Consider the following 72,089-nt stretch of genomic DNA (forward strand, 5'->3'; position numbering starts at 1 on the left):
GATAGTTCCCTAAAAAATTTCTTTATTTGAAAGAAGCCGCATCTTTGGCTCGGAATCAGTACCAAAATATTTAAGGGAAGGTCAAAATCTATGGATCCAAGTAAACCTTTTTTTGAGTGTTGGCAAAAAAATAAATACACTAACTTAAACAGGATATAAAGGGTGATACGGTCAAAATTTGGTCAAGGGAAAACGCGTGTAAATCGGTGAAATCGTTTATTTAAAAAATCAAATTAAATTTCTTTTTCAAGTTCAATTTGTATAAAATTCAGGAAAAATATTCAGTTAGGCTTTCGCTTTTCCAAATCCGAATTGCCGGGCCTCACGCTTGACACCTGCCATCAGATTTTGTACAGCCACCTTGTCCACCTTCTTCGCCGCAGAAAGCCAGTTTGCCTTGAACTGCTGCTCGTCCTTAGCAGTTTTTTTGGTCTTCTTTAGGTTCCGCTTGACAATAGCCCAGTATTTCTCAATTGGGCGGAGCTCTGGCGTGTTGGGGGGGTTCTTGTCCTTGGGAACCACCTGCACGTTGTTGGCGGCGTACCACTCCATGGCCTTTTTACCGTAATGGCAAGATGCCAAATCCGGCCAAAACAGTACGGAACAACCGTGTTTCTTCAGGAAAGACAGCAGACGTTTATTCAAACACTCTTTCACGTAAATTTCTTGGTTGACAGCCCCGGAAGCTCTGAAAATGCTGCTTTTCAAGCCACAGGTACAGATGGCTTGCCAAACCAGATATTTCTTTGCGAACTTTGACAGTTTTATGTGCATGAAAATATCTGTTACCTTTCCCCTTCCTTTTGCCGTATAAAACTCCTGTCCCGGAAGCTGCTTGTAGTCGGCTTTGACGTAGGTTTCGTCGTCCATTACCATACAGTCAAACTTCTTCAGCATCGTCGTGTACAGCCTCCGGGATCGCGCTTTGGCCGTCGTATTTTATTTATCATCGCGATTTGGAGTCACTACCTTCTTTTAAGTCGATAGCCCGGCTCGTTTTTTGGCTCGATGCACGGTTGTAGACGATACACCCAGCTTATTTGCGGCATCTCGGAGAAAGAGGTTAGGGTTTCGCTTGAAACTACCGGCAACTCTCTTTGTCGTCTCAGCGGCTTCCGGTTTTCGATTTCCCCCCGATCCAGACTTCCTGGCTGTCGACAAACGTTCCCCAAACACTTTAATTACATTTGTAACGGTTGATTTGGCAACTTTTAGCGATTTTGCCAGCTTTGCGTGCGAGTAGCTCGGATTTTCGCAATGCGCGAGCAAAATTTTGATACGCTGCTCTTTTTGCTTGGACGGCATTTTGACAACTGAAGAGTGAATTCCAAAATCAAAATAGGAGCAACATTCTACACACACACACCTTCAAAATGAGGGGTGTTGAGGTTTTTTAAATGTAAAATTGAAAGAAATACGTCAAGTTTATATTGACCAAATTTTGACCGTATCACCCTTTATTGTTATATATTACCTATGACGCAGCACACCAAAAAAATATTCGCGTTCCTTCGAGAAGCTGTATTAAAACCAATTTTTATTTTTGCTGTAAGTCAACACATTTATTCTAAATTGAAGATATGCGCGATACAGAAATGTCAGTCATACATTCACGAAAGAGTATTTTACTCATAAATTTCTACGTATACTTTTTATCGTGATAGAGAATTTTACAATACAAGAGATTTTGAAGAAATTTTACCCTCGGGCACTGAGAAAAAGATTTTGTTTTCTCAAACGGTCATTCACGATATATTTTTTCAGTCCCATTCACATATTGGTATTGGTTTGAACTCACGAATGTCACGTGCACAACTCTAATGCCAGTGTTTACTTTGAAAACGGATGGTTCGTGATTCGATTCTCCGTCCGAAAATGTAAAGGTTTTGTAAATTTATAACTTAAAATATGTGCTTCTAAACTGTTTGTATTACAGAAAAGAAAGATGAGGTCATTAAACAAATCATGTGAAAATGAGAAATGAGGATTTCACCGGATGGCGTAGATAATTAAAAATCAGTTTTTGTGAGTCCCCATTAAAGATAGGTTAGGTGGCAGCCCGATGTATCAGGCTCACTTAGAGTATTCAGTCCATTGTGATACCACATTGGTGAACTTCACTCTTATCACTGAGTGCTGCCCGATTCCATGTTAAGCTCAATGACAAGGGACCTCCTTTTTATAGCCGAGTCCGAACGGCGTTCCACATTGCAGTGAAACCACTTAGAGAAGTTTCGAAACCCTCAGAAATGTCACCAGCATTACTGATTTGGGATAATCCACCACATGAAAAAAATTTTTGGTGTTCAGTCGAAGCAGAAATCGAACCCACCATCTTGTGTATCCAAGGCGGTCATGCTAACCATTGCACCACGGTGGCTCCCATTAAAGATAGGAAAAAAATAAATTATCTATCGACTTTATTCCGATTTCTGCAAACAAGTGTTATCTTAATATACAAAAATAAGTCGGATTTGCCTTCCTTAACTTAACTCCAGAACGCACGAACCGATTTCCACGGTTTTGCATTCGTTGCAAAGGTCTCGGCCTCCGTAAGGTTTATAGCAAAGAAAAGGGAAAATCTTTTATTATATACAGCGCACATTATCGTACAAAAATGTAAAGGGTGATTTGTTAAGAGCTTGATAACTTTTTTTTAAAAAAAAAACGCATAAAATTTGCAAAATCTCATCGGTTCTTTATTTGAAACGTTAGATTGGTCCATGACATTTACTTTTTGAAGATAATTTCATTTAAATGTTGACCGCGGCTGCGTCTTAGGTGGTCCATTCGGAAAGTCCAATTTTGGGCAACTTTTTCGAGCATTTCGGCCGGAATAGCCCGAATTTCTTCGGAAATGTTGTTTTCCAAAGCTGGAATAGTTGCTGGCTTATTTCTGTAGACTTTAGACTTGACGTAGCCCCACAAAAAATAGTCTAAAGGCGTCAAATCGCATGATCTTGGTGGCCAACTTACCGGTCCATTTCTTGAGATGAATTGTTCTCCGAAGTTTTCCCTCAAAATGGCCATAGAATCGCGAGCTGTGTGGCATGTAGCGCCATCTTGTTGAAACCACATGTCAACCAAGTTCAGTTCTTCCATTTTTGGCAACAAAAAGTTTGTTAACATCGAACGATAGCGATCGCCATTCACCGTAACGTTGCGTCCAACAGCATCTTTGAAAAAATACGGTCCAATGATTCCATCAGCGTACAAACCACACCAAACAGTGCATTTTTCGGGATGCATGGGCAGTTCTTGAACGGCTTCTGGTTGCTCTTCACTCCAAATGCGGCAATTTTGCTTATTTACGTAGCCATTCAACCAGAAATGAGCCTCATCGCTGAACAAAATTTGTCGATAAAAAAGCGGATTTTCTGCCAACTTTTCTAGGGCCCATTCACTGAAAATTCGACGTTGTGGCTCGTTAGTAAGTCTATTCATTATGAAATGTCAAAGCATACTGAGCATCTTTCTCTTTGACACCATGTCTGAAATCCCACGTGATCTGTCAAATACTAATGCATGAAAATCCTAACCTCAAAAGAATCACCCTTTATAATTTGAATTCATTGCAGTTGCTTTTGTTATAAAATAATTTTTTTTCACATGACAAATGTCCGAAGAACATAGAGGCAATTATGTGGTGATTGATATCTGGTGGGGGAGGGGGACATTCACCTTGCCCGATTTTTTCAATATTAGCCCAAAATCCTCCGATTTGGAAGGAAGATTAGAGGTGATGTCTAGACAAAGACCCGCTACTTTATTTTTCGATGTTTGGTCGCGAAGGCGGACCACCCCTTTATACGATTTTTGTTTAACCCTCCGATGAGTGACAGTTCTGTGCTTCACGGCCGTGTGAAAAGTAAATCATGTTTTTTTCATATAATTTTTTTTTTTTTGATTTTTTGTTTTTATTGTTTATAACTAAATTCTACATACAAAAATATTTTTTTAAGTTTTTAAATTTTTTTTGCTTGAATTTTCTTAAGACTATTATAAAAAAAATTAAAAATTATTGTTGTTGAGCGTGTATTTCTTGTCCCCTGCCCTGTGCGCAAGTGTTGCAGCGATGTAAAAGTGCACTGAAAAAAGCATGCCCTGTTCCAAAGATTTTGTCTTTACTTTAAAAAATTTGGTATTGATTCCGAGCCAAAGAAGCGGAGAATACAAGTAAGGATACTTTTAAGACACAATTCTCTTTTAAATTTAAGTTTTGTGTACTTGCTTCTAGGAAGCAATTTTTAATTTTTCGCTTTCTCAGCTTATTTTCTTCATATGTTATCCAAGGCCTTTAAAAACGAGTTAACGACAATTTTATTTTCCAAATTAAGTCTCGACTTCCAGTAGAAATTATGCTATGTTTCAAGTAAAAGACATCTTAAAACAAAGTTTTGAAAAAAATGTCCTATATTTGAACGATTTTTTTCTTTGTAGTCAAGATGCAAAAAGACAACAAATTTAAAGACAATTTCATTAAATTTAAAGAATTTTTCTGAATCGTTAAAGTCAAGTTAACCTTAGCCCAAACATTGTTTCTTTCATGTTATGATACCCATTTTTAAGTCAAATCACTTAATTATAAGGACAACGCGACTTCGATGAAAAGTTTTTCGACTTTTGGATAAGGAAAAAACTTTATATTAGAGAAATGCGTCTTCTATGCTAAGCGAAATTTGCATTCGTATTTGAAAGACGTGAAATCTTTGGCCTCACGAGAATATATTTTTCAGTGTGTGCTATGTTCTCCGCAAACAGCGTTGCGTTATTTTTTTCGGCACGTATGAGCATAACGATATATCCCCCTCGTTGAACCCAAATAATGTACTATTGATGGTGCGCTTCGGGTTCTTCTTGAACTCCTGTGGAATGAATGTTTGGTTGTAGCGCACTGTACCAACATATGCGGTCTTCCTCCTCAACGAAATACGGACCAAGTCAAGAGTGGTAAAGAAATTATCCGAGTATATAGTGCGGCCAGCACCTAAATATTTTTTCACAAGATCCAGCACTACGTTCTGCCCTTGGTTTATCTCCCGTTGTTGGTTTAGAAGTTTTCCAGAATATATCATTCCCTTCACAGGAAATAATACTTACATACTTTCAAACCATACTTAGCTTGCTTTGACGGAATATATTGTGTGAAGCGGGTGCGGCCTCTGAAAGGGAACAACTGCTCACCAACAGTTAGTGCTTCATGAGGAGTGTAAGCTGCTGCCAAGTTATGTTGCAACATTTCCCAAATGTCGGCAATAGCCGTAGTTTTGCTGTTGATGAGTCGCTGTTATCGAGTGTTTCCATTGTCGAATCGAATAAATTGTTTTGTACACATGAAGCGATCGTACGACAACGCAGCTTTGTATATTGGGCAACGAGTCGCGTTCCATAATTCCATAGCTGGTTCATGGTTTGATCTTGTGAGTCCAGCATACAAAAGAATAGCTACAAAGGCGTCAAACTCTTTCACTGTCACTGGTTTCCACTCCTTTTTCTTCGTGGGATTCGCCAAATTCCATGCAGCTGTAACCTCCAGCCTTTACGATTTGTTTCACGTAGCACTAAGTGTATTGTTCTTTGTATTCAGAACAAGTAAATTATGTGTTGAAACAATAAAAAACTTATAATGATGCCCAAAAACATGCATTTATTAGTGAAATGCAGGTCCATACGGACCTATTCACACGTCCGCGTACTATTCTCACTAAAACCTCAATAACTCCTAAAGTAATGATCAGATCGGCTTCATTTTTTTCCAAAAGATGCGCAACAAAATAATCTTGGAATACAGAGTAACTTTGGGGGTGGGTTGTAGTGGCCGAAGTAGGAGTAATTTCAGTTTGAAAAGGCAAATGGTCCCTAGGGACCTTCTCACTTAAAGTACAGTAAAAAAAAACTAAAATTCCCTGACTTACTTCAGATTTACAGAGAACACGCCGTAAGGTTACGAATTTATTATGATGTACCCGTTTTTTTTTTAGCATTTGGTCTGGAAGGGGGACATCTCCCTAGCCCGACTTTTTCAAAATGGGAACAAAATTATCCGATTTGCTTGAAATTTTCAGGGAAGGTTGAAGGAGCGTCTAGGTAAAGAACAGCTACTTTATTTTTCGATATTTGGTCGAGGAGGGAGGCCTCCCCTTTGTCCGATTTTTTTTTAAGTACAGTGAAAAAAATAAAATTTGTGGACTTACTGAAATTTTACGGAGAACTTGGGGGAGATTATGCAGTTTTCTCCTCAAGTACATACCGTTAAACAATTAAACTTTTCCGCCCTATTTCTGTATATAAACGAAAAAGCAAGTAGTTTTTGAAATGTAACGTGTTTGGAAACCATGGCATGATAAATCACGACATCAGTTTTTGTGCCAGACTTCCCCTGACCCCATTCTTTAAAAGAGTTCAAACCTTTTCGAATTTGTTTTCAGATGGAAGGATATGGTTGACTAAGTTTACGAAAATATGCTTCGGGAGACGCAGCGAGCGGGCCGGGTTACGCTAGTTTATAATAAAAATCATATACATTTTTTTCGAGATGTATTTATTCATATAATACATCTATTTACATTTATTTCAACCGTCGAACGGAACGGACGTGTTTTTTAATAGCGGATAAAATCATCGTAATAAGTACCTATTACGAATTTCAAGTGTGGTGGGATATTAGGCCACCATGCAGAGAAATTCAAAGACATCCACTGGGTTGCTAACTTCAGGGCCCAGTGGACGGGTATCGACTGAAGTTATAAATTTGGGCAATGACCAAGAGTTAGGCCCAATTAGTCGACCTGTAGACGGGTCGACAGGTGGCGACAATTTGACAAGTCGGACCTTTTCCAAGGTAACGGCATCAAAAGGAGGTAATCCCTCAAGAAAGAGATTCAAAGAACGCAGAAATGCTTTGTTTATCCTAAAGAAATTAGGATCAGCCGACCCAAGCACGTTGTCGGCTAAACAAAGCGATTCCTTAAAATGGGCTCAAGGAATTCTTGAGGCTGGAAAAAGGGAACGATCACCGGATGAGCTGCCATCCTCCAAAAGGGATCAACGATCGTTTGCCTCAGTTGCTAAAGACAGCCTTGTGATGGCTATCATAAATAAAGGAGCATTGGACGGTATGGTTCCAAAGCAAAAATGGGGGGAAATTGAGAATGCTTTGTCTGGCGTCTACTCACAGGTGCTGGAAAAGTTTCCCGGCCCAGATCCTCGACACCAAGAGGCTGGTTGGTATCAAGGACGATTTAAGCTAGTCGCATTTGAGGACCAGAGGTCTATAGAATGTTTTAAAGCTGCTCTGATACTAATTGGTGAAGATTGGGAAGGAGCTGCTCTAGAGTTAGTCGAGAAGAAAGACATACCGGCTAGACCAAGAGCACATGCGTGGATACCTGCAAACCCTCCTGACCCTGAATCTATTTTAAATAGACTGAAACAATGCAATCCAGATCTTCCAACAGCTGATTGGAAGGTTGGCCGTTTGGATGAAGTGGATGGGCCAAGACGGCATGCAGATAAATCTTCATCATTGTAAGGCTGAATGTGCTGCCTTAAAAGTTCTCCTGATGAAAGGGGACATAGATATAGTTCTTATTCAAGAACCATATGTTTATAAAAACAAAATATGTGAATTAAGTACTCCGGGGTTCAAACTATTGCAGTATACTGGTAATGATGTAAATCGAGCCTGTATAATTGCTAAAAACGAGCTCAATTTGTTTCTGCTTCCTTCAATGTGCAATACAGACACTGTCGTTGCAAGTTTAGAAATAGACAAATGCAAATATTGGGTATCTTCGATCTACATGGGACATGACAGGGAGATGCCTCCATATGCCGTTAAGACCTTAGTGGAGGAGTCACTGAAAACAAAGACGAAACTCATTATGGGATGCGATGCGAATGCACATCATAGTATATGGGGAAGTAGTGATACTAATGCAAGGGGAGAGTCGCTAATAGAGTTTATTTTGCGTACTAATCTGGTAGTTTGCAACAAGGGAGATGTCCCAACCTTTGTCACTAAAAACAGGCAAGAGGTTTTGGACATCACCTTGGCCTCGCAAGAACTGAATGAAATGATATCTGAGTGGCAGGTTTTAAGTGAACACAGCTTCTCAGATCATCGCTACATCAGTTTCAAGTTTGATGTTCATATCACCAAGATCATATTTCCGCCAAATGTTAGGAAAGCTGACTGGAATAGGTATAGGCAATCGTTCAATATGATGATACCGGAAATAACAGAGACAAATATGAGAAATGTGAAAGATATCGAACACGCAGTGGAGCGGATTACTAAGGCCTTCAACATCTCACTGAAAGCTGCATGCCCTAGAGGAAAGCCAAGGGGGAAACATCGACCACCATGGTGGTCTACGGAATTAAGTAATATGAGGAAATCCTGCAGGAAGCTCTTTAACAAGGCAAAGTCCACCAGAGCCCCTGAGGATTGGGACGCTTACAAGAAGAATCTGAGAGGATACAAGCGAGAACTGAGAAAGGCTCAGCATAACTCTTGGAATGCTTACTGCAGCAGTATTGAGAATACGTCCGAGGCTTCCAGACTACGGAAGGTTCTAGCATCCACCAACTCCGCTCCAGGTTTCATTAAAACATCGGAGGGCAATTGGACAACGTCCAGTGAGGAGACGCTGGAGGTACTATTGGACACACATTTTCCTGGAAATCAGACGGTTGAACCATGTACTGGCGGTGCCACAGTTGCTCAGCGGTCGTTTCCTGTCGAGGAAATTGTATCGGAAACTAGAATAAGATGGGCGCTAAATAGCTTTGGACCATTCAAATCCCCTGGACCTGATGGAATTACTCCGGCGGAGTTACAAGCTGTAACTGACAAAATTATCCCCTGGTTGTCGGTGATATATAAAGGATGTATCAACTTATCATATATCCCAGGAAAGTGGAAGGAAACAAAAGTCGTTTTCATACCTAAAGCGGGAAAAGCCTCTCACTCGAGGGCGAAGGATTTCCGACCAATCAGCTTATCCTCATTCCTACTTAAGACTCTGGAGAGGATGATAGATATTTATCTTAGAACTAGCATCGATTCAAGTTTGTTCTCGAAACGACAGCATGCATACTCGAAGGGCAGGTCTACTGAGACCGCACTACATGAACTAGTCAGCTTTATTGAAAGCTCACTATCTGTCAAAGAATACACAATCGTGGCGTTTCTAGACATCGAAGGGGCGTTCAATAATGTCCATCCGAGCTCGATATTAAATGGACTGACAACTCTGAATGTTGATCCATGTATACTCAGGCTGTTAGACGAACTGCTAATGAAGAGACGTATTTCAGCCACACTAGGACAAGCAAACATACAAAAGTATGTGAACAGAGGCACTCCACAAGGAGGAGTTCTATCACCTCTTCTTTGGAATGTTGCTATAAACGACCTTCTGGTTTCCCTAGAAAAAGAAAGGATACAAGTGGTGGCATACGCAGATGATGTGGCGCTAGCAGTCAGGGGAAAATTCCCATCAACAATTAGAGATATTATACAGAGAGCCCTCCGGATGGCTGAGAAATGGGCGAAAGATAATGGTCTTGGGGTAAATCCTGCAAAGACAGAAATAGTCATGTACTGCAAAGATCGCAAAACTCCCACAGTTAGGCCCATTTCCTTAGGGGGTATTGAAATTCCCTTTAGGGAGTGTGCAAAATACCTTGGCGTTATTTTGGACAGGAAGCTGAACTTTAAGCTTAATATTGAAGAAAGGGCGAGGAAAGCAACGGTAGCTTTATACTCGTGCAAAAAGGCAATAGGGAAAAAGTGGGGACTGAAACCAAAAATTGTACATTGGCTATACACGGCAGTGGTTAGACCTATAATGCTATATGGTGTTGTAGTCTGGTGGCCGGCACTTCACCAGCCGACAAGTTTAGACAAAGTTCAGCGTATGGCGTGTTTGTGTATCTCAGGTGCATTCAGCAAGACAGGAACAAACTCCCTTAATGTCATACTGCATCTATTGCCTTTAGACATTTTGGCCAAACAGTCAGCTGCAACAACGGCTGTGCGGTTGCGCGAGCTATCGCTGTGGTCGGAAAAAAGTTACGGTCACAGTTCGGTCCTCAAAATAATGCCAGATGTGCCTAACGTAGTGGATTACACTTTGGCGAGTCCACTTTTCGACAAAAAGTTTGAGACTCTAATTCCCAACAGTGAGGCGTGGTGTACACGGACCCCGGGGAATAAAAGATATATAGATTTCTACACTGATGGCTCCAAATTGGATGGCCAAGTGGGTTTCGGAGTATATTCTAAAGATCTGGAACTTCGAATAGCGAAAAGATTACCTGATCACTGTAGTGTTTTTCAGGCTGAAATATTAGCAATAAGAGAGGTGGCGAATTGGCTGAGAAGTAATGTTCCAAAAAATGTGGGCATTAATATATACTCAGACAGTCAACCTGCAATAAAATCCTTGGACTCTGTGTTCCTCAACTCGAAAACGGCCATCGATTGCCGCAAATCTCTCAATGAGATGGCTGAGCAGTACAATATTCACCTAATATGGGTGCCTGGCCATAGGAACATACCGGGGAACTGCGAAGCGGATGAGTTGGCAAGGCTAGGGACTACCTTACATATTCCAGGGGAACTAGAATTTGTTGGTATGCCCCTAGCTACCTGCAAGCTCATGCTGCGTGAGAAGGCTGTTATGATGGCAAATGTTCGATGGGAGAATTGCAAGGGTTGTAACGACACCAAGCAAATATGGCCCCATTTCAACTTAAACCGCACACTAGATATGCTAATGTTCTCGAGACGTCAGATATCACTCCTGATATCTGCTATAACGGGTCGCTGCCTGATAGGAGATTTTGCAAAAACTATTGGCGCGAAGTATAATGACTATTGTATGAGCTGTCATGATGCGGAGGAAAAAGAATCAATTAAACACCTCTTGTGTGAGTGTCCTGCATTTTGTGTAAAGCGCAAGCAACTTTTAGGAGCATATAGCTTCAGATTACTGGCGGATCTGGAAAACGTTAACTTAAGCAGTCTGCTAATATTTTTGGAACAATCTGGTTGGTTCAACAAAGAAAAATAATCAAGAAGGTTCAGCGGTTGAAACTAGAAGTGCCCATATGTAATAGGTACTTTTAGTTAATGTGGTATCACAATGGACTGAATAGTCTAAGTGAGCCTGAATCTTAATCGGGCTGTCACTTTAACCTAACCTAACCTTCATATAAAAATTAGTATTCTATGGACTTAACTATCATAGTAATTGGTTTACGCTAATATATTGATTACCATCACAATCAAATCAGTTATAAGGGTAATTGGCCTAGGCTAAAAATGTAATAAACATTGTACTCAGTTCAATTACGACCGTAATTAAAAAACGTCGAATATTTTAAGTACTAATGTATTTCGATTGATTACAGTCTCATTTGAATGTCAAGACAAATTCCAATTACCTTTCTACTCAATACATATATCCCATTATTTGAAATTAATTTTACAACTACCTTACAATTTGGGTAATTGGATTCATGATTTTTGTAATAAGCTGAAAATCAAATACAAACATAATTGAAATCACAATTTTTGTATTTGATTCAAATATTCATTTTTTTCTGTGTACTTACAACAATAATTTAATTAAATCAAATACACCAATACTAAAATAAATATTGGAAGTATGCGAGAAACAATTAGACATATTTTAGTATTGCACATTATATTTTATTTTATGTTTAAATATCAGTAATAATTATTAATACATTAAGAAATGGGTATGCTACATGTTAGGAAATTTTAAGATAGAGCATAGGCCTTCGCCATCATGAACTCAAAATACTCATCACTGTCAATTGAAGCGCTGATAGTGGCATAGTAGTTAATAAATTCCTCTTTTGTAACCTGTAAGCATAATTAAGAAAGATGGAACATTAATATAATATTTTACGTATCAAAGTAGAAGAAGATGATATATTCCCTAAAGCCTATTTAAATATAGTTCCTGATATATCGGCTTTATTAGAATATGTTATTTTTGTAGTTAGACATAGACGATCCACATACTTGCCTAATGTTTGACTAAAAACGAATAATTTTTCGACAAAAATGTTACATGTTTCCTGTGAAAAAGTAACATGGTGTTCTGGAAACCTGTTTGGAGTGATCATATTCCTTCCCTGAGTGTACACCCTCAAAAAAAAACAACAAATCGCTTCTGTAATATATACCCCAAACACATTTTGCCTCAAGCATACATATTTTCAGGATTGGTCCAAACAAAATATTGTTTGTATTGTTCAAACATATTATGTTTCACCTTAGGTGAAACAATTTTAATGAAATTTTCTTTGCGTGCATATATTTTTAAGGCGTCAGTTGGTTACTTCCATTATTTTACTTACAGCATACTGTAGGTTTCTCTTTCTAAACACATATATGTTTATTGGCTATTTCTAAATTAATATATGTTTGTATCTAAGCATATTATATTTACAAACATTTTATGTCCCAAACATAATATGTTCTAACATATTAACATATATGTCCCAAACATGTTATGCTAGTTTATGAACATTATATGCTTGTACTTAAAAAATTTGATTTTTTTTACCTTTTTGGAGTGAAAAAAGTATAATAAGTAAATACGGAATTACTGTGTTTTGTGTTAATTTATTTACTCATAAGTGGCACGTGGTTTTATGTGAGCATAAAAATGTACCTGTTTTTATACCCTTCACCACTACTGTGGTACAGGGTATAATAAGTTTGTGCATTTGTATGTAACGCCAAGAAATAATTGTCATAGACCCATCTTTTAGTATACCGATCGGCTTAGAATTAAATTCTGAGTCGATTTAGCGATGTCCGTCTGTCTGTCTGTCCGTCCGTCTGTCTGTATATGTAATTTTGTGCACAAAGTACAGGTCGCAGTTTAAGTCCGATCGTCCTCAAATTTGACATAACGTCTTTCTTTGGGTAGAAGACAATCGCTATTGATTTTGGAAAAAATCGGTTCAGATTTAGATATAGCTGTCATATATAGTTATCACCGATCTGATCATAATTCACGTATTTATGAACCGACGTTCTTCAAATTTTGTACATCTAAACGTTTTGTCAGTCCCGTAAAAACTGCCAAATATCAGCTAAATCGGTTCATATTTATATATAGCTCCCATATTTATCTTTCGTCCGATTTGGACTTATATGGCCCCAAAAGCGAGAGTTTTGTCCTGATTTGCTTCAAATTTTGCACAACGAGTACGTTTAATAGTATCGTTAATTGTGCTAAATTTAGTTTAAATCGGTTCAGATTTAGATATAGCTCCCCTATATATCTTTCGTCCGATTTTGACTTATATGGCTTCAAAAGCCAGAGTTTTGGCCTGATTTGATTAAAATTTTGTACAAGGAGTACGTTTAATAGTATCGTTAATTGTACAAAATTTAGTTGAAATCGGTTCAGATTTAGATATAGCTCCCATATATATCTTTCGTCCGATTTGGATTTATATGGCCTCAGAAGCCAGAGTTATGCCCTGAGTTGCTTGAAATTTTGCACAAGGAGTACGTTTTATAGCATCGTTAATTGTGCAAAATTTAGTTGAAGTCGGTTCAGATTGAGATATAGCTCCCATATATATCATTCGCCCGATTTGGACTAATATGCCCACATAGGCAAAAGTGCTACTCTGATTTACGTGAAATTTTGCAGAGGGAGTAGAATTGAACTTGAAACTTTGCACAGGCAGTAGAATTAAGGTTCTGCATATGCGTGTTTATTTGGGTTGAAATCGGTTCAGATTTTGATATAGCTCCCATATATATTTTTCGCCCGATTTTCGGTCATATGACCACAGAGGTCAAAGTTGTTATCCGATTTACGTGAAATTTTGTACAGGGAGTAGATTCAACATAGTAACTATGTGAAATTTGATTGCAATCGGTTCAGATTTCGATATGGATTCCATATATATGTTTTTCCTATTTAGGCAAAACTGGCCGAAATACCTACATTTTCTTTATCAAATCGCCACTGTCTAAGTCGAAACTTATCAAAACTTATCAAAATTATTCAAATTTTCCTATTACTCTATTACACATCTATCGACCTATAAATCATAAATACACTTTTGCGAAGTTGCCTCAAAATTGGTTCATATTTAAATGTTTCCTCTATTTTTTTACGAATATTGTGTTCCACCTCAGCGCATTAGCCGACTTAAATGTAAATTATATAAGTATTGCAGAACTCTGTACAGATCTGCTCAGATATACAGAATATATGTGTATGGATTCATATGTTCATAGGTGAAGGGTATAATATAGTCGGCCCCGCCCGACTTTAGACTTTCCTTACTTGTTTGTTCTGCATTTTGATATATGGTATCATTGATTTTTATTTGCAGTTACATGATGTCTGCGTTTGTACAGTTTGTTGGGCACGACGTAAAAATTGAATGATTACTTATTGTTGAAATTGAACCAAAATAGGGTGTATAAAAATATGTGATGTTTGCTTGCAAGACATAAATACAAATAAACAATAAATTAGTTTATAAATAAATAAAAACAAATAAGTAAATTTAATTTGTGTTTGCTTTTCTCTAGTGGCGTCCTTTTAACTGGAAGAAAAACGTGACCATTGTCTTTTGATTCAAACAAAATTCTTTTTATCAATATAATAACATTTTAGGTGAGGACAATTATATTTTTCTTAGAACCATGTTCACTGAGCCAACATGGTTGCAGGTGAAAATGTTACATGGTCGCCGCAAAAATATCTCCTATAATATTATTTTGCTCTTCGAATATGATAGTGACAATCATGTTTCTTCTCTGCGTGTAAAAGTGGCCCGATATGGCCCATTTGCAATACCATCCGACCTACATCTATAACAACTACTTGTTTCAAGTCGATAGCTTATTTCGTTCGGAAGTTAGCGTGAATTCAACGGATGGACGGACGTGGCTAGATCGACTCAGAATTTTACCACGACCCACAATATATATACTTTATGGGGTCTTAGAGCAACATTTCGATGTGTTACAAACGGAACGACAAAGTTAATATAACCTATCCTATAGTGAAATTAAAACAATGTAAAATTTCCTATTAAAATTATGAAAAAACGACGTATGAACATTTAATTCCTGTGTAGTTAAAATAAAGAACATCTTTGGGAGGACATTTTAGGAGTGCTTTTAAGGTTGTGCCTTTAGAACAACATCCAATTTTTTTGCTGGGCTTAAGTATGTCCCAAAAATCTTATGAAATACACGTGGGTATAAATTTCAATGACCCTACAGAATGAATATGATAATGATTTGGCACCAATGGGTGTAGTGTTTCTTTACTTTTAGTTCATTTTTGGTTTTACGAGGGGAGGAATTTAAATTTAAAAAATCTCGATAAATTCTCATTAACAACGCATTGTGGGAATCTCGCAAAAATTAAATACAATTTAATTTAGTTTTCGAACGAAGTCATTCATCCTTCCCATAAAAGAGTTCACTCTTGTTTCTGTGCCAGACGGAATTTACTCATACACTTTCTATTACATATGTGATAAATATTACCTTTCCATCCAAATTTCCACGGCCGCCTTCGAAATTATGCAAGAAATCAGTAAGAATTTCATCTTCAGTCTTTTCACCACTCTTGAATTTGGGATGTTCGCGGGCTGTATAAACATTCTTTAAGTCCTCCAGTGTAATAACTCCATCACCAGTCTTATCCATCTTGGCAAAGGCCTTGTCTATCATAGCCAAACGAGCCTGAGACATGGGGGGCTTTATGTTTCAACCGCAGATGATGAAATTGAGAAAAAACAACAGAAGTTGAGAAAAAATATTACAAAGTGTATTTGCGTCGACAAATAGCATGGAATACATACTCGCAATTTAAGAAGAAATTCAGTCATGTTAATGGATCCACTGCCGTCCTCGTCAAAGCTAAATGGATGCGACAACGAAAGTACATCAATAAAAGTTAAGGGCAATGAATCCATGGATATGAAAAGTAATAAGTTGTAAAGAAAACAAGAACAAGTAAAACAAAAAGAAGAAACGAAATTATAATATTTTACTTCTTATGAAATGTAATTAATGGCATGGTTTAAAATCCTGTTTATTTACCTGCGGAATAGCTGCTTAATCTCCTCATTACTCACTTCTAAGCCAGTTTCCTTGATGCCTTTTGTAAATTCGTACTCATTTAGGGCCTTGCTGCCATCATCGTCCATATTACGGAATATTCTGTAGAGAGTTAATGAAAATTAATTGGATAATGAGACAAATATTTCTATGTAACAGCAATTATTTCTAGACGACAGATACGAAATCGGTCAATGATTTGTGTGACTCCATAGATGGAATGGGATGGGCTGTGCGCGGTACCACGCATAACTGAATGCCAACTTCGGTAACTAAGAAAATGCAATTTAAATGTTAGATAGCAAACTTTTGACGTGCATGAGTTATGGTGATGCCGATTTTTTTGTCGTAGCTATTTGACACAAGAACAAGTCTTTAAATACACCTATACATAATAGGTATACGAATAAAACAAAACAAGGTAGGTAGGACTATAATTGTAATGATCTTGAAATATATTCCACTTTTATTTATATTTTCGAAACATATTTTGAAACATTTTATTTAAAAAAATCTAATAAAAGTCTGTATTAAGGCGGGGCCGTCTATATTATACCCTGCACCACTTTGTAGATCTGCATTTCCGATATATGTATATGTGGAAGCTAAGTTTTAACCGATTATTAACACATTTGGCATATATACACTGAAAAAAATATTGTCGTGAGGTCAAATTGTCCTTATAATTAAGTGGTTTCACTTAAAAATTGGTATCATAACATGAAAGAAAAAATGTTTGGGCTAAGGTCAACTTGACTTTAATAATTCAGAAAAATTCTTTAAATTTAATGAAAATGTCTTTAAATTTGTTGTCTTTTTGCATCTTGACTACAAAGCAAAAAATCGTTCATATAGGACATGTTTTTCAACACTTTATTTTAAAGACGTTTTTTACTTGAACAAGTATATACGGCCGTAAGTTCGGCCAGGCCGAATCTTATGTACCCTCCACCATGGATTGCGTAGGAACTTCTACTAAAGGCTGTCATCCACAATCGAATTACTTGGGTTGCGATAACACTTGCCGATGGCAAGGTATCGTAAAACTTTTTAACACTGTCTTCTAAATTGTAAGTTAGCCCATACGGGGTATATATTAAACAAAAAAAGGCCGATTAAATACGTATATAATCTAGTTTGACAAAATTTACAATAGAAATAAAATTTTGACAAAATTTTCTATAGAAATGAAACCTTGACAAAATTTTCTATAGAAATAAAATTTTGACAAAATTTTCTATAGAAATAAAAATTTGACAAAATTTTATATAGAAATAAAAACTTGACAAAATTTTCTATAGAAATAAAATGTTGACAAAATTTTCTATGGAAGTAAAATGTTGACAAAAATGTCTATAGAAATAAAATGTTGACAAAATTTTGTATAGAAATAAAATTTTGACAAAATTTTGTATAGAAATAAAATGTTGACAAAATTTTCTACAGAAATAAATTTCTATAGAAATAAACTTTTGACAAAACTTTCTATAGAAATGAAATTTTAACAAAACTTTCTATAGTAATAAAATTTGACAAAATTTTCTATGGAAATAAAGTTTTGGTAGATTACAAAATTTTCTATAGAAATAAAATTTTGACAAAATTTTCTATGGAAATAAAATTTTGACAAACATTTGTATAGAAATAAACTTTTGACAAAACTTTCTATAGAAATGAAATTTTGACAAAACTTTCTATAGTAATAAAATTTGACAAAATTTTCTATGGAAATAAAGTTTTGGTAGATTATTTTTGGCGATATGGACCAATTTTTGTGTAATAAGTCATCGGCTATATATAACTAAAGACCGATATTGACCAATTTTTACATGGCTGTTAGAGGCCATATATTGACAAAATGTACCAAATTTCAACCGTATCGGATGACTTTTGCTCCTCCAAGAGGTTCCGGACGTCAAATCTGGGGACGGTTTATATGGGAACTATATATAATTATGGACCGATATGGACCAATTTTTGCATGGTTGTTAGAGACCATATACTAACACCATGTACCAAATTTCAACTGGATCGGATGAATTTTGCTCTTCCACGAGGCTCCGGAGGTCAACTCTGGGGATCGGTTTATATGGGGGCTATATATAATTATAGACCGATATGGACCAATTTTTGCATGGTTATTAGAGGCCGTAAACTAACATCAGGTACCAAATTTCAACCGGATCGGATGAATTTTGCCCCTCCAAGAGGCTCCGGAGGTCAAATCTGGGGATCGGTTTATATGGGGCTATATATAATTATGGACCGATATGGACCAATTTTTGCATGGTTATTAAAAACCGTATACTAAGACCACGTACTAAATTTCAACCGGATCGGATGAATTTTGCTCCTCCAAGAGGCTCCGGTGGTCAAATCTGGGGATCGGTTTATATGGGAGCTATATATAATTATGGACCGATATGGACCATTTTTTGCATGGTTGTTGGAGGCCATATACTAACATCAGGTACCAAATTTCAATCGGATCGGATGAATTTTGCCCCTCCAAGAGGCTCCGGAGGTCAAACCTGGGGATCGGTTTATATGGGGGCTATATATAATTATGGACCGATATGGACCAATTTTTGCATGGTTGTAAGAGACCGTATGCTAAGACCACGTACCAAATTTCAACCGGATCGGATGAATTTTGCTGCTCCGGGAGGCTCCCCAAGCCAAATTTGGGGATCGGTTTATATGGGGACTATACGTAAACGTGGTCCGATATGACCCATTTTCAATACCATCCGACCTACATCAATAACAACTACTTGTGCCAAGTTTCAAGTCGATAGCTTGTTTCGTTCGGAAGTTAGCGTGATTTCCACAGACGGACGGACAGCCGGACAGACGGACAGACGGACGGACGGACAGACGGACGGACGGACGGACATGCTTAGATCGACTCAGAATTTCACCACGATCCAGAATATATATACTTTATGGGGTCTTAGATCAATATTTCGATGTGTTACAAACGGAATGACAAAGTTAATATACCCCCATCCTATGGTGGAGGGTATAAAAATAGCATAATTTGTACAGGAAATTGAGTCTTAATTTGGAAAATAAAGTTGTAGTTAACTCGTTTTTAAAGGGCTTTGATAGCATATGAAGAAAAAAACTGAAAAAGCGAAAAATTACAATTTTTTCTTAGAAGCCAGTACACAAAACCCAAATGTAAAAGAGAATTGTGTCTTAAAAGTATCTTTACTTGTTTTCTCCGCTTCTTTGGCTCGGAATCAATACCAAAATTTGTAGAGTAAAGACAAAATCTTTAGAACCGGGCATACTTTTTTTCAGTGTAGATAGAATATTAGTTTTATTCCATGCGCATAATTTCATGTAAATCAGAGTAAACGTTTAGCCTCTTTGGTCATATGAGTGTAAATTGGAAATCAGAACCGATTTTTACAAAATTTGGCATAGCTAAAAAATTAAAATTTGTTTCTTAGAAGCCAATACACAAAACCCAAATGTAAAAGAGAATTGTATCTTAAAAGTATCTTTACTTGTTTTCTCCGCTTCTTTGGCTCGGAATCAATACCAAAATTTTTAGAGTAAAGACAAAATCTTTAGACCCGGGCATACTTTTTTTCAGTGTAGATAGAATATTAGTTCTATTCCATGCGCATAATTACATGTAAATCAGAGTAAACGTTTAGCCTCTTTGGTCATATGAGTGTAAATTGGAAATCAGAACCGATTTTTACAAAATTTGGCATAGCTACACTGAAAAAACAGCATGCGCGGTTCTAAAGATTTTGTCTTTACTTTAACAATTTTGGTATTGATTCCGAGCCAAGGAAGCGGAGAATACAAGTATGGATACTTTTAAGACACAATTCTCTTTTAAATTTGGGCTTTGTGTACAACGAAACAATTTTCTTCGTAAAAAGAACGAAAATTTCGTTAAAAGTACGAAATTTGTCATTGTTTTACAACTGAAGAAAAGTTCTTCCAAATGTTTTGTAGTTTGTAAGAAAAAAATCGTACTTTTTATGAAGAACCTTCGTACTTTTTCTGAAAAAACTTCGTACTGTTTATGAAACAATTTCGTTCTTTTTATGAAAATGTTTCGTACTTTTTATGAAAAACTTTCGTACTTTTTTTCAAAAATATTCGAACTTTTAGAACTTTTTTATTGTATTTGGTTGTAGTAACAAGTGTGAAAAATTGCATCACTACTTTACATCTTAAGTTTTTGCTTAATTTTTAGTTTTATTGCTTCACTGAGAAGTAGCATGGACATGCATAAAAAATAGAATAACGGAATACACTCAAGCACATCAGCAGAGGCAATTTTATGTCGCGAGCGGAAATTTTACAATTTCAATGAAACTTCTTCGTTATTTTAAAGAAAATGTTGCGTACTTTTTATGAAGACATTTTAACGCAGAATGTTTCGTAATATATTCATAAATTCGTAAAAACTTCTTCAAAAAAATCATGAAATTGGAAGAAAATTTCGTTAAAAGTACGAAACTTTTATGAAGAAAAATTAGTGTAGAATATTTCGTAGACGTTTCGTAAAATCTTCTTCGTAAAATGAATGAAAAATTCGTTGTTTTAATGAAGAATTCACGAAGAATAGTTAATGAAGAATTCTTCGTAAAATTAACAAAGAGAATTCTTTCGGTGTACTTGCTTCTAGGAAGCAAATTTTAATTTTTCGTTTTTTCAGCTTTTTTCATCATATGCTATCAAAGAGTTAACAAAAACTTTATTTTCCAAATTCAGATTCGACTTCTAGTAGAAATTACTCTATTTTTCAAGTACAAAACGTCTTTAAAATAAAGTGTTGAAAAACATGTCCTATTTTTAACGAGTTTTTACTTCGTAGTCAAGATGCAAAAAGACAACGAATTTAAAGACAATTTCATTAATTTGAAAGAATTTTTCTGAATTATTAAAGTCAAGTTGACCTTACCTCAAAAAAAATTTCTTTCATGTAATGATACCCATTTTTAAGTGAAATCACTTAATTATGAAGACAATACGACTTTATTGAACAGTTTATCACCTTTTGGACAAGGAAAAAAAAAACTTTACATTAGAGAAATGTGTCTTCTATGCTAAGCAAAATTTGCATTCGTATTTTAAGGACATGAAATCTTTGGCCTCACGACAATATTTTTTCAGTGTAGAATGTTAATTCTATTCCCTGTACAAAATATCGAAGTAAAACTCTGGCCTCTGTGGTCATATGAGTGTAAATCGGGCGAAAGATATATGTGGGACCTATATCTAAACCTGCACCGATTTCATCGAAATTTGTCACACTTTGCGATACTATTAATTGTACTCCTTGTGGAAAATTTAAAGCAAATCAGAGTAAAACACCGGCATCTGGGGCTATGTATGTGAGCGAAGGATATATTAAAGCTATATCTAAATCAGAACCGACTTCTTCCAAACAAAAAAACAATAAGATTCTTTTCCGAACCAAAACACATACTTGTGCCAAATTTGAAGTCAGTAGGTGTAAAACTGCGCTCTAGATTTTGATCTCATAAATGTGTTCACAGACAGAAAAAAAACTGAGATACTATCGGACCTAAATTCAATTTGCATTTGAACTTGTTAATAAAGAGAACTATGTATTCAAATTTAAAATTTCTATCGCCAAACAAAAATTTTGCCATTGGCGATTCCGAATATCAGAACATACCCGATATATTCAAATTTAAAAATGTTCAATTTTTTCTATGTATACTGAAATTGGTATTTAGTTTTCATGAACTTGTCATAACTCTCCGTTCGTTTCATTATATTATAACTGTATTAAATTAATCAAATTAAAAATTACCTTCCCAAGCCATTGATGCCAATTGCTCCCCGGGATAGACACAATGCACGTAACTTTGTTAACGGATCCATATTGCCAGCAGACAATTGTTCCAGTGCTTTGTTGATGGTATTAGTTTCGAGTTGTTGGAAATCCTGCAGCAACAAAAAAACAAAAATATTATAATAATTGCGGTCAGTTGGAGTGAAATGAAATCAGTGTTATTAATTATAAACAATTAAGGAATTGAGGGAGCTGCTTCTCTCACTCTCTCTCTCTCTAGACTAGGATTTATTATTAACATTGTATTGTCATAATGTAGTTAAAATTTATGCATTTAACACATGAACGAACACACACACACTATGCAAAAATTAATAATTTTAAATTATTATTGTTAATAAGCGACAATTTCTTCTCACTTGAATTAATTAAGCCCAAATGCACACAATGAAGTATTAATTGATTGCTATTTCTCAGAACATTGATGTTACTCAACAAACGACAGAGTTAAATAATACCACAATAGTAATTAAGTGTTGAATTTAAATGCCATCCCATGTAGCCGCCTTTGTCAAACATCAAAATTTCCCTTTCAATGTTCTCTTGTTTTTCAATCATGGTAAACTTACTTGGGAACATTATTGAGTGTCGATTTTAAATGTCGATTTTAAATTTAAGTATGGTAGAAAGAGTATTTTTATGGTATTGTTGGCCATGAGTAAAATCTAAACGGATTTTTTCTTAATATTTGGGGGACGGTTCAAAAATCACCTGGCAACACTGAACGCTAAACATTGAACCAAATAGCATTCATTAATAAGAGAGAGGTTCACTTTTGTGATAGCACAAGTGTACCGCTAAACCTAACATAACAGGACATGTTTGTCCTCCTTTAAAATTTTAGAAAAACAAATCTCGAAAATAAATTGATTTTCAACACGAAAACCAAATACTGGCCTTAAGATGTATAAAAGTTCTGCTGCTTTGTGTATTTTACAATCTTAGTGTTGTGCTCATTCGCGAAATTGTAATGATTTTGTACTAGGTGACAGCAGTTTGTGGACCATACAAAACTGTTGAGGATAGTAAAATTATTAGCTGCAACTTTCTGAACACTTTGGACTAATTTACGATAACAAGTTAAGATTAGCGTATGGTCGTTGAGGTGTAGTCACAGCTTGTTTGGATCACTTCCATGGACCATGTTCTGAAATTATCGTCCATCTAACCATCTTGCAGTCTAGGGAATTTTGCACTCGTCAATTTGCCAAACATGTTTTTTTTTTGTACTTTTCCGGAGGAAAAGGGTCACAGTAAAACACGATTTTTTGAAAATTTGCTTTTTTGCATCGATATTTTTTGAACCACTTAACTTATTACAGATCCTATTATAAACGATTGTTCATCATCCCAATACCTTTCATTTAGGTTAGGTTAGGTTAAAGTGACAGTCCGATTAAGATTCAGGCTCACTTAGACTATTCAGTCCATTGTGATACCACATTAACCTTTCATTTAAGTATCAACAACGATAAAATCGGACATTTCTAACTCGAGGTATAATTTGTTTAGTGAAAAAAGAGCGAAAAACTAAAAATAACGGGATATCTCAAAAACTGTTCCATACATTCTTTTTATACCCTAAACCAAATAGTGGTCAGGGTATAATAAGTTTGATCGGCCAAAAAATGTGCCTACCAGAAATATTGATTTTAGACCCCATAAAATATATACCGATCGACTCAGAATCACCTCCTGAGTCGATCTAGCGCTTGGTGTCCGTCCGTACGTCCGTCCGTCCGTACGTCCGTCTGTCCATGTATTTGTTGTTCACAGGATTCCGGTCGCAATTATTAACCGATTTTGATGAAATTTTGTACAGGGCGTTTTTTGGGCACAAGGACGAACGCTATTGAATTTGGAAGAAATCGGATCAAATTTAGATATAGCTCCCATATATATGTATCGCCCGATTTCGACAAATGGGGTCACGTTGCGCGTTTTTGCAAACGCATCGTCACCAAATTTGGCAAAAGGTAATCTTTTCCGTCGCCCTTCAAGTCTGCAAAATTTCATCCAAATCGGTTCAGATTTAGATATAGCTCCCATATATATGTATCGCCCGATTTTCCATAATTTGGCCACAAAACCCTTATTTATCAACCGATCTTACCCAAATTTGGCTAAATGTAGTCTTCTATAGCACTTACTATATGTGCAAAAAATCATCGAAATCGGTTCAGATTTAGATATAGCTCCCATATATATGTACCGCCCGATTTTTCTAAATTTGGCCATAAAACCCTTATTTATCAACCGATCTGACCCAAATTTGGCTAAATGTAGTCTTCTATAGCACTTACTATATGTGCAAAATTTCATTGAAATCGATTCAGATGTAGATATAGCTCCCATATATGTATCACCCGATTTTGAAAAATTCGCCCCTAATAACCTTATGTTTGACCATACATTTCTTAACTGATCTTACTCAAATCTTGCACAAGGTAACCTTTTGTGGTATTAATCAAACCCGCAAAATATTATGCAATTTGGTTCAGATTTAGATATAGCTTCCATATATATGCATCGCTCTATTTTCCCAAATTTGGCCATAATACTCTTATTTATTAACCAATGTTAGTCAAATTTCAAATTTTGATGTACTAGCCGATCGTATTTATACGTACTTGTAGCTTTTACATAAGAATATTGCTCGATTTTTACAAATTTTGATTTATTACCCACCAGTGTTGTTAGAAGTAGGGGAAATTCCCTATATGTAGGGTTTTTCTAATATTTAGCGTCTTGTAGGGACGTAGGGCCACAATGTAGGACATTTTCACTCAACATAATTTGTAATAATTTTTACATTTTGGTGGCTCTAGAGGAGGAAATTAGAAGCCGGCAAGGCTTGATCTTTAATAATGTGTGGTAAACTTTATTCCTGTAGAAATTTTGTCAACATTTTATTTCTATAGAACATTTTGTCAAAATTGTATTTCTATAGAAATTTTTTTCAAAATATTGTTTCTATAAAAAATTTTCTCAAAATTTTATTTCTGTGGAATTTTTTCTCAAAATTTTATTTCTATAGAATTTATTGTCAAACTTTTATTTCTATAGAAAAATTTCTCACAAAAATTTGTTTATAGAAACTTTTTCCAAAATGTTATTTTTATAGAGATTTAACAAAAAAGGTTACTAATTTGGGTAGAATTCTACCAACTGTGGCAACCGTGGTGGTAATACAAATTTATATTGTAAGTTATATACGTTGCATATTCATGTTTTAAGATAATAAAGTACTTAGAACTATTTTTGTTTTGTAAAATTTTTTAAATTTAACGAAAAATATAGTAGGAAAAATTGTTTGGGAATGTATGGGAAAGTACGAAACTTTTTTGTCCTTGTAGGGAAAACCGAACATTTTCCCTGGTAACATTGACTATGAGCTATAGTCAGATTGACACAAAGCACCCATAGACATGTACCCCTTAATTTTCTTAAATATGTAACTGCGGTTTATCTCCCAGACCTATATGTTACCCCACAAATGCTTATGATTAGTAATTATGTAATGGTGGTTTAGGGTATGATATAGTCGGCCCCGCCCGACTTTCTACTTTACTTACTTGTTTTTTAATTCAGCAGATCAAAATACATAAGTTACCTCTCATCAAATGTACATTTTCAGTGTAAACTAGTGTTATTACTTTGTGTTTATTTCCTTTATCATACAGTTTAAGTCGAAATTTTTAATTACTAATTGAATAACTAATTAATTAATTAATTAATTAAACGAATAGATTAACCTACATTTTCACTTTTTTTAGTTTACCTTGCATATTTTCATGGATCCTAAATAGTAGAAATAGTTGTTCCACAACAAATGGCCGTATTAATTTTCACGGTTAAAAATGAACTTTTGCATCTGCGACTCAGGGATTTATACTTAGTATATAAGGGTATATAATGTGGCCCTTGTTAGAATAACACGTGAAATGACGGCGAATATTCCTCGTAGACAAATTTTTACGCAGATAAAACTTATTATCGCCTGGAATATGTTTGATTAGGTGATTAAATTTTTTGTTTCTTCTTACAAAATGCACTTGCAGAACCTTTATTTTATCATAACATTGTTTACTTCTAGTGTAAGGAGAGATTGTTTAATTCTTTTGGAAACAGTAACAACGTCATAGATATATATGGTTTGTAAACAAAATTTGATTTTACACACGCCCCTACCATTCGGAAAGTTTTATGTTGATTTTTCTCGAATATCCAAATTCAATATGACAGAAATAAGTTACTGTGAAATATTCAAAGTGTTATTTTAAAATTATTTATTTGATTGACTTTCTATACATGTACGAACCGTTTAGGGAAATAAATCCTCAATTCTTTTGCTCAAACTAATGACATCATGCTCGCTTTCCTTTAATATAATAAACTCTGCATTGTTCTTTTATTCGAAAGTTAATAATGTCTAAGTACATACGTTTTGATTATTTTTGAAAAAAAGATTGAAACCAGTTATTATTAATAGAACATTTCTGTGGATTTATGATACTTTTGACAAAAATAACAGTTCCATTTGGCATAGTATCAATCTAACAAAGTAAATTGTCTATTCAAATTTTCTACTTTTACATATTATACCTTTAGCATGTAGGGAGACAAAAAAGTCTTAATAATGTTTTTTTTTAATTTTACTATAACTACATTTAAATATGATGAGACAACAAAATTTGTTTAATTACAATCTGTGACATGTCATTTGTTCAGTTGATTTTGTGTGGGTTCGCTCATATGGATATTGAATTCATTCATTGCGTTTACTTAGCATGTGGGTGAGTGAATACTTGAGCATTTATACTTACGTTTATTGATTTAGCTTGTAACGATTGACGGCATGACATTAGTAAAAACATTAGAATCAATGAAAGCTTGGGAGCCCATCCCTTACTCTATTAAAGAGATGACATAGAATTAGTCAATAGGGGCGCCTGAGAGAGTATTGTATAGTTAGGTATGTGTGCATGAATGTATGGAATGCGATGGTATGTCTATTTACGCTAAGTGGGTTGATGGCTTTGTTGATATGTACGAGTGAATATTGTCTTCGTCATAATCAATTCAAAGTCATACGACCTGTGACAAGGTGGATGGTGGATGTGCCTGTTGTGACATACATTCGTTTGTGTTGTTGTGTTGGCTCCCCTCTGTGAAGGGTTGCCAAATGTTTATATTGCAATCAGTAATCAGTGTCTGAATGTTTCACATTAATTAGAGTGAGATGTGTGGATAGCTATCCATACACACAGAATATGCCATGAATCATAATTTGGATATGTATATACATACATATTTTGTTTTTCGGCAACACTACTTAATAAATTTTTACTCAAATTAGTATATGTGTCGTTATAAAGAGTACTGCTTAGTATATTGGATATTTAATCTATGGATTACATATACAGTACTGCTCTAAATATTAGCAACCTAATTTTGTCAATTAAACCAGACTTGTGTCGATGGTAAAAAATTGCATATTAAGACATAATATGAGTATATTTATGAATCTCTATTTATACCTTGTACTAACATACCTTCAATCGAATTTGAACACTACCATTGAAAAGTTTGATGATATAGTAATACTACATCTAGATCTGAAATTGAGGTGTATGCGGAGTGAAACGCACATTCACGAAGAAATATTTATACTCACGCACGACATGTGGGTTGGAATTCACACTCACGCACATTCTCGAAATGGAAAATTATACTTACGCACGTTCGCACACGATTCACGACAATTGTCGTGATTCACGAACATTTTCGGGACACGGCACGACACAAAAATCCCTACAATTTGCATGATTCACGAAAAACCTCGGGATTCACAACAAATCGAATGGCTCGCTGCAATAACTCATGAGTAAGGAACATTTTCCTAACTCACGTTGGAACCATTAGCAATGGACGCGTTTGAACTCTTAGGAGCGAAATCAGCGATATGACATATTTGTGCCCACAAACCAGCATTTACGGGAAGCTTGGGATCAGCTGGAAGAGAAGAAGGGGTTTTTTGCATCGTATCGTTGCTGGTGATGAAAAATGGATCCACTGCGACAATCTAATGTAAAAAAAAAATCATTTCGTTAAACCTGTCATGCCTGACGGCATAACCGAATATCCATATGTTAGGTTAATGATCACAGGAGCTTTGTGTTGAACTCAATTGATACGTTTGTGCCGAGCATTGTGTGATAAACGGCCACAATATCTGGAGAGGTCCTACGGTAGGACTCCAACGCCTCCCTTCGTACACAAACCGAAACGGAATAATGAAAACATTTTCAGTTAATCGCGAAAACCTGTTTTGACCATCGATTAAAAGGTTTGCTGTATTTCAATGAAATTTATTTCTACACGCAAAGAAAAAACATTTGGAAAACGGGTACCGAAAAGGTTTTTCTTTTGTTAGAGTTTTTTGAATCTCTTCGAAAATTTTAAACTTTTATCACCAAAAAAAATTCGTTCGTTACAACACTTTTATTTTTTCAATAAAAAAATATTTTTGAAACAACACCACAGTCCATTTCGTTTATATCAACCAATGATCTTTTCTGAATTTAAGTCTTTAATAAGACACACTTTACAGTTTCATAGTAAAAATTTAATACAGTAGTATGTAATGTTGAACACCTTTTCGGAATCTTCCGAACATATCTGTAATATATGTAAAAAAATAAAAATAAAAAAACCTTTTTGGTGTTCGGTCGAAGCAGGGATCGAACTCAGGATCCTTGGTATGTAAGACGGACGTACCAACCACTGCTCCACGGTGCCCAAATAAATGTATGTTTCTGTTCAATAAAATTTATTTAATCGGCTCGTGGGCGCCACAAGCTATACTATATAAATATAACTTATAACGATATTTTTCTATTGATGGCTATAACAGTGGATAGTGTGTTGTATTACAAAATGTATGGTCCTCGGTTCGATTCTCCGTCCAGGCGAAAGGTAAAATTTCAAAAATTATAAAATTGAATAATTTCTTCTACATTGTTTGTATTACAGAAAAATGTGCTAAGAACTAAAAATCCTTGTGGAAGTGAGAAAGTTGTGAGGGAAAATGCAATTAGCCAAAATAGATTGTGTTTTTGAGTTAGTCTTTATGAAATTGTTTTTACATCCTGGAAAAGAATAAACGTTTATCACAAAACGTATACATTTTTCTTCCAAATAAACTTCCTTACAGCGAAATGCATATGAGAAACGATCTTTGTTTGTCTAAAATTTCGTTTGGGAGGAAAGATTTTTTTTTGTGTGTAGTTTGTCATATGTTTCTTCCGAAAGTCGTACTTGTTTAAAAGAGGAACTAAAGATGATAAGCATCAGACTACCCCAACACGCTTTCACTAAGTAGGACAAAGTAATATTTTACTACACAACTCCCTTTACGACAATTTCGCCGCTCAGAAAAGATAAGACATTTTCTTTCAGTATATTCAATTCACTAAAGACGGATAGTCCGACATCTACCATCAGCAAACGAATATTTTCATAAAAACTAAGCCAAAATATCACCTGCAAAGGGACCACCATAACGGCATTAAATTGTTCTATCATTTTTCTACCTATACTGGAAACATAGCATGAGTTAATCATCCTTAGTTTGTTTTAAAATGTCCATTTTATTACAGTGAATTGTTAATAATTCTTTGCTTTTCAGAATAAAAGGAATGTAACTAATTTTCGTTACTTTCTATTTTTCGATTTTAACTGGGTTCGAGGAAAATAAAAAACGATATATCGGTTTTAAAAAATTGGGACTTTTAGATAAAACGAAAAGCAAAAAAACGGTTATTTGGACACCCTGCACATGACCTAGCATCATGCATTCGTGCAAGAAAAACAAAAAAATTGGGTGGATTCGTGGATTGAGTAAAAAAGTCGTTTTTTCGTCGCGGTATCCGTATATTACCATAAGGATGGAAAAAGAAGTGGTTAACTGTGGCAATTCTACTTTTAATCAGTCTGTTAATTTTTTTTGTTTGTTTTTGGAATAAATTCTCAAACATTTAAAAAAAATCTGCAGATCTACCACGGACAGGAATATATGTCAGAATCCCCATAGATCACATACGTCTCTGGAACCAATTACCTAATGATATCCAAACCATCCACAACACTCGAAAGTTGATTTTTATTCAAAGAATAATTAAAAACTAATTACAATCTTTGCATTAATATCTATACTTATTCACATCTATTTTTTTTAATTTACTAATTTTTAATGTTTTTTTAACTTTTTTGTTTTCAAAATGTTTAATATTCTAATTGAAATACTTAGGTTAGATTAGGTTAAGTTACTTAATTTTGTTGTACATTTACTACACTGAAGAAAAAAAATATTGTAGTGAGGTCAAAGATTTATTTAAAATACGAATGTAAATTTAGCTTACACTGAAAAAACAGTGAACCCACCATGAAGAAAACTTGTGGTTAATTTTAAATATTTTTGGAAAATTTTAACTAAACAGTATTACAAACGCTTGCATCACGCCGATATCACAAAAATAAGTAAATATTTTTCGACAAATTCAAGAAAATTTATTAGACATAATTAAGTTTTTTTCACATGTTAAAGAAAATTTTGTAGTTTGAAGGAAAAAATTGGAGTTGAAAATTGCAAGAATGTATTTAGTGACATACGAAGTTCATGATGAACGCATTTCTAGTAAAATTTACAAATTTAAAGAAATAATGAACTATGTTGTGAGAAATACGAATTTAGTAAATCTTTATGCTTAATTAGTGTATAATTTTTTTAGTTAATTTAACTAACGTACGCAAGAAATTATTAGAGTAAAGGAAACTTTCTCCAAACATAATAATTCCATGAACTAAAATAAAGTTAAATTGACTTTAGTGAAATAGAGAGTTCACTTTTTTTGAGTGTAGCATAGCAGACGCATTTCTCTAGTATAAAGTTTTTTCCTTGTCCAAAAGTCGATAAACTTTTCACTGAAGTCGTATTGTCCTTATAATTACGTGATTTCACTTAAACATGGGTAGCATAACATGAAAGAAAAAATGTCAACTTGACTTAAATAATTCAGAAATTTTTTTTAAATTTGATGAAATTGTCTTTAAATTTTTTGTCTTTTGTAGCAAAAAAATCGTTCAAATATGGCACATGTTTTTCAACACTTTATTTTAAAGACGTTTTTACTTGAAACATAGCATAATTTTTACTGGAAGTCGAGTCTTAATTTGGAAAATAAAGTTGTTGTTAACTCGTTGTTAAAGGCTTTGATAGCATGTGAAGCAAAAAAAAAAGCTGAAAAAACGAAAACTTAAAATTTGCTTCCTAGAAGCAAGTACACAAAACCCAAATTTAAAAAAAAATTGTGTTTTAAAAGTATCCTTACTTGTATTCTGCGCTTCTTTGGCTCGGAATCAATACCAACATTTGTAAAGTAAAGACAAAATCTTTGGAAACGTGCATGCTTTTTTCTCAGTGTATATATAAAGAGTGGTCAAAATTTGGTCAATATAAACTTGCCGTATTTCTTTCAATTTTGCAGTTAAAAAACCTGAACACCCCTCATTTAGAATGTTGCTCCTATTTTGATTTTGGAATTCACTCTTCAGTTGTCAAAATGCCGTCCAAACAAGAAGAGCAGCGTATCAAAATTTTGCTAGCGCATCGCGAAAATCCGAGCTACTCGCACGCAAAGCTAAAAGTTGCCAAATCAACCGTTACAAATGTAATTAAAGTGTTTGGGGAACGTTTGTCTATAGCCAGGAAGTCTGGATCGGGGGGAAATCGAAAACCGGAAGCCGCTGAGACGACAAAGAGAGTTCCTGGTAGTTTCAAGCGAAAGCCTAACCTTTCTCTCCGAGATGCCGCAAATAAGCTGGGTGTATCGTCTACAACCGTGCATCGAGCCAAAAAACGAGCCGGACTATCGACTTACAAGAAGGTAGTGACTCCATTTCGCGATGATAAACAAAATACGACGGCCAAAGCGCGATCCCGGAGGCTGTACACGACGATGCTGACGAAGTTTGACTGCGTGGTAATGGACGACGAAACCTACGTCAAAGCCTACTACAAGCAGCTTCCGGGACAGGAGTTTTATACAGCAAAAGGAAGGGGAAAGGTAGCAGATATTTTCAAGCACATAAAACTGTCAAAGTTCGCAAAGAAATAACTGGTTTGGCAAGCCATCTGTACCTGTGGCTTGAAAAGCAGCATTTTCATAGCTTCCGGGACTGTCAACCAAAAAATTTACGTGAAAGAGTGTTTGAACAAACGTCTGCTGCCTTTTCTGAAGAAACACGGTTGTTCCGTACTGTTTTGGCCGGATTTGGCATCTTGCCATTACGGTAAAAAGGCCATGGAGTGGTACGCCGCCAACAACGTGCAGGTGGTTCCCAAGGACAAGAACCCTCCCAACACGCCAGAGCTCCGCCCAATTGAGAAATACTGGGCTATTGTCAAGCGGAACCTAAAGAAGACCAAAAAACTGCTAAGGACGAGCAGCAGTTCAAGGCAAACTGGCTTTCTGCGGCGAAGAAGGTGGACAAGGTGGCTGTACAAAATATGATGGCAGGTGTCAAGCGTGAGGCCCGGCAATTCGGATTTGGAAAAGCGAAAGCCTAACTGAATATTTTTCCTGAATTTTATACTAATTGAACTTGAAAAAGGAATTTAATTTGATTTTTTAAATAAACGATTTCACCGATTTACACGCATTTTCCCTTGACCAAATTTTGACCGTATTACCCTTTACTATGCATTAGCGTAGCTAGACAATTTTCCTAGGGAGGGCTATAGCCCCCCTAGCTAAAAATTAATATACTGAACTGAGGTTCAATTAATGTTTTATTTTATAAAAATTAATAAAAAATCAGACATCTAGATAACTAGACAATTAATGTTTAATAAAGCAACTAAAAGTAGTCCCACACTTCTTCCTAGCAAAAAAATTGGGAGCTGTTCTAAAGGCGCAACTTTAAAAGCGCTTCCAAAATTTCCTCACAAAGAAGTTTGTTATTTTAATTGCACAGGAAGGTTTTTTAATTCAGTATTTTATAGCTCATTTTTCATATTTTAATGAGAATTGTTGTTTTGTTTTTTCAAATAGGTTAAAAAGAATTTATAAAATGGTACAAATTATTCATTCTAGACATATTATTATTCATATCAGACAAGCATTAGAATGCATTAAAAATTACAAAAAATATCTACTTAGGAAAATAACACAAAGTTTTTTAATTCACATTCAAAACACTGAATTCGGATGACACCGTAAGAAGTGATGCAAATTCAGTGCAAAGTCTTTTGAAATGGTGGACATCTGTCCTATGACAAGTTCATATTACAGTCATCACTTCTCCACCAATTTTTCACCACTCCCACACCCAATTAATTTTGTGGCTACGCTGTTTTGCAGCATTATTAATATATACATTTATGAAAGAATAGTTTTAATATTAATTACTGTCTTTTTAATTAAATTGACTAAAAATCAGACTAAACAAAATAATAAAAGAGCTTTAGTTATTGAACTAATCATAAGTTTATGAAATAAGTAATCATAAGTTCAACCACAGCTTTATTTCAAAACAAGTAAGGAAAGTCTAAAGTCGGGCGGGGCCGACTATATTATACCCTGCACCACTTTGTAGATCTAAATTTTCGATACCATATCACATCCGTTAGAAGTTTAGGAAAATTAGAGTCATTTTTACAACTTTTAGACTAAGCAGTGGCGATTTTACAAGGAAAATGTTGGTCGAAATCAGAAAAACATATATATGGGAGCTAAATCTAAATCTGAACCGATGTCAACCAAATTTGGCACGCATAGCTACAATGCTAATTCACTCCCTGTGCAAAATTTCAACTAAATCGGAGTTATAAATTGTCCTCTGTGGTCATATGAATGTAAATCGGACGAAAGCTATATATGGGAGCTATATCTAAATCTGAACCGATTTCAACCATATTTGGCACGCATATCTACAATGCTAATTATACTCCCTGTGCAAAATTTCAACTAAATCGGAGCAAAAAATTGGCCTCTGTGGTCATTTGAGTGTAAATCGGGCGAAAGCTATATATGGGAGCTATATCTAAATCTGAACCGATTTCAACCAAATTTGGCACGCATAGCTATAATGCTAATTATACTCCCTGTGCAAAATTTCAACTAAATCGGAGCAAAAACTTGGCCTCTGTGGGCAAATGAGTGTAAATCGGGAGAAAGCTATATATGAGAGCTATATCTAAATCTGAATCGATTTGGCTGATATTTTGCAAGTTTTTCGAGACTCATAAAATATTCGCATGTACGGAATTTGAGGAAGATCGGTTGATATACACGCCAATTATGACCAGATCGGTGAAAAATATATATGGCAGCTATATCTAAATCTGAACCGATTTTTTTTTCAAAATCAATAGGGATCGTCTTTGAGCCGAAACAGGACCCTATACCAAATTTTAGGACAATCGGACTAAAACTGCGAGCTGTACTTTGCACACAAAAATACATCAACAGACAGACAGACAGACGGACAGACAGACAGACAGACGGACATCGCTAAATCGACTCAGAATTTAATTCTAAGACGATCGGTATACTAAACGATGGGTCTCAGACTTTTCCTTCTTGGCGTTACATACAAATGCACAAACTTATTATACCCTGTACCACAGTAGTGGTGAAGGGTATAAATATCAGACTTCAAGCCCCCTGCCCTGAGGCCTTCCTACGCTTATGATACTATGTTACATTAATGATAATAGGGCAAAGTTATAAGACATATGTCTTAGGTTAGGTTAGGTTAGGTGGCAGACCGATGAATCAGGCTCACTTAGACTATTCAGTCCATTGTGATACCACATTGGTGAACTTCTCTCTTATCACTGAGTGCTGCCCGGTTCCATGTTAAGCTCAATGTCAAGGCACCTCCTTTTTATAGCCGAGTCCGAACGGCGTTCCACATTGCGTGAAACCACTTAGAGAAGCTTTAAACCCCTCAGAAATGTCACCAGCATTACTGAGGTGGGATAATCCACCGCTGAAAAACTTTTTGGTGTTCGGTCGAAGCAGGAATCGAACCCACGACCTTGTGTATGCAAGGCGGGCATGCTAACCATTGCACCACGGTGGCTCCCTACACTCAAAAAAAAAGTGAACTCTCTATTTCACTAAAGCCAATTTAACTTTATTTTAGTTCATGGAATTATTATGTTTGGAGAAAGTTTCCTTTACTCTAATAATTTTTTGTGTACGTTAGTTAAATTAACTAAAACCGAGGAAAAAAATATACTCAAATGAAGCATACAGATTAACTAAATTTGTATCTTCCACAAAATAGTTCAGAATTTCTTTAAATTTGTAAATTTTACCAAAAATGCGTCCACCATGAACTTCGTATGTCACCAAAGACATTCTTGCAATTTTGAACTCCAAGTTTTTCCTTCAAACAACAAAATTTTCTTTAACAAGTGAAAAAATTTAGTTATGTCTAATAAATTTTCTTGAATTTGTCGAAAAATATTTACTTATTTTTATGACATCGGCGTGATGCCAACGTTTGTAATACTGTTTAGTTAAAATTTTCTACAAATATTCAAAATTTTTTAAAATTAACCGAAAGTTTTCTTCCTTGTTGGTTCACTGTTTTTTCAGTGTAAGACATATGTCTTAATGTACTGGGAAAATTCACAAATAAATAAAATCTCATATTTTTCATTTACGCTCCCACATGCAAACATCTTTTTTCTTGGTAGTCATATTGCAATACAATTTTGTGTGAAAACTTCAATTGGAAAATTTTCGAGCAGAACTGTATATTTCCAACAAAGACCATTGTTTATAGTCTCCTTTGCGTTCAAATGGTTCTGTATTATTCATACCAAATATGTGTCTACATTAAGAGCTGACCTAATTCATCAGTTTTACTATGGTCTTATTTAATTAATTCACCTCGAAATTGTAGTCTATTTAGAAAATGACTCTACTAAAAGATTATGGCCCATGGCTACGTTTTGTGACACAGAAGATTAGAAAAAAAATTATTTTCCAATTCATTAACCTTAAGAAAATCATTCTAGTCAATTAGTTTTGCACTGGAAATGGTTAAGTCAAAGGAGAAACATAATTTAATTAGTATAGTATTTTACACTGAAAATAATATTGACTTAATAACCTAAATTTTAATTTGCAATTATGACAAATTTCTCTGAAAAGGGAACGTTTAGAAACCTTTTCATATAACTTTAAAGGCAAGTAGAGTATATTGTAATTCATTGTAATATTATTAAACAAGTGGTGCATGTTCTTGAAATCAATTGTCTTTGGATATAATAACTTTAATAATCATGCATTAAAGATAAAGAAGCTTTAAAATGAAATCGATTTATATTCAATTTGCGGCAGGGTTGATTTGACGCAGTTTTGAAGTTAGTTTGTTTGAAGTCTTTTATAAATAAAATTGTAATCAAATTGTTCTTATATCGCAAATACAAAACTCTTAATTTTTTAGTTAGTATGTCTGTTTTAATATTGTAACATCAAAGTCATTCATAATGGTACTAACCGCAATATAAAATTCGAAGCTAAAGAACTCCCTATATTTTTAGTATAAATTATGCCATTTTTCAATTAAGAAGTTTATACGGACTTAAGTTCGGTCGGGCAGAACCTTAACTAGCGGCCACCATGAATTAAAAAATATAATTGTTTCCTTAAAAATTTCTTCGCCAGGTTCGGCTAGGTTAGGTTAAAGTGGCAGCCCGATTAAGTTTCTGGCTCACTTATAGAATTTCAGGTGGATTTGATGACAGATCCTCTGCCAAGCAAACATATTTACCAACATAGAAATCGGTAGACTTAACATATGTGAGCTATATCAAAACCATATTCGCTACACCTTTACGGACAGAAAATAACTTAAATTTTTGAATTTCCGGCAAATCGGATAAAAATTGCGGTGTCTCGGTCAAATCGGGAGATCGGTCTATATGGGGGGTATAACATATCAAAATCGACCTATACGCATCAGATTCGGCTTACATATGTGTGGACCCAAAATACCTTTTGATTTTGAATTTCAGGCAAATCCCAAAAAATTGGGATGTACACATTTAAGAGGTCAAATTTGGAGATCGGTCTGTGTGAGGTAAATACGAAAATATGAACCGTTACACACCATATTCGGCATATTTATGCGTAAATCGGATAAAAATTGCGGTGTCTACACATGCCATATTCGGCACACTCCTTTATGAACCCAAAATGCCTATCGATTTTGAATTTCTGGCAGATTGGATAAAAGTTCGGATGTCTAGACGCTCAAGGATTCAAATCGGGATATAGCGCTGTACGGAGGCTAAACTAAACATTGGACCGATACACACCATTTTCCATTTCAGACAAATCGGATAAAATCTACGGTTTATAGGAGCCCAAGAAGTAAAATCGGGGTATCGGTCTATAAGGGGCTATACCAAAACATGGACCGATACACATCTATTTGTCACTCTGATGACAAAGGCATGAGTGTACCGTTGCCAAAAGGACGAAGCAACACACATTGATACGATAGAAATTCCCCATCGTTCTTTAAGAGGTCTCACATCTACCTTGGTGCAATGGTTAGCATGTCCGCCTTGCATATATAGGGTTGTGGGATTCGACCAAATACCAGAAAATTTTCAGGCTGGTGACATTTCTGAGTATTTCAAAGCTTTTCTAAGTGGTTTCACCGCTATGTGGAAGCCGTTCGGACTCGGCTGTCAAAAGGAGGTCCCTTGTCATTGAGCAGCACTCAGTGATTAGAGGGAAGTTGACCACTGTTGTATCAAAATAAGTGAGCTGGATATATCGGGCTGCCAATATACATAACCTAACTTGAATGTCTGTTAAAATTTTTCATGGTAGGCAGGAATTTATCTCTTATTGAGTCCCAAAATGAATATTTGATTAATGAGAATTGTACACTGAAAAAAAAAGCATACTCGGTTCCAAAGATTTTGTCTTTACTTTAAAAAATTTGGTATTGATTCCGAGCCAAAGAAGCGGAGAATACAAGTAAGGATACTTTTAAGACACAATTCTCTTTTAAATTTAGGTTTTGTGTACTTGCTTCTAGGAAGCAGATTTTAATTTTTCGCTTTCTCAGATTTTTTCCTTCATATGCTATCAAAGTCCTTTAAAAAAGAGTTAACGGCAACTTTATTTTCCAAATTAAGACTCGACTTCCAGTAAAAATTATGCTACGTTTGAAGTAAAAAACTTCTTTAAAATAAAGTTTTGAAAAACATGTCCTATATTTGAACGATTTTTTGCTTTGTAGTCAAGATGCAAAAAGACAACAAATTTAAAGACAATTTCATTAATTTTAAAGAATTTTTCTGAATTATTAAAGTCAAGTTGACATTAGCCTATAAATTTTTTCTGTCAAGTTAAGATACCCATTTTTAAGTCAGATCACTTAATTATAAGAACAATACGACTTCATTGAAAAGTTTATCGACTTTTGGACAAGGAAAATAACTTTATTTTAGAGAAATGCGTCTTCTATGCTAAGCAAAATTTGTATTCGTATTTTAAAGACATGAAATCTTTGACCTCACGACAATATTTTTTTCAGTGTATAAGGAAATAAAACTTTGATTTTGCTTATTTTAAGATATTTGTATTTAAAACAAATCGCGTCTTTGATTTGAAATCAGTGTCAATATCTTGACGTTTTTCTAAGGTTGTTTGTATTGATATATTTAATTTAATTAACTTTCGATTGTCTTTTTAAATCACATAAAAATAATCCATTAACGGCCATTTTCATGTAGCTCAGTTAGGCTTTAACTGCCAGTTAACAGAAAGAAAAATGGAAATATCTTTTCTCCTGTTAACTTTAACTCCTCTTGTATCATTGAAAGCAAATAATCTAAAATGAATATGCTCTTCACTTTGGGACAAACTTAATATTTGTTGAAATTGTTCTGAATTTATGCATTCGTCATTCACATTTAATATAAATCACTCATAATTATAATTAGTTGTGATAATTGTACGTATGATTCGTGGTGAAAATTTCTTCCGGTGAACTCATTAGTAATGTAAGCGAACTCTGCGGTTTGCTTTTCATAATAGAAAAAAGCATTCAATTTACATATTAGTAATACAGGTTTTCAAGTCTTTAATTAACCATATTACTCACAGATATATATTTATAATAACCACTAAGAACGACAAAAATAAATGAAACATAATATCCCAACAAAAAAATTTGGAAGTTCATCCAAAGGCACAACTTTAAAAGCACTTCCAGGAGATGCACTCCCAATGATGTTCTTTATTTTAACTACGCAGGATGTTCTTTTAATTAAATTTTTTATAACCTGGTTTTTTCATACTTTTAATGGGTAATTTTAACTTTTTTGTTTCAAATAGGTTAAAAACAGAGTAAGAATTCATAAAATGGTACAAATCATTTAAATTTTGTCGAAAAAAATGCCAAATCCAATCTGAAGAAATTGTGCATTTTTGAAAATATTTGAGGTCAAAAGTTTTCGACAAGCGTTAGAATCCATTAAAAATTATAAAAAATTATAAAAATTATTTATTTGACAAAATATCACAGAATTTTTTAATTTACATCCAAAACATTGAATTAGGATCACACCTAAAGAAGTGATGCAAATTCAGTGCAACGGTTGTTGAAATGGAGGACTTCCGTTCTATGACAAGCCCATGTTAAATTCATCGCTTCTGCGTCAATTTTGCACCACTGCCGGATCCAAAAAGAACATTTTCATTGCTTTTTTGGCCACGCTTTTTTTGCTGGGATGGTATACCGATATACACATGGTTAGGCATATATTATTTCTTAATACTCTTCAGTTATAAATTCTCATCAGAAATTTATAATTACACCCTGTACTCAACTCATTCTGTTGTAATATATAGCAGCAATAGGAGTTACACTAGCATTACTGCTAGTTTAGAGGGTCAAATCGAAATATTCGTCTCAGACCCCAGTGGTAGTGAAATTCTGAGTCAATGTAGAGATGTGGTGTCCGTCCGTTGAAATCACGTACGAGACAAGCTACACACAGAGAAGTTATTGGTTGAAAATCGATAGATGTAATGAAAATTCTGCATTTACAATGAAATCACAGTTGTGTCAATCTATTTACTTTATTTACAACCATTATTTCGTTCCTTCTACCATTTGGCGCTTATTATTATAGATTTTTGTTTATAATACAAGTCAAATAGTTGTCTGAACTAACTGTTTCTCTTTTGAAAATTTTTGATCGAATTTTTGATTAAACCCCTCATAACTGTCATTTTGTATTCAGAACTTTCAATTGATACTCACAGCCGAATTGCTTTGGAGTTTTTTTGAATGTCAATAATGTTATTACCAATTATCAATGTTGAAGGAAAACGTGTTTTTTTTAAATTTAAGATAAAAACCACTGAAAACGGAAAAAATTTCAGCCGTTTCCAAGTTTATTTGACTCCTCGGTGGACTGGCTGTCAAATGGTTTTACGAACAACTCGCGCAGGCTTCAGGATACCCAAGGCACGATTTAAATGCAAAATTGAGTTACATGTATATGTAGTTTTAGATGTGGAACAATTTTATTGCCTTAAAGGGCAAAATTTTAAACCATGTAACGACTTTAATGCGGCTGCCAAAGAAGTGACCATGGCGAGTAGATTTTTATTTATTTTTTAAAACTCCACACTAATTTCTTGACTTAATTTGTAGTGTTTTTAGACTGGCTATGTTGGTCCATTTTATGGTATACCACTATGTGCTCAGGTCGGACCCCATTTACTAAGGTACTAAGAGTCCTAAAGATTTAACTCCCATTGCCTGACAATTCTGCAATCCATGCTAGCGGCTATACTTTTTAAGGTGAACATTTTTTAAAATTGTTATCAATGTATTGTATTCAGGTATAAAGTGATTTTATTTATTTATTTATTTACAAAATTAGACTTATAGTATAATATAAGAATAATATTACAATAGTAGCATTGGCTACAGAGGCCATCAGCTAAAAAGTGATTTTATGTACCTTTCTATTATTTAGAAATATAAATAAAATACAATATTTTGAGAAAAGAATTATTATTAATTCAGTTAAGGTAAAGTTGGGCGATACAACCAAATGAAGAAGGGAGCAACGACCAATTTCATTGTCTAATACAACCAACTCCATATACTGTATTAGTTCGATTTCCCATAATTCGATTGAGTCGACCGAATTTGTCGGGTATCACAATTGCCAGCAGATAGTTGTTGTAACTGCCAAAAGGAGGTTGGCAATAAATTCGATTATCACAACCAATCTGTACTCTCTGTGTATAAACTCGCATATAAGTTGACCACCCAAATGTATGTAAAACTTATAAATATATCTAGAATCTTAGTTTTATACGTTTAATTTTGCAATTTTGAACTCCATTTTTTTTTTCTCTTTAAAACTACGAAATTTTCTTTAACAATTGAAAAAAATAATAATTGTGTCTAATAAATTTTCTTGAATTTTTCGAAAATTATTTACTTCTTTTTGTGAAATTGGCGTGAAATTTGCATTTGTAATACTGATTAAATAATAATTTCTATTTCTCCTTCCTGTTGGGTTCAGTGTTTTTGAGCGTATCTTTCGATATAGCCCCCATATAAACCATTGATTTAACTTCTTGAGGTCATGGTCCATAAGAGATATGCTAAAATTGCTTTACATCGGTGCATTTTTGGATATAGCCCCCATATAGACCGTTCTCCCGATTTGATTTCTGGATGGCATGGAAACAGCATCTTTCATCCGGTTTGGCTCAGATTTAAAATGGGATATGCCAAATTTGGTACATATGGGTTCAAGTTTCGATATAGACCCCATATATACCGATCTCCCTATTTGAGTGTGAACTTGAGAGCTGCAATGTTCATCCACTTTGCTTAAAATTTATTTTAAAACCTATTTAGATCCAAATGGAGCTATGCCAAATTTAGTCTTTATCAATGTCCTGATATGACTCCCTGATAGAAGAATCTTACGATTTGACCCGTAATTTAGTTTGGCATTCTTAATATGATTAATTTTAATGCATATATTGGTATAGTCCCCAAACAGACTGGTTAGAAAATTATTGTATGCCTTCCATGGTGGTGGGTATTTAAGATTCGGCTCGGCTAAAATTTTGACTTGTTATACCCTTCACCACTACTGTGGTACAGGGTATAATAAGTTTGTGCATTTGTATGTAACGCCAAGAAGGAAAAGTCTGAGACCCATCGTTTAGTATACCGATCGTCTTAGAATTAAATTCTGAGTCGATTTTGCGATGTCCGTCTGTTGGTATATTTTTGTGTGCAAAGTACAGCTCGCAGTTTTAGTCCGATTGTCCTAAAATTTGGTATAGGGCCCTGTTTCGGCTCAAAGATGATCCCTATTGATTTTGGAATAAAATCGGTTCAGATTTAGATATAGCTGCCATATATATTTGTCACCGATCTGGTCATAATTGGCGTGTATATCAACCGATCTTCCTCAAATTTCGTACATCCGAATATTTTATGAGTCTCGAAAAACTTGCAAAATATGAGCCAAATCGGTTCAGATTTAGATATAGCTCCCATATATAGCTTTCTCCCGATTTACACTCATTTGCTCACAGAGGCCAATTTTTTGCTCCGATTTAGTTGAAATTTTGCACAGGGAGTAGAATCAGCATTATAGCTATGCGTGTCAAATTTGGTTGAAATCGGTTCAGATTTAGATATAGCTCCCATATATATGTTTTTCTGATTTCGACTAAAATGGTCAAAATACCAACATTTTCCTTGTAAAATCGCCACTGCTTAGTCGAAAAGTTGTAAAAATTACTCTAATTTTCCTAAACTTCTAATGCATATATATCGAGCGATAAATCATAAATAAACTTTTGCGAAGTTTCCTTAAAATTGCTTCAGATTTAAATGTTTCCCATATTTTTTTACTAAAATTGTGTTCCTCCTAGTGCATTAGCCAACTTAAATTTTGAGTCTATAGATTTTGTAAAAGTCTATCAAATTCTGTCCAAATCGAGTGATATTTAAATGTATGTATTTGGGACAAACCTTTATATATAGCACCCAACACATTTGACGGATGTGATATGGTATCGAAAATTTAGATCTACAAAGTGGTGCAGGGTATAATATAGTCGGCACCGCCCGACTTTAGACTTTCCTTACTTGTTTTTAAAAAGAATTTGTTTTTGTAACCAGGTAGCGGCCCATAGTTTTTCGTTCCGCTCCCGCTCCGGAGGAATAAAACCGCTCCGCTCCGCTCCGAGAAAAAAATTTCGCTCCGCTCCTTTCTAGAGAAAATTATGGTATACACATTTCTTTATATTGTCACAAAAAACACAGAACAACAGGTCTATTATAACAGAAACAAAAACACAAGACAGAGTATTTTCTCCCTTGAAAGTCATCTTTATTTTTTGTACATTAACGTCATCCCTCGCATCGTGAGCAAAAATGAGAACCAAAATTGAGTTTATATCCTTATTCAATTTGTTTTTAATTAGTATAAGACAAAAGTTCATAAAATGGTTGTATTGGTATAACTTAAATTTATCATTTCCCAATCGACCAAAATGCATTTTAAATCGAAAATGAAAACACGCGTCGTCATTTTGACGAAGGATGACTGTCCAGGGTTAAATTGTAGTAAAAACCTCATAATTTAGATTTTTAATTTAGATTAATTACAATTATGTCCAAGTGATTTACTTCTACACTAAATAAAAAAAATCGCTTCTGTAACATATGCTCGGAGACACATTCTGATTCAAGCTATATATTTTCAGGTCTGGTCCAAACAAAATATTGTTTGTTTTGTGCACACATATTATGTTTCACCTTAGACATACACTGATAGATAAAACTTTTAATGAAATTTTCTTTGTGTGTATATATTTTTGAAGCGCCGTTACTTCCATTTTTTTACATGCAGCATACTCTTTTTAGATTACTGACAGACCTGGAAAACGTTAACTTAAGCAGTCTGCTAATGTTTTTGGAACAATCTGGTTGGTTCAACAGAAGAAAATAATCGAGAAGGTTCAGCGGTTAAAACTAGAAGTGCCCATATATAATAGGTACGTTTAGTTAATGTGGTATCACAATGGACTGAATAGTTTAAGTGAGCCTGGAACTTAATCGGACTGCCACTTTAACCTAACCTATACTCTCTCGGTCTCTCTTTCTAAACACATATGTATGTTTATAGGCAATTTCTAAATTAATATATGTTTGTATCCACACATATTATATTAAAAAATTGTATGTCCCAAATATAATATGTTGTAACATATTAACATGTAAGTCGCAAACATGTTATGTTATGCTAGTTTATGAATAAAAAAATCGCTTGTGTAACATATACTCAGAGACACATTCTGCTTCAATCATATATATTTTCAGGACTGATCCAAACAAAATATTGTTTGTTTTGTGCAAACATATTATGTTTCACCTTAGACATACGCTGATAGAAAAAAATTTTTAATGAAATTTTCTTTGTGTGTATATTTTTTGGAGTCGCTTATGTGTTAAACATCCAGCTGGCGTCAATTTGAATTCGAGATGGAATGAGTTTTGAGTCAAAAATTATATATGCAATGAAGACAACAATTCGAGTGAGTTTTTTAATATTTCTTTAAAAAATCAAAAATTATATTTTTTATTTTGGTTGAACAAATGATTTCTAAATAGAAATAAAAAAAAACTTTTCTTTTTATGTAAAAATGTCTTTTATTTCAACCACATTTTTTTGATTAATATATTTATGACGATATTTTTATCAAATAGCGGATAAAATCATTAATTATAATTGATCAAATGCTTACGACATTTTTATCGAAATTAGGATTTTTAATATTGATAAATCGCTTACGATATTTTTATCAATTTGTGGATTTATTTTTGTCGATATTAAACTTACAAACCTTCTACGACCTAATTGCTGAATATTGGATTTTTTATCGGTGTTGTAAGTGATAAAATGATTACGATATTTTCGTTGAATAGTGAATTTTTTTATCAGTTCAAATTAGAAAATATTTTCGATAAAATACCTACAATTATAGTTTTATAATATTTGAAAAAGTTTATCGCAGGAAAATTTAATAATATTTCATTTTGATCTTTGTATTTTTTTTATAAAATAAAATTAATTTTTCGTTCTGTGTACTTATTTATGATTTATACTATAACACATACGTATTAGGGGTACACTCAAAAAAAAATGAACTCAATATTTCACTAAAGCCAATTTAACTATATTTTAGTTCATGAACTTATTATATTTGGTGAAAGTTTCATTTACTCTATTAATTTTTTGTGTACGTTAGTTAAATTAACTAAAACCGAGGAAAAAAGTATACTCAAATGAAGCATAAAGATTAACTAAATTCGTGTCTTCCACAAAATAGTTCAGAATTTCTTTAAATATGTAAATTTTACCAAAAATGCGTCCATCATGAACTTTGTATGTCACTAAAGATATTCTTGCCATTTTGAACTCCAAGTTTTTCCTTCAAACTACAAAATTTTCTTTAAAAAGTGAAAATAATTATTTATGTCTAATAAATTTTCTTGAATTTGTCGAAAAATATTTACTTATTTTTGTGTTATCGGCGCGATGCCAGCGCTTGTAATACTGTTTAGTTAAAAATTTCTAAAAATATTCAAAATTTTCTAAAATTAATCAAAAGTTTTCTTCCTGGTGGGTTCACTGTTTTTTCAGTGTATATTACAAGTAAATTTGAGTCTTTTTAAAACTTTTGTTATATAGCAGTGGCAAGTTTACAAGGATATCGGCCAATATAAATTGCTAGTAGTGACTTTTGGCACAATATTTGGTCAAATCGCGTGATATGTACGCAAGTCGGCGCATTACCGAAATATTAAGCATTCTGTGGAAAGTCTAATGACAGATAGTGTGTAGCATATGACTACAATATGGGGAAATCAACACTGAAATTGTGTGCAAAATGTGGGTATTTTGGCTATATCCGAAGAAAATATATGGAATATGTATATAATCTGAGCCGATTTGGATCAAATTCGACACTCTTAGATAGAATTTTAAATCTATTCTCTGTGTAAACTGGAGTGAAATGCCGTTAAACATAGGTATGAAATATTCTTAGATATTTCGCCAAATCAGGCGTACATATATACTCGTATGGGAGCTATACTTAAATCTTAACTAATTTGAACGACATTTAACATACTTGATGATAATACCAATTGTACTCTTTGAAGCAAATCAAAGTAAACCTCTGGCGTCCGGGAACAACAAAATCAATATCGGAAGAATGATATATATTGGAACTGTATCTAATTAAACCAATTTAAATCGGGCATATTTTTTTAATTTCGAATATAGCTACATAAATTTGGTTAGTTCTTAGTTTGAATGGATTTCCTGACAAACGGAGATGCCGGTAAAAAACGCAATAATCATTTGTACGTGGAACATAATCATAAATAATATACAAACATTATATTGTTTATATTTAAGTAGGTATTGTATGACACCCATATATCATTTGTCACAATAAATCGTGGAAAATAAACAAACAAACCCAGGTAATTTTTCAAAGTTTTGCAACGAGACAATTTATCCACAATGACAGACGTGCACACACAACACAACACATACAAACACACCGCTTTCACCTCATATGAATCACATTAAAACAAAAACAATATTCGTGTTACAATTATTCAACAACAAAAATCCCCGCGCATATACAATGGATATGAAGAGAATAAAGAGCGTATGCCCATTGATATGAATGATTCACAATATTGTGGAGTTGAAACAATTAAAGCAATTATTATTATTTTTTAATTAAAAACATCTACAATAAAGGCTACAACGGATGATCGGATGATGGTGACGGTGATGGCGATTTGGTGGGTGCACAACATGAATTTCAAATAATAAATAACTGAAACTTACGAATAGATAATCATTCATTCTGTTTGCCTTTTTTAGTTACAACTATCGCGTTTCAGTGGAATTAACCAACAAAAAAGAAAAGAGAATAAAGGTAGCAGCAGTAAGATTATATCCACAATTAAAGAAAATTCATTTAAACTTCACAAACAATAAAAAATTCTTTGTTGAGACTCACTTCTCAAAATACACAAAATATGATTCAGCTCAACTCAAACTCTGAAATCTAAATAAAACTCTTCCGTGGTGATACTACTTAGTCGGCTTTACGATGAAAACTAAACTTTCAATGGCAAACAAATCAGTAACCAACCACAAATGAGACCGCGATCTTTGTGTACAAAGTAATAAAAACAACAATAGCAACAATGAACTTGGCATTCATTTATGTGAAACGAGACAACGCTACAACATCCCAATGTGGAGCATTCTGACCGTTTAGGAACACGCACACTGATCGTTTGAAGACATATATAGTAGTCATGTGCCACTTACATCTAACCGGCTAACAACTGTGATGTTGTGATCATTAGTATTATTATAATAAGTATGGACGACACAACCGTACACGCAGAAAAACGTGACCCCTTCTTTAAATTAATATGAACTCATTGTGAAGAAAGTTGAACTTCGTATAGCGCCAAAGACATTTTTATTTGTTTGAACGATATGATTTTCGTAGAAATTAGGTAGAATGCATTCCATATATTAGTTAACATTTTCCTATATTTATATACCACTATACTACAGAATGGAAAAAATTAACTGAATTGAATTCATATATGGAATGACTTTTTTCATTCATTTGGACAAATCTTGCATATTTGTGGTAAACCTTTTACTTCAAAATTAGAACTGCTCGCCTTCGTTTTTAAATACAATTTTATATATTTATAAAGGGTGATTCTTTTGAGGTTAGGATTTTCATGCATTAGTATTTGACAGATCACGTGGGATTTCAGACATGGTGTCAAAGAGAAAGATGCTCAGTATGCTTTGACATTTCATCATGAATAGACTTACGATCTGCCACAACGTCGAATTTTCAGTGAATGGGCCCTAGAAAAGTTGGCAGAAAATCCGCTTTTTTATCGACAAATTTTGTTCAGCGATGAGGCTCATTTCTGGTTGAATGGCTACGTAAATAAGCAAAATTGCCGCATTTGGAGTGAAGAGCAACCAGAAGCCGTTCAAGAACTGCCCATGCATCCCGAAAAATGCACTGTTTGGTGTGGTTTGTACGCTGGTGGAATCATTGGACCGTATTTTTTCAAAGATGCTGTTGGACGCAACGTTACGGTGAATGGCGATCGCTATCGTTCGATGCTAACAAACTTTTTGTTGCCAAAAATGGAAGAACTGAACTTGGTTGACATGTGGTTTCAACAAGATGGCGCTACATGCCACACAGCTCGCGATTCTATGGCCATTTTGAGGGAAAACTTCGGAGAACAATTCATCTCAAGAAATGGACCGGTAAGTTGGCCACCAAGATCATGCGATTTGACGCCTTTAGACTATTTTTTGTGGGGCTACGTCAAGTCTAAAGTCTACAGAAATAAGCCAGCAACTATTTCAGCTTTGGAAGACAACATTTCCGAAGAAATTCGGGCTATTCCGGCCGAAATGCTCGAAAAAGTTGCCCAAAATTGGACTTTCCGAATGGACCACCTAAGACGCAGCCGCGGTCAACATTTAAATGAAATTATCTTCAAAAAGTAAATGTCATGGACCAGTCTAACGTTTCAAATAAAGAACCGATGAGATTTTGCAAATTTTATGCGTTTTTTTTTAAAAAAAAAGTTATCAAGCTCTTAACAAATCACCCTTTATAAGCATTTTTTCTTCAATAAAATACATATTTTATTAATATATTAAATATATTTATTTAGAGTCAACAGCATCGACTGGCCTTGAAATATTAGTTTATTATTCCACTATTTCCAATTTCCATGTAATGTCATCAACTGTAAAACGCATTTTTTCATCTTCTTGTACCTTTCACTTTTAATAAGTTGCTGCCTAGCAATTTTGTCCATCTTTTGCAATTTCAATACCTACAAATATAAACAAAAAAAATCCTAAACCAATTTTTTCACAAAAGGTTAGCGTCAATGAATATTACCTGTTAATTGAAGGTTCCAAAATGAAGACGAATGAAGGGGTTGTTATTCTGCCGGTGTTTTCTTTTTTATAAACCAATTTTCAAAAAACGAAATTGTTCTCACTAATTTAAATTAACAAATATTTTAGATAATTTATTTGTTTTTTTTTATTATATTATTTTACTATATTATTTTTTTAACAATCTCTCCGTATACCATAACTACGCGACTCCAACTAAAAAACAACCCACGCGCAAACATATCGATTACATCGATGACAGGTATCGATTACAGGTAGATAAAAGAAATGTAGGAAATTTTCCTATTTTCTAACAAGTGTGTTTCCTTAAGTTTTGAAAGGATTGAATACTTCTTGGTACGAATATAAAAAAATAAAATTATCATTTTATAAGAAATTTTACTAAATTTGAGGAAACTTGGTTTTAGTTCGGTTTTTGTTTATTTTTACGAATGCTTTGTTATCAGTGAATAAAATTTTCTTGTTCAGTAGTAAATTCTTATACCCAGCGAAGAAAACAGTATTAGTAAAATTCCATGCCTTATTCTAGTTAATGAACTATTCCTAACTGCTTTCAGTTTAAGATTTTTGTACTGAAACAAGTAAATTGTATTATTTCACACAAAAAATTAACTGAATGGAAATAAAATGGGCAAACTAAATTGATGAACATTTTTTCCTTTAGTTTCGAAGACACTTTTTTCTGGGTGTATGATGAAACTAGGGACAACCGATGTCTGTCGAATGACACAACTGTCATCTGATTACAAGCTACCCTCTTTTTATTGCCGACTTGGATCGGCTATACACAATACGGTGAAATTGCGTACACCGAAAGAATTTTCTTCGTAAAAAGAACGAAAAATTTCGTTAAAAGTACGAAATTTGTCATTGTTTTACAACCAAAGAAACTTTTCATTAAAAGTACGAAATATTTCGTACTTTTTACGAAGAAAAGTTCTTCCAAAATTTTCGTACTTTGTAAGAAAAAAAATCGTACTTTTTATGAAGAATCTTCGTACTTTTTATGAAAAATCTTCGTACTTTTTATGAAACAATTTCGTTCTTTTCATGAAAATGTTTCGTACTTTTTATGAAAAACTTTCGTACTTTTTTTTCAAAAATGTTCGAACTTTTAGAAAAAAATTTACAGTCGAAAGTGCATTTGGTTGTAGTTACAAGTGTGAAAAATGACATCACTACTTTACATCTTAAGTTTTTTAATAATTTTTAGTTTTATTGCTTCACTTTTATTCATAGCGCTCTATCACCCAAATGAGAAGTAGCATAGACTTGCATAAAAAATAGAATAAAGGAATACACTCAAGCTCATTATAAAAGACAATTTTATGTCGCGAACGGAAATTTTAAAACTACAATGAAACTTCTTCGTTATTTCAAAGAAAATGTTTCGTACTTTTTATGAAGAAATTTTAACGCAGAATGTTTCGTAAAATATTCGTAAAAACTTCTTCACAAAATTCATGAAATATGAAGAAAGTTTCGTTAAAAGTACGAACTTTTTACGAAGAAAAGTTAATGTAGAATATTTCGTAGAAGTTTCGTATATTCGTAAAATTTTCTTCGTAAAATTTACGAAAATGAATGAAATTTTCGTTATTTTAATGAAGAATTCACGAAGAATAGTTAATGAAGAATTCTTCGTAAAATTAACGAAGAGAATTCTTTCGGTGTAGAGAAGTTTTGAAACAAACATATTTCACCAACATTACCACCTATGAAAAACCACTTGGTGTTTGGTCGAAACTGGGATTGAAACCGTGAACCTTTATATGCAAGGCATGCATGCAAACCCCTACACCTGTGTGATTAGAATACCTCCCATCCTTTGGTGGAAGGTATACAAATTTGGGGTAAAGTGTTTTCACTGTATGGATCTATCTAGAAAGTTCTTCAATGGCTCTAAACAGCACAAATGAATTTCCAGCGTTAAATCTATATTTGATTTTATGGTGAGTAAATATCTGATTCTTGAATTCTGGCATGTTCTTCGGAGTAGACACGTATAGTAGTTGCACTCCCTATTGGGTATACAAGTATTTACTTTCACATATTACTCTACAAAACACCGGCGAACCGGTTCAGATTCTTCTAGCGTATATGGGAAACGAATTCATGCACATTTCAACGCAGTGTTGCCAGAATTTTCTAGCTCTTATTCCCAAATTTGTGCGCTTTTGTCCCTAAAAATCCCCATATTAAAGTAAAATTCCCCACAAAAATCTCTAATAAGTTGTCGAACATAAAATTTTATGAAAAATAATGTAGAAAACCTGTAATAATTTAAACATTTGAAAAAAAAAATAATATAAAATGTTCCACTAGCTAAAAATTAATAGGCAAATAAATTATAATAAAGCAACTAAAAGTAGTTCCACACTTTTTCCCAGCAACAAATTTGGGTGTTATTAAGGCACAACTTTAAAGCTCACAAAGAAGTTAATTATTTTAACTACACAGGAAGTCTTTTCAATTAAATTTTTTGTAACTCTTTTTTTATTTCGTCATTCAACCGTCGAACTGAATGGACGTGTTTTTTTAATAGCGGATTATCTCATCGTAATCAGTACTTATTACGAATTTCAAGTGCGGTGGGAAGTTAAGCCACCCTGCAGCGAAATTCAAAGTCCTCCACTGGCTTGGTAACTTCAGGGCTCAGTGGACGGGTATCGACTAAAGTTATAAATTTGGCAAAAACGGTCTTGGGATTGCGATTATTAATAGGGGAGCAGTGGACGGTATTGTTCCATAGTGGGGGAAATTGAGAATGCTTTGTCTAGCGTCTACTCACAGGTGCTGGAAAAGTTTCCCGGCCCAGATCCTCGACATGAAGAGGCTGGTTGGTATCAAGGATTTAAGCTGGTCGCATTTGGGGACCAGAGGTCTATAAAATGTTTTAAAGCTGCGTGTTACTAATTGGTGAAGTTTTGGAAGGAGCTGCTCTAGAGTTAGTCGAGAAGAAAGACATACCGGCTAGACCTAGAGCACATGCGTGGATACCTGCAAACTCTCCTGACCCTGAATATATTTTAAATAGACTGGAACAATGCAATCCAGATCTTCCAACAGCTGATTGGAAGGTTGGCCGTTTGGATGAAGTGGATGGGCCAAGACGGCATGCAGTGTTTATATTGAACACTCAGTCTTTGCCACATCTAGCAAAGTCTCAGGGCCATGTATGTTATGGCTTTCATTATATCCAAATGAAGGTATATAAAAACGATCAGCTAAAGGATTCAGAAACGGACAAGCCTCTGTCTGAATCAGAAGTAAGCGGATCCTCTTGCGAAGTTGAGGGAGATACCAAAGTTGAAGACATGGATAGACACCGTATGCGAGAGGAGGTTTCTATTGCCACAGAACTCACCAAAGTTGAATCTATGGTTATTGCGAGAGCCACCGAGATCTCCGAAGAGGACATTCTTGATGACTCGATTGAAGCGGCTGATGTGACGGTTGTTGAAAATCTCGATGGTCCTACGGATCCTCCAGATAAATCTTCATCATTGTAAGGCTGCATGTGCTGCCTTAAAAGTTCTCCTGATGAAAGGGGACATAGACATAGTTCTTATTCAAGAACCACATGTTTATAGAAACAAAATATGTGAATTAAGTACTCCGGGGTTCAAGCTATGGCAGTATACTGGTAATGATGTAAATCGAGCCTGTGTAATTGCTAAAAACGAGCTTAACTTGTTTCTACTTCCTTCAAAGTGCAATGTAGACACTGTCTTTGCCAGTTTAGAAATAGCCAAATGCAAATTTTGGTTATCTTTGGTCTACATGTCGTTAAGACCTTAGTTGAGGAGTCACTGAAAACCATAAGAGTAGGAAGGCCTCTGGGGAGGGGGCTTAGACCCCCCCAGAAAAATTTTAGCCCCCCCCCAGAATTTGAAACTCTATTTATGATTTTCCATTTTTCAATAAATGTCAATAGTTTTTTTTAAATTTTTATAAAAATTAAACAAGTATATACAATCGCACAAAGTTCCGCTAAAGACTTTCATGAACAATCGAATTACTTCGGTTGTGGTAGCAGTTATCGATGGCAATGTTTGAAGTCAGATATTTATGAAATAAAGCTTTGGTTGAACTTATGATTGATTTAGTTTAGTCAATTTAATTTAAAAAATAGTAATTGATATTAAAACTATTCTTTCTTAAATTAATATCCTAATAATGCTGCGAAAAAGCGTTGCCAAAAAAGTAGTGAAAATGTTCTTTTTGGGTCTAGAAGTGGTGCAAAATTGGCGGAGAAGCAATTAATGTAATATGAGCTTGTCATAGGACAAATGTCCACCGTTTCAACAGCCGTTGCAATGAATTTGCATCACTTCTTAAGGTGAGATCCGAATTCAGTGTTTTGAATGTGAACTAAAAAATTTTGTGATATTTTCCAAAATAAATAATTTTTATATTGTTTTTATTTTTTTAATGCATTGTTTGAAACGTTTTTCCCCGAATAATTTCCAAAATTATCGATTTTTCTATAATGGATTTAGCAGTTTTGTGGCAAAATTTGAATAATTTGTACCAATTTATTTATTCTTACTCTTTTTTTTAAACTATTTGAAAAAAAAAAGAAAACAATAAATTACACATTAAAATATGAAAAAATGAAGTAAAAAAAACTTCCTGTGTAGTTAAAATAATTGAGGACATTTTTGGAAGTACTTTTAAAGTTGTGCCTTTAGAACAACTCACAATTTTTTTGCTGGGAAAAGTGTGGAACTACTTTTAGTTTCTTTATTATAAATTAATTGTCGAGTTATTTTGATGTCTAATTTTTTATCCAATTTTATGAAATAAAACATTAATTGAACCTATAAGTTCAGGCTATAAATTTTTAGCTAGGGGGGGCTATAGCCCCGCTAGCTACGCTAATGCTGAAAACAAAGACAAAACTCATTATGGGATGCGATGCAAATGTACATCATAGTATATGGGGAAGTGGTAACATTAATACAAGAGGAGAGTCACTCCTAGCGTTTATTTTGCGTACTTATTTGTTAGTTTACAATAAGGGAGATGCCCCAACCTTTGTCACTAAAAACAGGCAAGAGGTTTTGGACGTCACCTTGGCCTCGCAAGAACTGAATGAAATGATATCTGAGTTGCAGGTTTTATGTGAACATAGCTTCTCAGATCATCGCTACATCAGTTTCAAATTTGATGTTCATACCACCAAGACCATATTTCCGCCAAATGTTAGGAAAGCTGACTGGAATAGGTATAGGGAATCGTTCAATACGATGATACCGGAAATACCAGAGACAAATATGAGAAATGTGCAAGATATCGAACACGCAGTGGAGCGGATTACTAAGGCCTTCAACATCTCACTGAAAGCTGCATGCCCTAGAGGAAAGCCAAGGGGGAAACATCGACCACCATGGTGGTCTACGGAATTAAGTAATATGAGGAAATCCTGCAGGAAGCTCTTTAACAAGGCAAAGTCCACCAGAGGTCCTGAGGATTGGGACGCTTACAGGAAGAATCTGAGAGGATACAAGCGAGAATTGAGAAAGGCTCAGCATAAATCTTGGAATGATTACTGCAGCAGTATTGAGAATACTAGGCTTCCAGACTACGGAAGGTACTAGCATCCACTAACTCCGCTATTAAATCATCGGAGGGAAATTGGACAACGTCCAGCGGGGAGACGCTGGAGGTACTATTGGACACACATTTTCCTGGAAATCAGACGGTTGAACCATGTTCTGGCGGTGCCACAGTGGCTCAGCGGTCATTTCCTATCGAGGGAATTGTATCGGAATCTAGAATAAAATGGGCGTTAAATAGCTTTGGACCATTCAAATCCCCCGGACCTGATGGAATTACTCTGGCGGAGTTACAAGCAGTGACTAAAAGAATTATCCCCTGGTTGATGGTGATATATAAAGGATGTATAAACTTAGCATATATTCCAGAAAAGTGGAGGGAAACAAAAGTCGTTTTCAAACCTAAAGCGGGAAAAGCCTCTCACTCGAGTGCGAAGGATTTTCGAGCAATCAGCTTATCCCCATTCCTACTTAAGACTCTGGGGAAGATGATAGACATTTATCTTAGAACTAGCGTCTATTCAAGTTTGCTCTCGAAACGACAGCATGCATACTCGAAGGGCAGGTCTACTGAGACCGCTGTGCATGAACTAGTCAGCTTTATTGAAAGCTCGCTATTTGTCAATGAATACACAATCTTCTTTGGAATGTTGCTATAAACAACAATCAACAATCTGGTTGGTTCCAAAGACAATAAACTTTAGGAAATTGGCTAGTGAGGAGATCAAACCATTTACAATGTTAGTTTCATACTTTTCGTTTATGGAACCAAACGCGTATACGACAAAATAAAAAGAAATTAAGTGCACGAAATTAATTTCCATAAAGGGGAAAATGTAATTTTTTTGTTGCCTAAAATTTAACATTGTTTCATTAAGAAAATTAAGTTTTTCATTTAAACAATAAAAACGAAAAACAAATAAAAAATTACAAACATGTATTGAACTAACATGGTAAATGCAACATTTGGTATGGCGCAAGCCAATTTCCTATCTTCCTAAAGTTTGTTGTCTTTGGTTGGTTCAACCGAAGAAAATAATAGAGAAGGTTCAGCAGTTAAAACTAGAAGTGCCCATATGTAATAGGTACTTTTAGTTAAATGTGGTATCACATTGGACTGGATAGTCTAAGTGAGCCTGGAACTTAATTGGGCTGCCACTTTAACCTAACCTAGCTCTTTTTCATATTTTTAATGGTTATTTTTTTCAAATAGGTAAAAACAGAGGAAGAATTAATAAGATGGTACAATTATTATTATTAAAATTTTGTCCCAAATATGCTAAATCCATTCTAGAAAAATCGATAATTTTGAAAATATTCGAGGTTAAACATTCCACTCATGCGTTAGAATGCATTAAAAATCATAAAAAAATATAAAAATTATTTATTTCGGAAAATATCACAAAATTGTTTAATTCACATTCAAAATACTAAATGCGGATCATCGCTTCTGCGCCAATTGTGCAACACTTCCGAACCCCAAAAGATTATTACTACTTTTTTAAATAATTTTATTATTAATTACTATTTTTTAATTAAATCGACTAAAAATCAGGCTAAACAAAATAATAAAGGAGATTTAGTTATTAAACTAAACAGAAATTTAGGAACTTAAATCATAATGTCAAACACAGTTTTATTTCATAAACAGCGGACTTAAAACATTAACTTATAATAAAGAAACAAATTTTCAATTTAGAAGAAAATGTTACTCAAAAAAAAAAGTGAACTCTCTATTTCACTAAAGCCAATTTAACTTTATTTTAGTTCATGGAATTATTATGTTTGGAGAAGGTTTCCTTTACTCTAATAATTTTTTGTGTACGTTAGTTAAATTAACTAAAACCGAGGAAAAACATATACTCAAATGAAGCATAAAGATTAACTAAATTAGTGTCTTCCACAAAATAGTTAAGAATTTCTTTAAATTTGTAAATTTTACCAAAAATGCGTCCATCATGATCTTCGTATGTCACTAAAGACACTCTTGCAATTTTGAACTCCAAGTTTTTCCTTCAAATTACAAAATTTTCTTTAACAAGTGAAAAAACTTAGTTATGTCTAATAAATTTTCTTGAATTTGTCGAAAAATATTTACTTATTTTTGTGACATCGGCGTGAAGCCAACGTTTGTAATATTGTTTAGTTAAAATTTTCTGCAAATATTCAAAATTTTCTAAAATTAACCGAATGTTTTCTTCCTGGTGGGTTCACTGTTTTTTCAGTGTAGGTTAGGTTAGGTTAGGTTATGTGGCAGCCCGATGTATCAGGCTCACTTAGACTATTCAGTCCATTGTGATACCACAGTGGTGAACTTCTCTCTTATCACTGAGTGCTGCCCGATTCCATGTTAAACTCAATGACAAGGGACCTCCTTTTTATAGCCGAGTCCGAACGGCGTTCCACATTGCAGTGAAACCACTTAGAGAAGCTTTGAAACCCTCACAAATGTCACCAGCATTACTGAGGTGGGATAATCCACCGCTGAAAAACTTTTTGGTGTTCGGTCGTAGCAGGAATCGAACCCACGACCTTGTGTATGCAAGGCGGGCATGCTAACCATTGCACCACGGTGGCAGTGTAGGAATTAAAACTATATATTGTCATCGGCAACTGCTACACCCTCACAAAAAATCGCTTCTGTAACATATACTCCCAAACATATTTTGCTTCAAGCATATACATTTTTGGGTATTGCCCAAACATTTATATGTTTGATCTCTTCCAATATATAATATGTTTGAAAGCATATTGGTCTAAACAATATATGTTTGGGTAGTCTAAGTTCCAAGCATTTTGCAGCCAAAAATATTATATGCTTAAAAAAAATTCTCCCAAACAATATTGTGCTCAAAATTTTATTTATTTATTTATATATTTACAATCATAATGAATTATGAAAATAAACAGGTAATATAGGTGCTAACAACATAGGTTTTCGACCTGAATGCTCAAAATTTTGTTTCTGCCTAATTGTATATTCCCTCACATCTTTCTCACTTCCACGAGATTTTTTAGTTCTTAGCACATTTTTCTAAAATACAAACATTGTAGAAGAAATTATTCAATTGTATGATTTTTTTATTTTAATTTTACCTTTTGCCGGACGGGGATTCGAACAGCGGACCACACAGTTTGTAAGGATCAAAGAAGTAGCTGATCAATTGCCCAAAGAAAAATAAAATGTTAATTTTGTAATAACAAGCAATAACCACCAACTTAATTCAATATCGCTCCCTGTTAAATAGCGCTCCAAGCTACTAAACACATATATGTTTATAGGCTATTTCTAAATTAATATATGTTTGCATCCAAGCATATTATATTTACAAACATTTTATGTCCCAAACATAATATGTTCTAACATATTAACATATATGTCCCAAACATGTTATGCTAGTTTATGAACATTATATGCTTGCACTCAAAAATATTGTGTTTAAAAATTTGTGTTCCAAACATATAATGTTTATAGTCAAACATATGAAAAACAGTCTCAGTCATCCGTGTACCACAACCCAAGTGAATCGATTGCACTTGAAAGTATTTAGTGGAACTTTGTATGGTTGTATTTACTTGTTCAATGTTATTTAAAAAACAATGGAAAATCGTAAATAGTCTTTCAAATTCTGTGGGGGGTGCTAACATTTTTCTGGATGGTCCAAGCACCCTCCCCAGATGCCTTCCTAAGCCTATGACGTTGATTAAGATTTATATACAACTCCGATTTTCATATAAGTTTCGACCCAACACCAAAAAGTTTTTCAACGATGGATTATCCCCTTTCAATAATTCTAGTGATATTTCCCAGTGTTTCAAATGTTCTCTAACAAGGAGGATTCATTTTTATATTATCGTTGTCAAAAACTACATATTTTTCGAAGGTTTACAACGTTTTTTACGTATGGTGAAATACGTCGTAAATGTATGTCAAATAACTTACAGTTTACGACAGACCATTTCTGATGCTTGGGCCCGCAAAATAAAATTCTGTGTCTGTTTCCAATCCAAATACTTCATTAGTACTTTTTATATCTTGTAAACCAGATTTATTATACTGAATCTACTCCGAAAAAAATCCCTAAATTTTTTCCCGACAAAACATCTCCAATTTGGGGAGAATTTCCCAATACTGGCAACACTGTTTAAACCTTGCAACACTGCTCTAAAGTTCGACGCAATGTCATTAATAAAAACTCTGAACAATGTAACCATGTCTCCATAAGTACATTAGGATTTTACTTCGCTAATGTAGGCCTATAATAAGCAACAAATCGACAGAGTTTCGCAAAGTTTTTTATTGCATAAAATATTCACTAGATAGATCAAAACCGGTGGACCGGTTTTCCGTTTTGCACCGATTGTCGGTTTTGTATAAAATCTCATTTTCGGTGGACCGGTATAACCGGTATTTGTAAAATCGGTTTTCTTATTTTCAATGTTAGCTGAAACCCGAATGTATTTTCTGCGCTCTTCCAACTCGGTTATGAACACTTCCAATATAGTATTCGTCCAAGATGTCAAATAAAATACGTTGGATTTCTAAAGAAATCCCAGATATATTTCAATGAAATATAAGCACAACGTGCGTGTTCAATTAGGAGCGAATATTTTGTCAAAAAATCTATGATATTTCTTACGTTATTATTATTCGACTTAATTTGGTGTACCTTTCTGTAAAAAATGAGCTCTGTTTGTGAATATTTTGAAAACTAATAAAATGATTCTTCGGAAGCCTATTGCAGTATGTACAAGAAAATTTTTAGTTGTCGAGACTCTTCAACACGGTCTTTAATATAAAAATATAAAAAAATCCAATATTTTAATGTTTATCTACGGTATTGTTACCGCAATTATAGCGAAGGAATTTAATTTTTATATCAAAACATTGAAGTATTTTTTCCTTCATTAATATTAAATAAAGCTTTTTTGCTACATTTGGGAAAACCCCGGTTGGACCGGGTTGGTTATGCCGGTTATTTAAACACTACACTGAAAAAAAGCATGCCCGGTTCCAAAGATTTTGTCTTTACTTTAAAAATTTTGGTATTGATTCCGAGCCAAAGAAGCGGAGAATACAAGTAAGGATACTTTTAAGACACAATTCTCTTTTAAATTTGGGTTTTGTGTACTTGCTTCTAGGAAGCAAATTTTAATTTTTCGCTTTTTCAGCTTTTTTTCTTCATATGCTATCAAAGTCCTTTAAAAACGAGTTAACGACAACTTTATTTTCCAAATTAAGACTCGACTTCCATTAGAAATTATGCTATGTTTCAAGTAATAAACGTCTTTAAAATGAAGTGTTGAAAAATATGTCCTATATTTGAACGATTTTTTGCTTTGTAGTCAAGATGCAAAAAGGCAACAAATTTAAAGACAATTTCATTAAATTTAAAGAATTTTTCTAAATTATTAAAGTCAAGTTGACCTTAGTCCAAACATTTTTTCTTTCATGTTATGATACCCATTTTTAAGTGAAATCACTTAATTATAAGGATAATACGACTTCATTGAGAAGTTTATTGACTTTTGGACAAGGAAAAAACTTTATGGTAGAGAATTTCGTCTTAGTAAAGCTGTCATTACACGTTGTATTACATTGTGGCGAGTTATAATGACTACTTGTAATGACAACAATAAATACTTCTCGGTAATTTTCGAATTGTTATTCTCACATTTTTAGGCAGTTGTAGTTAATAAAGGGTGATTCTTTTGAGGTTAGGATTTTCATGCATTAGTATTTGACAGATCACGTGGGATTTCAGACATGGTGTCAAAGAGAAAGATGCTCAGTATGCTTTGACATTTCATCATGAATAGACTTACTAACGAGCAACGCTTGCAAATCATTGAATTTTATTACCAAAATCAGTGGCAGAAAATCCGCTTTTTTATCGACAAATTTTGTTCAGCGATGAGGCTCATTTTTGGTTGAATGGCTACGTAAATAAGCAAAATTGCCGGATTTGGAGTGAAGAGCAACCAGAAGCCGTTCAAGAACTGCCCATGCATCCCGAAAAATGCACTGTTTGGTGTGGTTTGTACGCTGGTGGAATCATTGGACCGTATTTTTTCAAAGATGCTGTTGGACGCAACGTTACGGTGAATGGCGTTCGATGCTAACAAACTTTTTGTTGCCAAAAATGGAAGAACTGAACTTGGTTGACATGTGGTTTCAACAAGATGGCGCTACATGCCACACAGCTCGCGATTCTATGGCCATTTTGAGGGAAAACTTCGGAGAACAATTCATCTCAAGAAATGGACCGGTAAGTTGGCCACCAAGATCATGCGATTTGACGCCTTTAGACTATTTTTTGTGGGGCTACGTCAAGTCTAAAGTCTACAGAAATAAGCCAGCAACTATTCCAGCTTTGAAAGACAACATTTCCGAAGAAATTCGGGCTATTCCGGCCGAAATGCTCGAAAAAGTTGCCCAAAATTGGACTTTCCGAATGGACCACCTAAGACGCAGCCGCGGTCAACATTTAAATGAAATTATCTTCAAAAAGTAAATGTCATGGACCAATCTAACGTTTCAAATAAAGAACCGATGAGATTTTGCAAATTTTATGCGTTTTTTTTTTTTAAAAAGTTATCAAGCTCTTAACAAATCACCCTTTACATGATGTTGGAACTAGTAAAAACAGATGAAAAATTAAAGTTTTTAATATTAGGTTTATTTATTGTTTTATTTATTTCAAATCTAGATTCTATAGATTTATACAATGGGTGGTTATTGATTGAAATGGATAATTTTAATCAGTTCATATGGGTGACATATCAAAAATAAAAATTTAAAAATTAATGGTATTTCCTGCCCTTAAAATAAATTGAAGACATGTCAGGTACAAATTGCTCTAAATTAAATATGACCCAATATAAACCAAATATAGGGTTATATCAAAACATGGACCAATATGTGTACTAAATTTAACATAGCTTTTAACTGACACTAACACAACTCTTACCTCCAGATTTAAAATTTAAATCCAATCAGATGAAATATGCGACATCCATGCTCTCAAGAAGTCAAATCGGGAGATCGGTTTATATCCGGGCTATTGCAAAACATAACCCGATGTATACACTAAATTTAGCACAGCTCGATATGCTCCAAAATTTGGCACATCTCTTTACGAACCTAAAATACCTCTTAAAGTCAAATCGGTACATCGGCTTATAATGGGGTACAAAAAACAAGGATCGATATATGCCAAATCTGGCACAGCATTTTACAGACCTAAAATAACATTAATTTTAAATTCAAGCAATTCAGATGAAAATTACAGCTTCCATGTCCTCATGAAATCAAATCACCAGATCTGTCTATATGGTGTCTATACCATAGATCGATATATACCAGCTTTTTACCTAAAACCTAAAATAGCACTATATTTTCAATTTCATGAAAATCTGATAAAAGTAGTCAAATCGGGGCTATATCGAAACATGTATCTATATAGCCCATCTTCGAACTTGACCTGTCTGCAGACAAAATAAGAGTTTGCACGATTGCCTCATTATTGAAGGGTGTAGCGTGACAAAATAATCTCCACAATGCACTGAATAGTATAACTGAGTCTGTAACTAAATCGGGCCGCCACTTTAATCATCTCCGCCACTGGAAGTTCAAACGCCATTACAGTCAATGTGTTATTTCTATATCGCCGGAGAGCAGCAAATGCTTTATTTCATGACTTCATTTTTCGATTGAAGAACACAGTAGAATCTAATATTAACCATTTTCCACCATGGCAAAAATCATCTTATAGATGTTTATGTAATCCGTTATGACTAAGGTGGTTCAAAGCAAAGTATGCATGGTGGTGAGTATTTAAGATTTGGCTTCGGAGTTTATTGAGATTTTATAATTGTTAGGAATATTCTTTAATCAATAATCTGGACGATACATGTATGTGGTAGCTATATCTGAATATTTGGAAATTTTCATTATTCATTGGCATTCGTTTTTTTTTTGAAAAATATAAATTTAAAATTAAATGTAACTTGTAGCCATTTTGATGTGAGCCAATCTTAAATGCTTGGCAAATTTATTGAACCCTGACCACATCATATGACGGATGTGAATCGCAGACTGAGGAATTAGACTAGAGATTTATGTTCTAATATTTATACATATGGAAGGTTTTTAGTGTTTTCCCCAATATTGATTGCAACTAAGTAATATCAGGTGATTCAACTGTTTAAAATAAATTTCCTATGTAGGAAAAGGTAGAAAGAATAACCGTCATTGCAATGGTATGTGTGGCTTTTATTGGTGCAAGTACCAGTAACGGAAAGGCAAACACAATTTACCAATGAATTTCAATTTGTGCAAATTCAAGAAATCTGCATACATATTGAATAAATCATAAAATCTCATTCATCGCACGGCGCCTGAACATCTCCGTAGGTACTTACTCTGGAGTGAACTTGAAAAAAGGCAAGCTAAATATGGCCACTAGAATGTATGAATGAACCAGAGATACGGAAGAGTAACAGATGCTTGGTATATGTACAGTGAGTATCAACATTAGGTGTCAAAAAAGTCAAATCGCTTCTTACACCTAACGAATCAAATGTGTGAAATCCGAACAATAACAAATGAAATAATAGTAATATTAATTATTACTATTCGTTGTCTTACACTCTTTACTACAACGAAAAATTAGGTTAGGTTAGGTGGCAGCCCGATGTATCAAGCTCACTTAGACTATTCAGTCCATTGTGATACCACATTGGTGAACTTCTCTCTTATCACTGAGTGCTGCCCGATTCCATGTTAAGCTCAATGACAAGGGACCTCCTTTTTATAGCCGAGTCCGAACGGCGTTCCACAACCCTCTTCTTAACTTTTAGTTAACTTAACTTTTAGTCTATTAGAGGTTGTAATTTCGTGAACTGTAGTTAAAAAGTACAACGGGGCATTAAATTTTTTTCGCTTTGGGGAAATCTCAAAATGTGTAGCAAAATTTAGTTCAATTTTCGTACGAGTTAGTTCATTCTTCCTATAAAAAAGTTTACTTTTTTCGGTGTACTATTTTTTTCCTTTTCTTTATTTATTATTTAATTAAATTTACAATGAAATTATAAATATAATTATAAGTTTTGACTGCTAGGGTCTTAAGCTTTTATTTATTTATTTGAGTTTAAAGGTGTGCTTGTGAGAAATATTTTACTCACGCTCACGCACACTCACGACGGAAAAATCTTACTCACGCATATTCACGATATTTTTTGGTAGGACTTACGCTCACGCACACTTGCGAAAAGAAAATTTGTACTCGCGCACACTCACGCACGAAAAATACAATGAGTTATGAGTTAGTTGTTCACGGAGAAATTATTTTCGTGACTCACGCACGACATTTATTTTTTTTAATCACGCGTCAGTCACGACAATTTCGTGTCACGTGCACACCACTTATTTGTATAATATGTCAGGCTGGTACAACAAAAAGCAATTCTTATAAACGATAGTACAAGCTTTATAATGATATTAAATTTCATGTTAATTAAATTGAAAAAAAAAAATAATTTTAAAATGATTATAAATATAATAACAATAAAATGTATAACGTTATAATGAAAAACAAAAAATTTAAACTGTTTAATATAACTTTTAATAAATAAATCATATTATAAATTTTTTCACAAACAGAATGACTTATTTATGTTTAGCCATAACATTTATAAAGATCACTTTTGAACTGAGCGGTATTGCTGAATTTTTGTAGATCTGGAGGCAAAGTTTTCCAAAGACAAATGGTAAAGATGAAGAATTGTCGTTCATATACTAAGGTTTTGAAACGTGGTAATATCATTTTCGTTGACTTGGAAAGCGGGTCAATTCACCCGTGTACACTGAAAAACGTATTATCGTGCGACCAAAAATTTCACGTGCTTAAAATACGAATGCGAATTTTTCTTAACATAGAAGACGTATTTTTGTGATGTATAAAATTTTTTCCTTCTCCAAAAGTCGATAAACTTTTCAATGAAGTCGTTTTTCTTAATGTTAAGTGATTGGACTTAAAATTGGATATTCTAACGTGAAAGAAATTTTTGTTCGGGTAAGGTCAACTTGGGTTTAATAATTCTGAAAAATTCTTTAATGGAGTAGTCTTTAAATTTATTGACTTCTTCATCTGTACTACAAAGCAAAAAAACATTCAAAAATAGTACATGTTTTTCAACACTTTATTTTAAAGACTAATTTTACTTGAAACGTAGAAAATTTCTACTTGAAGTCGAGTCTGAATTCGAACATTTAAGTTGTCGTTAATACGATTTTAAAGCACATTAATTGCACATGAAGGAGCAAAAGAGTAAACGAATAAATAAAATTTGCTACCTAGAATCAAGTACGCAAAACATAAATTTAAAAGACAATTCTGTCTTAAAAATATGTTTATTTCAATTCTTCGCTTTTTGGCCCGGAATCAATACCAAACCCATTAGTGTAAAGACAACATCTTTGGGACCGGCCATGCTTTTTTTCAGTGTAGAAAATCTAGTGAAGAATTGATAGATATTTGACTATAAGTAAATTATTAGATGATATGTTGAATATCTGCACCCTCAAAAAAAAATCGTTTCTCTAACATATGTTCCAAACATATTTTGCATGAAGCACATATATTATTGGATACTGCCGAATCATTAATATGTTTGTTTTATGTGAACATATTATATGTTTGGAAACATTTTGAGCCCAAAAATATGATATGCTTGGAATAATTTTCCCCAAAGAAGATTGTGCTCATTCCCTCACATAATTTTCACTTCCACGACATTTTTAGTGCTTCGCACCTTTTTCTGTAATACAAATAATGTTGAATAAATTATTCCATTTTTTTTAATTTACACTTTTATATTTATACTATATTAAATTTTTATAATGAAACTTCGAAATGTGGGTTATTAAAGATTTACAGTCACAAAAAAACAGTGCTTGATATAAACGATTTTTTTTTGCAAAAATAACAATTTTGTAACAAAGAACTGTTTTTGGTATTAAAATTTTGAATTTTTGGAAGGAATTCAAACACTCTAACAAAAGAAGACCGTGGAGTCGAGTACTAGCATTTAACACCATATTAAATGCATTTAAAACATATCGTGTTTTGTACTTAATTTCATTTTTACCTTTAAGGCCGGTATTAAGTTGGCATTATCGCTTTAAAATGTTTTGCCTTTTGGTCCATGGAAGATTCGAGTTCGTGGTTGCTTGATGACAGTATCCGTTCAATCGCTGAGTTGTTAATTTGGATATGTTCGCCCAATACAGTTTCAGAAACATGTGATCTTCAGATTAACATAAATTTGGGGTTTGATGAGTTCAGTACCAGACCATTGTAATTTGGCCACATACTACCTCAAGAAGGTCTACTCAGTAGTCTACTCAGTGCCCTTCCTGAAGTTAAACAATATCCTATTCTGGATTTATAAGAACCATTTTTGTTTGTATTTGAGTGGAATCTCAAATATCTCGGGTAAGCGTGATATTTGAGATTCGATAGCACTGTTGTTAAAGACAGTAGCGTAATTACAAAAGACGGAAATCTATATTTCAATGGGTTACAAACGCAATCACAAACTTATACACCCCCATCACCATTCTATGGAGGTAGATAAAAATCTATATTTTGGAATGAATCTAAAATTTGGAGCTAAGCTTATGTGGGATCCGTGAGCCAAAAGGGACTACACCATACAGAACAGTCTTGAGGCAACACCACGCCTTGAAAACATACACAAAAATATGTGGAACCACCATATATGTTCCAAGAGCCGCTAAGAATTAGGAAGAAACATTTGTCATATTTCCAGAACAGAGGTTCCATGTCATTTTCACACCTGCCATTACGAAAACCAAATCGTACAAATGTTTAATATATATTAATAGATATAGATATTTTTCAAACAAATGTAATTAATAAAAAAAATCTTATAATTTCACTAATATTTTAAATTATTCACACATTTCTAATAATTAACTTTATATAAAAGTCTAATACCCTAATAACTTCACACTATCGAATAAGAAAAGGACCCTCATCTACTGTCGATGGACATTACGATGGTGAGCGGTAAATCATTTTTCTTGTTGTTATAATTTTTTCTCAATAAATGTATTGTAAAACATAAAAAGTAACAATCAAATGAAATTCCATCCATTCGTAGAATTATGAAAATCAAACAGAACAAAAACAACAACTAATATTTTACTACGATCAAATAAAGAAAGAGCGTAACGAATGAATTGAATATTGAATATTTGCTTTTTTACATATCTCGTATTTTGATGATAAAAAATGCTGTATGAGAAGTAGTTTGAATACCAATTGCGCGTACCTGCCATGGCCCAATTGCTGGACTGTCTTTAGTGGAATCTTGTACGCAATACATGGTGATGTGTATATAAGATTCGACCGTAACATATATACTTTCTTTTTCTGTAACATCATAAAAACCGCATTAGTAGTTAATTATTAAGTTTATTTATTAAATGTGCAATGGCACACGCGAACGTGTATTTTGTAGAACACAACACTATCGCGGTGCAATGGTTAGAATGCCCGCATTGCATTCACAAGGTTGTGGGTTCGATTCCTGTTTCGACCGAACACCAGCGTTGGATTATCCCACCTCAGTGATGCTGGTGACATTTCTGAAGGTTTCAAAGCTTCTCTAAGTGGTTTCACTGCAATGTGGGACGCCTTTCGGTCTCGGCTATAAAAAGGAGGTCCCTTGTCATTGAGCTTAACATGGAATCGGGCAGCACTCAGCTACAAACGCCATCAAAACCAAAGATAATACACTTTAGAAGATGGGAAACAATTGACGGCGCTAGGTCCCTACTTATCGTTTACGCGTTTGGTTCGACACATTAAATGCAAATAAAAAGATAGTAAGAGTTTGAAATACCTTGGAACAAACGGAAAAATATAATTTTTAAATTATTGCTCAAAATTTAACATTGTTCAATTCAAAAAACTAAGTTTTTCATTAAAAAAAATGCAAATAAAAAAATTACAAACATGTATGGACTTAGCGCCGTCAATTCAACATTTGGTATGACGAAAGCCAATTTCCCATCTTCTAAAGGGTATTGTATGTTTATGATATGACACCACGATATGACATTCTAACTACTTCGTGAGATGTTCTTTATTATTATTATCTCACCGGCTGCAATTTTTTATCAACTTTGTTTCTAAAAAATATTTTTTTTATGTTCTACATCGTTATTATTTTGTTATTTTCGGGGATGAAATATAATTTTTGTCAATATTATTTTTCTAACTTTTATATTTATTTTCTTTTTTTGTGAAATTTAATTTCTAAAACTAAAATTTTCACTTAAAATAGCCTAATTTCGAACATTCTAATACTTGTCCAAAAGCACTGCATCGGAAGTGAAAAAAATCAATAGGGGATCCCGGGGTGCATTTTAAAAGAAATGTTTGTGGAACAAAAAAGTGAACCCTTTATTTCACTACAGCCAATTTAACTTTATTGTAGTTCATGGAATTATTATGTTTGGAGAAGTTTCCTTTACTCTAATAATTTGTTGTATACGTTAATTAAATGAACTAAAAACGACAAAAAATTATACATCGATGAAGTATAAAGATTTACTAAATTCGTACTTCTCACAAAATAGTTCATTATTTCTTTAAATTTGTAAATTTTACTACAAGTGCGCCCACGTTGAACTTCGTATGGCACTAAACATATTCTTGCAATTCTTTACTTCAAACTACAAAATTTTCATTAAAAAATGAAAAAAAAAATCAATTATGTCTAATAAATTTTCTTGAATTGTCGAAAAATATTTACTTATTTTGGTGATATCTGCGTGATGTAAGCGTTTGTAATACTGTTTAGTTAACATTTTCTAAAACTAATCTAAATATTCTAAAATTAATCAAAATTTTTCTTCTATGTGGCACAAATTTTGTTTGAACAATTTTAATTTAATTTAAAAAAACCCTAAAATAATACAATCCTTTTGAACACAAAGAACACAAAGTATATGTAGTATTTTGTATAATGACAATAATTAAATGAGAGTCTTTATTAATGGCGTCTACCGTATAGTAATTGGGCGACCTTAGTACACCAGTGTATTCATAGGAATGTGTAGTTAATGTGTGTCAACAGAATACAATCTAAATTAGTGTTTACTCATGTCAACGACGTGCATTAGATTCAGACACATAACTATCCACACATATGAAATTCTCCACAATGGACAAATATTCCGCCTACAGAAAGTTTGGTTGCCAGATCTTAGTTTCGAGAGAATTTTCAAATGTTGTTAAAACTAGTTACAAGTATTTGAACAAAAAGTCTATACTTTTTGCGATAAACGTTGATCCTTTTACAGGTTATAAAAACAATTTCATAAAGAATAACTCAATATTTTTATTTTTCTGGGTAATTGCATCTGCCCTCAAATTGTCTCCATTTGATATTTGCATTTATATGACCGTTTCCTAGTTTGAGTAAGTAACATAGCAAAAACAAAAATAACATTTGACATTTCGCGGCGTTTGGCCATGAACTCAGTGTTGCCAGAAATAAAAATTTTAGGGCCCAAACTGAAAAATGACGATTTGATGACTTTGGTCCCGAAAATTACGATTTTTCATGTAACCATATGAATCGTTCAAGAATTCAGATGGTTAAATTTATGGGGAGTTCGAAATTAATACTATGGCTATCAAAAACGGGATGTTACCATGAAATGGTAAATGCGACATTGTTTTATGTGGTGAGGCATTTGACGCAACACAATTGTGTCTTTACACTGAAAAAACAACTAACATCATCTGTTTCAAAGATTTTGTCTTTACACAAACAACAAACGAATTTTAATTAATTTGTTTTGTCAGCTGCACTTCGTGCACCAAGAGAAATGGTTGGTTGCAATTCGATCATTACAATAAGGAAATAGTGTCAGTAACTTATTTTTTGTTACAAGAACAATGGCTTCATTATTTTCCCAATTATATATCCAACACCACCATAAAAAAGTTCACAGAACAAACTAGAAATTCCCATAACCATTCAATTGGTTGCAATAACCAATGCCGATAAATTTGATTTTATGTTGCATGAAATTGTTGAGCTAACCACCAGCATAGTGAGTCCTACAGCATGGGAATCAACAAATGGTTGGCACAACCAAAAGTTGAGTATACTAATAGAATCTTAGTCCAATTATGGGACGCGTGTAGGGTGGTTGTTGCATCGGCATGGTAGATAGTATGACGCTACAAAACGGGGAATAGCGTCACTAAATTTACTTAATGATAGACCGTAAAACATTGAATAAAGCTTACCCCATGACCATCTAATAACCCATAGAATAGAATTTGGCTTAAGGTAAGTATCGCACCGATATATAAAAAAGGAACATTACAAAAGTTTGCAGGCTTCATACACCAACAAAAAAATAAAATATGAATTTGTACATAAATTTGTACATTTTTATAAATTTATGGACTTTTTCATAAAAAATATGTACACTTACATAATATATTGTTTCCGTAAATACTTGTTTTGAAATTATGATTTTTTAATAATATATATGAACGGTTTCATAAAATCAATGAAACTTTACTTAATATATCAAAAAATACAGGTTTTCTCTTAGCGTGAGAGAACCACAACATAGAGTTACTCTCATATGTAACAATACAAGCATATAATACGAGAGAGAAAAAAACGAAACATAACGTTGTGAAGGCAACACGTGTGTTTGAGTTTTTCAGTACAGTTTGAGACGCCGTCGCGATTCGAAGAATTTTTTATTGCTGTAAAAAATTGACAAAAAAAAAAACAATATTTAATGGAACGTTGGTTCTCATAAGTAATATAAAATATTATAAAATTATGATCTTTACTGGTTGGACTATAATGCGATTTTTAGTAAATGGGTTCATACATTTTGACCAATTATGCAGGCATTAAGAATCAGAGGAAAATCTTAAGGAAAGGTTACATGTATTGCATGACGTTTTTAATATATATTATGGAAAAGTACATATTTTTCAATGACGAAAAATATGTATACTTCATTTATAATATTAAAAACTCCATTCATATTATGTATACATTCGTAGCCAATGAAAACCTGTATTTTTTTATTTTATGAATTATTTTCATATAATTTATGAATCCCGTGTTTGGAAAATTTTTGTGAACACTATTCATAAAATACATGTATTATTTTTTTGTTTGTATAAAATTCGAGAACGACTCCAGAGCGCTTCTAAGACGATCTGTATTTATATCTAGTGGCTAAAGAAGGACATTTCTGGTAAGTAAATATATATTCAAATATTTTTTGTAGTTTCACCACATAATGACCTAATAATCTAATAATAATTCTGTCATTGGTGTACAAAAATCCCTCTATAACAAGTAAGGAAAGTCTAAAGTCGGGTGGGCCGACTATATTATACCCTGCACCACTTTGTAGATCTAAATTTTCGATACCATATCACATCCGTCAAATGTGTTGGGTGCTATATATAAAGGTTTGTCCCAAATACATACATTTAAATATCACTCGATTTGGACAGAATTTGACAGACTTCTACAAAATCTATAGACTCAAAATTTAAGTTGGCTAATGCACTAGGGTGGAACACAATTTTAGTAAAAAATTATACCCTGCACCACTTTGTAGATCTAAATTTTCGATACCATATCACATCCGTCAAATGTGTTGGGTGCTATATATAAAGGTTTGTCCCAAATACATACATTTAAATATCACTCGATTTGGACAGAATTTGATAGACTTCTACAAAATCTATAGACTCAAAATTTAAGTTGGCTAATGCACTAGGGTGGAACACAATTTTAGTAAAAAAAAATATGGGAAACATTTAACTCTGAAGCAATTTTAAGGAAACTTCGCAAAAGTTTATTTATGATTTATCGTTCGATATATATGTATTAGCAGTTTAGGAAAATTAGAGTCATTTTTACAGCTTTTCGACTAAGCAGTGGCGATTTAACAAGTATTGTTGGTATTTTGACCATTTTTGTCGAAATCAGAAAAACATATATATATGGAACTATATCTAAATCTGAACCGATTTCAATCAAATTTGGCACTCCTGACTATATTACTAATTGTACTCATTGTGCAAAATTTCAAGCTAATCGGGATAAAACTCTGGCTTCTGGGTCCATATAAGTGCATATCGGGCGAAAGATATATATGGGAGCTATATCTAAATCCGAATCGATTATAACCAAATATGGCACGCATAGCTACAATACTAAATATACTCCCTGTGCAAAATTTCAACCAAATTGGGCAAA

At 33.9% G+C, this 72,089-nt stretch overlaps 1 protein-coding gene across 2 annotated transcripts; it reads right to left on the minus strand.

Annotated features, from left to right (window-relative positions):
• Positions 1-11,700: 11,700 nt before the first annotated feature.
• On the minus strand, positions 11,701-47,362 carry LOC142221411 (calcyphosin-like). Of its 2 annotated transcripts, XM_075291129.1 has the most exons (8): positions 47,210-47,361; positions 47,035-47,076; positions 26,834-26,920; positions 21,966-22,099; positions 16,136-16,255; positions 15,895-15,952; positions 15,578-15,790; positions 11,701-11,899 (listed from the first exon to the last, which is right to left on the minus strand). In XM_075291129.1, the coding sequence occupies exons 2-8, from the start codon at positions 47,050-47,052 to the stop codon at positions 11,795-11,797; spliced, it is 735 nt and encodes a 244-aa protein (XP_075147244.1). In that variant the 5' UTR covers positions 47,053-47,076; positions 47,210-47,361; the 3' UTR covers positions 11,701-11,794. The 2 variants fall into 2 exon arrangements, with proteins under 2 accessions (XP_075147244.1, XP_075147245.1); XM_075291130.1 differs by lacking the exon at positions 26,834-26,920 and having other exon boundaries at positions 47,210-47,362.
• Positions 47,363-72,089: the final 24,727 nt, after the last annotated feature.

The sequence above is a fragment of the Haematobia irritans genome, chromosome 1, assembly GCF_050003625.1.
Source record: "Haematobia irritans isolate KBUSLIRL chromosome 1, ASM5000362v1, whole genome shotgun sequence".
NCBI lineage: Eukaryota > Metazoa > Arthropoda > Insecta > Diptera > Muscidae > Haematobia > Haematobia irritans.

What these genes read in the sequence shown, in the direction of transcription:
- LOC142221411 (XM_075291129.1), bottom strand. An exon ending in GGCATCAATGGCTTGGGAAG is followed by an intron (nt 16,256 to 21,965) that starts GTAATTTTTAAT and finishes AACTCTCTACAG; the next exon opens with AATATTCCGTAATATGGACG. An exon ending in ATTAAGCAGCTATTCCGCAG is followed by an intron (nt 15,953 to 16,135) that starts GTAAATAAACAG and finishes GCATCCATTTAG; the next exon opens with CTTTGACGAGGACGGCAGTG.